The sequence below is a fragment of the Oncorhynchus kisutch genome, unplaced genomic scaffold, assembly GCF_002021735.2.
Source record: "Oncorhynchus kisutch isolate 150728-3 unplaced genomic scaffold, Okis_V2 scaffold3610, whole genome shotgun sequence".
Taxonomy (NCBI): domain Eukaryota; kingdom Metazoa; phylum Chordata; class Actinopteri; order Salmoniformes; family Salmonidae; genus Oncorhynchus; species Oncorhynchus kisutch.
The window spans coordinates 243,947-316,035 of record NW_022265555.1 but is presented as its reverse complement, the minus strand read 5'-3'; the positions used below and the strand labels follow the sequence as shown (position 1 = coordinate 316,035).

Below are 72,089 nucleotides of genomic sequence, written 5' to 3'. Positions count from 1 at the left end.
ACGATACACTCACGGACAGGTAAGGAGATGATCATAGAGTATTTTAGAGTATCAAACCAAATCAAGAGAGTGAAAGTGTGGATTTGAGAGTTAAATATGAGTTATGATCATGTTTTAACAACTTTCAAGAGCAACCATATTCACTCTGCATGAAACAGTGAGTTTATAAAAGGCATATCGAGGACAAAGGGTAATGACTTCACAACTTGGGTGAGTATATTACCTCAGTGACAGAACACAGCAACAGAAGTGAGAATATGCCGTTAGCATCCATCCTGGCTCTGCTGTCAACGGGTCCTGGAGGAGAGATAGAGACAGGTCAGCGGGTCTGTGAACGGAGGAAGGGGTTTTACTGAGAGGAAAATTTCACTCCCAGCCAAGCGAACTGCTATCTACGGCTCAGAGCCAAGACTGCTTGCAATAATCCCCCCATCGGTCTCCGAGAGAAACAGGGAGAAGAGGGAGAGAGATCACAGTCATAATAATACACTAAAACAAGTTTTTTTCAAGAAGACCTTTTTAGATGGATCTAGATGAACCATTCATATGATTGAATGCTATGTCACTCATATGATAAATTAATTACATTATTATCAATGACATTGTCACTTATATGAATGTTATGTCCAGGGGCTCAACTTTCACTGTGGACAAGGGGGACATGCCCCCCCCACACATTCTGAAATTGCATTTTTGTCCCCCCAGTTTTACCGTTGGAATGTGATTCAAAACGAGGCAACGGTCTGCTTTAGGCCCATGCGTAAAAAAAATATTAATGTCCCCCCTCACACACTTCTAAAACCAAAGTTGCGCCCCTGCTTATGTCACCACTGACATAGCCAACTACCTTATCACATCCATGTCAGTAAACAAGATGTCTGAGTCTATTTCCAAATACACTTGTTTTGGTTTGAAAGCATTAAAGAGACACGTGTTGATGTGATGAAGCCATCAATCACACAGAACTGAACCCAGAACCGGCCCCTTTGATCCTTTCCTCAATAATAAAACACACATGGAGGTGCAGCCCAATAGCATCTGTGAAGGGAACAGCACCAACTGACAAATATACTACCCTTAAAACTAAGATACCGTACATAGCAAGTAGTGGGTAATATAAATCTTCTATCACATACATTCAGGTCCAGAACTATTCGGACATTGACCAAGTTATTATTATTTTAACTGTCAACCAAAGTTGAAATCAATTCATGATTATAACCTGAAAGGGCAGAGTTTCAGCTTTCATTTGAGGGTATTTACCTCCAAATCAGGTGAACGGTGTAGAAATTACAGCACTTTTATATGTGACCCCATTTTAAGGGACCAAAATGCATTGGGAAATTGGCTGCTCAGCTGTTCCATGGCTAGCTGTGTGTTATTCCCTCATTCGTTCATTTATAAGTAATCAGATGAAAGATCTAGAGTTGATTTCAAGTGTGGCATTTGCATTTGGACTCTTTGTTGCTGTTAACCCTCAACATGAAGTCTGTCACTGCCAGTGAAGCAAGCCATCATGAGGCTGACATTTCAAAACAAACCCATCAGAGAGCAAAAACATGAGGTGTGGCCAAATCAACTATTTGGTACATTCTGAAAAAGAAAGAACACACTGGTGAGCTCAGGAACACCAAAAGGCCCGGAAGACCACGGAAAACAACTGTGATGGATGACAGAATAATTATTTCCCTGGTGAAAAGAAACCCCTTCACAACAATTGTCCAGATCAAGAACACTCCACAGGAGGTAGGTGTATCTGTGTCAATGTCAACAACCAAGAGAAAACTTCACCAGAGTAAATACAGACGGTTTAGCACAAGATGTAAACCACTCTCAAGCCTCAAAAACAGGAAGACCAGATTAGAGTTTGCCAAATAACATCCAAGAAAACCTGTACAGTTCTGGAACAACATCCTATGGACAGATGAGACAAATATCAACTTGTACCAGATGGCTGGAAAGAGAAGAGTATGGAGAAGGGAAGGAACTGCTCATGATCCGAAGCATACCACCTCATCTGTGAAGCATGGTGGAGGGGGTGTTATGGCCATATATGGCTGCCAATGGAATTGGTTCCCTTGTATTCAGATTCAGCCAAATGCTTCAAAACTCATTGGACGTCGCTTCACAGTGCAGATGGACAATGACCCGAAGCATACTGCGAAAGCAACCCAATGCTTTTTTAAGGCAAAGAAGTGGAATGTTCTGCAATGGCCAAGTCAATCACCTGACCTGAATCCAATTGAGCATGCACTTCCCTTGCAGAAGGCAAAACTGAAGGCAAAATGGAACTGCAGGAAGCAGGAACTGAAGACAGCTGCAGTAAAGGCCTGACGGAGCACCACCAGAGAAGAAACCCAGCATCTGGTGATGTCTATGGGTTACAGACTTCAGGCAGTTATTGACTGCAAAATATGTTTTTAAACTCACAATTTAATTTATGATTATTTTAGTTTGTCCAATGACTTTGAGCCCCTAAAATTGGGGGGTCACATATAAAAAGTGCTGTCATTTCTACACCGTTCACCCGATTTGGAGGTAAATACCCTCAAATTAAAGCTGCACTTTCAGCTCACATTCATTATTTAATTTCAATTGAATTTATTTTCAACTCCAATATGCTGTGTTTCCTTCCAAATCCATTGTGGCGTACGGAGCCAAAATGATAATAACTTGGTCAATGTCCAAATATTTATATAAATCCACAGGGATCTGGGCTACTCAAACTCCCACCGCTGGATATTAATGCATTAGCTATCTTTTTCTAAAACAAAAACAGAGCTAGCGACGGTCGTTCCCCAAACATGCAGCGTCAGGTTTAAACCATGAGCTTGGCAATAAGACAAAAGCACTTCTCTTCTCTGAAGCCAAGCAGAATAACAGCAGGCCCAACCATGATAACCTTGTGCCCTTCCTGAAGCACCAGGGAGGAACACCAGGGAGGGGCCTGAGAGACATGTCAGGGTTTCCTCTCCAAGCTTTCCTGGGTCATAACATGAAGGGTTGAGTCGGCCAACACCCCAAAGGTTCTACAGTACCAAATTAATGGAATTCATGAGGGGGTGAGGAGAGAGAGAGAGCTTGGCAGAACCAAGGAAACATGGAGGTATTTACCCCCCCCCCCCCCTACCATCCTCTCTCTCTCCTTCTCCTCTCCCTGTCTCTCTCTATCCCTCTCTCTCTTTCTCCCCCCTCTCCTTCTCACTTTCCTGCAGTAGCCCCATCCCAGCCCTCCTAAATCAGGAAGCACTTGTCAACCATCTGACAGTTTGTTTAACTTATGTCCTTCTCCAACACACCCCTGGAAATGTACCCAAACCTTTCCACTGTCCAAAACCCTAGTCACCACACAGTGCTTTCTCTCTTAAAGGGGCACTTCAGGGGCACCAAGCCCATTCCACTGTGTAGCTCAGACACCTGAAGATGAAAGTGTTGTTGCCCTCGTTTTGTTACAGCATGCCCTGCAACCAGAGCTCGACTTGGACTGAAATAGGTGCCTGTACTGTTGATATTTAGAGGCAGGAGCTCCACAACACTGTTGAGCTAATATTCTATATGAAGAACAGGAGCTCAAGCAGTAGAAACGTTGAGGTGCCGGTACTCAGCTCCGGTGAGCTCCTGCCCAAGTCAAGCACCGCCTGCATCTGTATAGTATTGAAATAAGATAAACCTTTTGTCAGTGTGTGTGTGTACTCTCACATCTCATCTCTTTGGAATGGAATCTTTTCACATCAATGAATTGCAGCAAAACCAATCACCAATGTGTGTACATTTTACATGGTGCTGCTTCTGAAGTCAGAACCAAAGCCTTCTATCAATCTGTTTAGACTGACCACGGTGCTTTTGTAACCACGTAACCATGGCAATGAGACGTTTGCCAGCAGACATCTGCAGTCCAGACTATTTCGTAACAGGCAGTGTGCGCCATTCAGCAGGCATCAAGAAGTGGCTTCCAGACATACTCCAAACTGTCTGAATCTCCCTGACAACAGTTAGTGAAGGTTCTATTACCCTGAGAAGGACCAATGTCATCATAGAACTCAGTGAAGCTGCGCAACCAGCCAATATGTGGCATTGTAATGCTCAAAAGAAAGAACATTCAAATAACAAGATGACAAGTTGGTAGAAAAGCCATGAAACTTGTATAGTATCACCTTGTGTGTGAAGGATATAGCCGTTGATATGTGTTATTTCCTTTCTTCATATTGTCTCCCTGCCTTTCGGGAACTTTTCTTTCTAGAAGTGCATATATTCCTGCCGTGCTGCATCACACCATGGCCAGCCCTATCTATCTAAACCATATTATCCCTTAGCATTTCATCATTTTCAAACTCCCTCTTACATAAAAATGCAGATAACAACAACAAAAAAAACAACAACAGCAACAGGGTAGGAGTGGACGTAAACCGTGATGTTTAAACCACAACAGGGTAGGAGTGGACGTAAACCGTGATGTTTAAACCACAACAGGGTAGGAGTGGACGTAAACCGTGATGTTTAAACCACTGTTCTTCAGAAGGAACTCTGCATGGTTGATCAAGCTTTATTAGCTCTTGACCCAATCTTAACAATCAACAATATACTATCACTTTATTATCATTAGGCCTATTTGTGTAGACAGTTTTATTCTGATCCACCTTGATAGCCCACCCAAACCCAATCAGAACCAATTCCAGAAAGAGACCAGAAATTATTCCAATCTGTCATTCTGCTGGACTGGAATTCAATAAAATGTGTCTTACCTTACTGAGAAATGTAGCCTTCAAATGAAAAGAAAATAGCTAATTCTGCTTTTGGCGACCCTTTTTCCAGAGCCCTAATAGTCCGGTTGTCCGTTCACTAATGGTTCAATCCAGTGTGCTCTACGGTAAAAGCGAGGAGAGGAGCTCGAGCTTCAAATTGAAATTGATCCACTACAGTGGCATCCTGTGACATCATCACAAACCGCCTCTTCCTTCCGAGGGTCTCATCCCCTTTTGGACTGCTGATGTCAGAATGCCCCCAGTCTGGCTCTGATTTAGACTATTTTACATCTCTATATTCGTTGGGAGTGTCACATTTCGACTACAATTGAATTAGGCTGACCGACATTTTCCAAATTTGATAGGCCTATACACATTTTTTAAATGATCAAATAAGCTAAAAACGTCTTAAATATATATAGTTGAATGTAACCTAAAACATATACTTTACTTACTTGATCTAATCTACCCATTTCTTTGACCAAAAATAAGCGCACACTTTTTTCTCCTTGTTAAAGTCCAATACTGCCTCTCTGTGGGGTAAACATGGAACGGCAAGGGACACAAACACGCACATACTGTACAGACACTCTTAACACACACATTATTTGTTGTTGTATTGTTTGAATGTTATTTTATTTTGTATTTATATATCGTTGTATTTAACATTTGTGTGACTGTTTTTTAAATGTATTTCATTGTTTTACCCCTGGAGGAGAGTAGCTGCTGCTTCTGCAAAGGTTAATGGGGATCCCAATCAACACGTTCTGACACATTAGTTGACTTCCATGTTTCTCTCTGAATGTTCAATAATGTTGCATCCTCCTGAACAAACCCCAGGTTTAAAATCTTAATTATAAACTGGGTTGTTTGAGCCCTGAATGCTGATTTTACCTTCATTTAACTAGGCAAGTCAGCTAAGAACAAATTCTAATTTTCAATGACAGCCTAGGAACAGTGGGTTAACTGCCTTGTTCAGGGGCAGAACAACAGATTTGTACCTTCTTCAGCTAGGGGATTTGAACTTGCAAACTTTTGGTTACTAGTTCAATGCGCTAACCACTAGGCTATGCTGCCAACCCTGATTGGCTGACAGCCGTGGTATATCAGACCGTATAACACGAGTATGACAAAACATGTATTTTTACTGCTCTAATTACATTGGTAACCAGTTTCTAATAGCAATTAAGGCACCTCAGGGGTTTGCGGTATGTTGGCCGTGGTATGTTGGCCAACCTCCGTGCCTTATTGCTTAATTATAATGTAGTTATAGAGGGTATCCATAAGACGGGATCTTTGTTAGATACAGAACTCTAAATCACTGAAAGCTGATGTGAATATGTGTTTGTACAGTATACTTGCTTTATTGGCTCTACTTCAAGTAGCCTAATCAATTCCACTCACTGAACCATCTGTAGCCTACACAGAATTTGAATTACCATGACACTGAATCAAAATCCACTGCAGAAAGGTAACCTATTTCATGGCCTGCCAGTCATTGTAGAGAGTCATTTCCTGAACCAAGACACAGCTTTGATCAATTTTGACCCATTTAATTCTCGGGATGAAAATGTACAAATTAACAAGTGGCATTACATGTCACTCCAAGGGGTCTTTGAGTCTAAAGGCAATAAAACAATCCTTAACTTGTGTGAAGCCTACTTAAGCAAAGGGATTGTAATGCAAAAGGAACTGAGAAAATGATTAGTGAAGCTCTGATGGTGTTTCTGATGTTTCTAAGGATAAGAGACAAACTCATTAGCTCTCTTATGGGATAACTCAGATTAAAGCTTGAAATGAACGTTTCATATTTATTTTAATGACATTGCTCACTGGGTTTGACACAATAGCTATTTCAAAACCCCTAAATGATCCTTGTAAAGGGCGCTCAGTCATTGCTAAGCATCTATAAAATCTCTTAGAACACAACCACTGGTCATTAAATCAGCCATAAAAAATGGCTTGTTTTCAGCTGTTGCTCCATGACATTGAAACACCCAGTTATTCTGCTGCATGAAGTACTTCTTTGATTCACTTCATTCATCCATGTAATTAGTGGTGCAAATCTCCGCTCACACGCGTGTTCTCTGTACCAACTTCATTGCTAACACATCAACAGGGCCACATGTTCGAGAAGAATAACACAGTGGCTGGAGAAGTGGTGAGATGTTTTCATACACTGTTATTATTGGATGTAAGGTTAAATGTGGAGGGGCTGAGAGACCCTTTACGAAGCCATACAGGGAAGGTAGGTCTCTCGTGACAGATTGTTATGTTAACATAAAAGGAGTAGCTGGCCAGTGCACAGGAGATTTGGTTCTTGGTTCTGAGATTAGGCCTTCCAGGACTTCAGGAGTAAAGAGCATTTGAGCGATTCTTCCCTGGAATGTTGAGAATACATTCTGGAAGCCATGAAACCTGTCAATCAACATGGTCAAGAAGAGTAGAGTGCATTTAAACTAGGCTGTCCAACCAGCATACAGCCTGAGGGCAAAACAATGAAAACCAGAATCCAGAAGTGTCAGGTGTCAGGGAGTAACACAAAACAAAGCTCTTCTTGTATTCTGATATGGTTTTAAACTTTTATCTACTCACAGATTGGAACCATTACTTCTGAAACTCTAACCCCACATCCCCAGTCAATCTCCTGGGAGCTAAACTCTAATCTCCTGGGAGCTAAACTCTAATCTCCTGGGAGCTAAACTCTAATCTCCTGGGAGCTAAACTCTAATCTCCTGGGAGCTAAACTCTAATCTCCTGGGAGCTAAACTCTAATCTCCTGGGAGCTAAACTCTAATCTCCTGGGAGCTAAACTCTAATCTCCTGGGAGCTAAACTCTAATCTCCTGGGAGCTAAACTCTAATCTCCTGGGAGCTAAACTCTAATCTCCTGGGAGCTAAACCCTAATCTCCTGGGAGCTAAACTCTAATCTCCTGGGAGCTAAACTCTAATCTCCTGGGAGCTAAACTCTAATCTCCTGGGAGCTAAACTCGAATCTCCTGGGAGCTAAACTCTAATCTCCTGGGAGCTAAACTCTAATCTCCTGGGAGCTAAACTCTAATCTCCTGGGAGCTAAACTCTAACCCTGGGAGCTAAACTCTAATCTCCTGGGAGCTAAACTCTAATCTCCTGGGAGCTAAACTCTAATCTCCTGGGAGCTAAACTCTAATCTCCTGGGAGCTAAACTCTAATCTCCTGGGAGCTAAACTCCAATCTCCTGGGAGCTAAACTCTAATCTCCTGGGAGCTAAACTCTAATCTCCTGGGAGCTAAACTCTAATCTCCTGGGAGCTAAACTCTAATCTCCTGGGAGCTAAACTCTAATCTCCTGGGAGCTAAACTCTAATCTCCTGGGAGCTAAACTCTAATCTCCTGGGAGCTAAACTCTAATCTCCTGGGAGCTAAACTCTAATCTCCTGGGAGCTAAACTCTAATCTCCTGGGAGCTAAACTCTAATCTCCTGGGAGCTAAACTCTAATCTCCTGGGAGCTAAACTCTAATCTCCTGGGAGCTAAACTCTAATCTCCTGGGAGCTAAACTCTAACCCTGGGAGCTAAACTCTAATCTCCTGGGAGCTAAACTCTAATCTCCTGGGAGCTAAACTCTAATCTCCTGGGAGCTAAACTCTAATCTCCTGGGAGCTAAACTCTAATCTCCTGGGAGCTAAACTCTAATCTCCTGGGAGCTAAACTCTAATCTCCTGGGAGCTAAAGGTGCCTTCTATATTTGTTTTATTAAACTAGGCAAGTCAGTTAAGAACAAATTCTTATTTACCATGACAACCTACCCCAGGCAACTCTGGGTCAATTGTGTGCCACCCTATGGGACACCCAATCATGGCCAGATGTGATACAGCCTGGATACAAACCAGGGACTGTAGTGACACCTCTTCCACTGCGATGAAGTACCTTAGACCGCTGCGCCACTCGGGAGCTATACCAAGTCTGGCAACCATGAAGCATCATTTTGACAAGCAGTGCACGACATCTGGGCCCTGGTTAAACATAAGCTGGCTGAGACATCTGCCTGCCTGGGACATAAGCCACAGAGTGTGGCACATGCCACCCCCATCCACTGACTCAAGCTGAAGGAAAATGAGCATGTTATTTATTCATGGTAGAGTAGATACACTGACAGTTGGCACAGTCAGACAGACAAGTGAATCACTTACTCACTAGAAGTGTCTCCTATATGTGACAAATCATTGCTGTGTCGCCTCAGGACAGTGTTCTCAGAACCACTGGTGCTTCAACTGTACCTGTCACCTAGACTGTTATTAGAATCCTGTCTATGGCGGGATTGAGGGAGGAAGAGAAGGGGAAAGACTATTAGACTGTTATTAGAATCCTGTCTACGGAGGGATTGAGGGAGGAAGAGAAGGGAAAAAGACTATTCAACTGTTATCCTGTCTATGGACAACCACCTAAAAGAAAGCGATTCCCAAACCTTGCGTAATAAAGCCATCACCTAATGACCTGGAGAAGAGTCCCCTAGGCAAGCTGGTCCTGGGGCTCTGTTCACAAACATAAACACACCCCACAGAGCCCCAGGACAGCAACACAATTAGACCCAACCAAATCATGAGAAAACAAGAAGATAATTACTTGACACATTGGAAAGAATTCATTAAAAAACAGAGCAAACTAGAAAGCTATTTGGCCCTAAACAGAGCGTACACAGAGCGTACACAGTGGCAGAATACCTGACCACTACTATTGTAGTCTTGCTCATAGTTCTTTACCAGAACTACAAACATGGCTGTTGGATTTGTGAATTGAGACCTTCTAATCACTGCCTTTTAGACACAGTGATTTTTTTGCTACTCTATATTTTTGTATATTGTACATTGTAAAAAATGAATAAAAATGAACTTTGGTGCCAAACATCTGTCAACTGTGCCCTTCTACATTCACTAGGAAGCTTGGTTGATTACTCCATTGTAAAGACACTACCATTCAGTTAGCCTCACTAAATCACTAGGAAGCTTGGTTGATTACTCCATTGTAAAGACACTACCATTCAGTTAGCCTCACTAAATCACTAGGAAGCTTGGTTGATTACTCCATTGTAAAGACACTACCATTCAGTTAGCCTCACTAAATCACTAGGAAGCTTGGTTGCTTACTCCATTGTAAAGACACTACCATTCAGTTAGCCTCACTAAATCACTAGGAAGCTTGGTTGATCACTCCATTGTAAAGACACTACCATTCAGTTAGCTTCTTGCTTTTTCCCTACAGTCACCATGTATTCATACTGTATTTGATGCTGAGGCCGACTTCAGTCTTCTTACATAAAAGCAAAAAAAGAAATGTCCCTTTTTCAAGAGCCTGTCTTTCAAAGATAATTCGTAAAAATCCAAATAACTTCACAGATCTTCATTGTAAAGGGTCCAGTTGGATCGGAGGGTGAGGGCTAGGGCCATTCCCCCCCAAAATGTCTGGGAACTTGCAGGTACCTTGGTGGAAGAGTGGGGTAACATCTCACAGCAAGAACTGGCAAATCTGGCACAGTCCATGAGGAGGAGATGCACTGCAGTACTTAATGCAGCTGGTGGCCACACCAGATACTGACTGTTACTTTTTATTTCAAATCCCCCCCTTTTTGTTCAGGGACACATTATTCAATTTCTGTTAGTCACATGTCTGTGGAACTTGTTCAGTTTATGTCTCAGTTGTTGAATCTTGTTATGTTCATACAAATATTTACACACATTAAGTTTGCTGAAAGTAAACTCAGTTGACAGTGAGTGTTTATTATCTACTTCACTTGCTTTGGCAATGTTAACATGTGTTTCCCATGCCAATACAGCCATTAAATTAAAATTGAGAGAGAGAGAGAGAGAGACATATTTGCCTAATTGGTATGATTATAAAACAGCTAAGGTCAAAAATCAATCAGCCAATATAAAACGTGGAATGCGAATAAATTGCCTTCAATATTATAACTAACACACATCCCTGTGCTTTCACTGACTAACTGAGTCTCATTCCTAGAACATCTCAGCCACTCCATTAGTTACACAGGGTGTGTGTTGATGGGCATAAATCAATGATTGGTTCGACACGAAAGACCATCACAACTAAATCTGAGGAGAGCCTGCAGAACTAATGAAGGGTGAGAAACGTATCTATATTTAGCCAGCGTCTCTAACATGCATAATGAAAACATGCAAGAGGCACTTTAAGAAATTGCAGAAAGTGTGCATGTGTGTGTGTGTGTGTGTGTGTGTGCGTGTGTGTGTGTGTGTGTGTGTGTGTGTGTGTGTGTGTGTGTGTGTGTGTGTGTGTGTGTGTGTGTGTGTGTGTGTGTGTGTGCATGAGACACTCCAATCAACAGAGCTCTGTATGGAGAGTCAGTAACGGCAAGCATCAGTCATATCAGGATACATCAGGAATGACATGACACAGGACACATACCCCCATCCATCAAACCACAGTACAATCACGAGCCTGTGGCGTCTGTTAGTGGGAGTGTTCTTTTGCATAAAAAGAAGGCATGTGTAATATGTAATACATTTAACATAGTGTGCTTTATTCATAGAAAACCCATTTGACTGATGTTCCAAGTTACAGAACTAATGTAACCTAAACCTACACGGAATGGAAATATTGTAAGATAAAACCTACAAGGTTCAGAACCCAGACCATCGACATTACTCAAAAGTCAAGCCCCTGTTTCCCACTGAGTATTAGCTTAGAGGAACACCAATCTTTATGCTCCAGACCAGGTCACCAGGCTAGCATTGCTCACACGTCATTAACATGGTCACGTTAGCCTGGAATCCAAACTGATGTGCTCCTCATATTGAAGACTGTTAGCTCCCCCATCGTATGTTCTGTCCCCTTACATGTCTCTCAGACACAAGCAGCTGTTGTTTCAACGCTCTGTGATCACTCAGCTTTCAGGGGAAATGACCATTTCAGCTCATTACCACAATAACGTGAATATGTCCCGCAGCTCCTCTGTCACTGAGGAAGTGGAGAACAAACTGGTTAATGGAACTCCTAAGGAGGGCCTATGATCATTCTAACAATAGTGGTCTAATTATTAAATTCCCTTTGTTATTTATTAACATTTCCCAGTCTGCTTTGCGTGTTGCTTGTCCACATTCCATCCTTGCAGCTTTGAGGGACACACAGCTTTATTTTGTAATAGTTTGGATTGTTTTTTAAAGGTGAGAGGGACACAGGTTTCTTGGGCTCAGTGCTAGTGAATGACACTCAACCTGTCTTCATCATAAGGGAGGTTTCTGAGTCAAAGGTGAACAAGGTGATTAGCTCACTAAAGAACTCTAAAGCCAAAGATGTGTTTGGGATGGACTCTACCTTTCTTAAAAACTACAAAGAGTCACTCATTGGCCCCATTACTAAGGTCACCAACACATCTATTGGTCTCGGTGTGTTTCCAAGGGTATGGAAGTCGGCCATAATAACGGCCATCTTTAAATCAGGCGACCCTGCTGACGTGAGTAACTACAGGCCCATTAGTATACTACCTGTGGTGTCAAAGGTTGTTGAAAAGTGTGTAGCAGAACAACTGATTGCCCACCTCAACAACAGCCCCTTCACATTACACTCCATGCACTCCAGGCTTCAGAGCGAAACACTCCACAGAGCGAAACACTCCACAGAAACGGCCAAGTCCAAGATGGACAAAGGGGGTGCTGTTGGGGCTGTGTTTCTGGACCTAAGGAAGGCTTTTGATACTGTTAACCATGAGATTCTCATCACAAAATTGTCCAAGTTCAACTTTTCCCCTGATGCCTTGAGATGGATGAAATCATACATGGAAGGCAGAACTCAGTGTGTCAGAGTGAGCAATGAGCTGTCGCCCACTCGTAGCTATGATGTGGGTGTGCCCCAAGGGTCAATACTGGGGCCCCTCCTGTTCAGCCTGTACATTAATGATCTGCCTTCTGTCTGTACTGGGTCTGAAGTTCAAATGTATGCAGATGATACAGTGATATATGTGCATGCAAAGAGCAAACAACAAGCTGCACAAGAACTCACTACTGTAATGGTCCAGGTTACAAAGTGGCTCAGTGACTCGTGTTTGCATCTCAATGTGAAAAAAACTGTTTGCATGTTCTTCACAAAGAGGGCAACAGATGCTACTGAGCCAGATGTCTATGTGTCAGGGGAGAAGCTCCAGGTGGTATCCGATTTTAAGTACCTTGGCATCATACTTGATTCCAACCTCTCTTTTAAAAAGCATGTGAAAAAGGTAATTCAAATAACCAAATTCAACCTGGCTAATTTACGATTTATACGAAATTATTTGACTACAGAGGTAGCAAAACTGTACTTCAAAACTATGATACTCCCCCACTTAACATACTGCTTGACTAGTTGGGCCCAAGCTTGCTGTACAACATTAAAACCTATTCAGTCTGTCTACAAACAGGCTCTCAACGTGCTTGATAGGAAGCCCAATAGCCATCATCATTGTCACATCCTTAGAAAGCATGAGCTCTTGAGTTGGGAAAATCTTGTGCAATACACCGACGCATGTCTTGTATTCAAGATCCTTAATGGCCTGGCTCCCCCTCCACTCAATATTTTTGTTAAACAGAAAACCCAGACATATGGCAGCAGATCCACAAGGTCTGCCATGAGAGGTGACTGTATAGTTCCCCTAAGGAAAAGCACCTTTAGTAAATCTGCATTCTCTGTGAGAGCTTCCCATGTCTGGAATACACTGCCATCAGACACACATAACTGCACCACATATCACACTTTCACAAAATGCTTGAAGACATGGCTAAAGGTCAATCAGATTTGTGAACATGGTCCCTAGCTGTGTAATGCCGCTTTCCATGTTGTCTGTTGTCTGTAGCTTGTGAGGTGTGGAAACACTTTGTTGCTTTTATGAATTTTGTCTTGCTGCTTTTTGTTTTATGTTGCTCTGTCTGTATGCTACGTCTTGCTTGTCCTATGTTGCTCTGTCTGTATGCTATGTCTTGCTTGTCCTATGTTGCTATGTCTTGCTTGTTCTATGTTGCTATTGCCTATATTGTAATTGTTTTTAATAACCTGCCCAGGGACTGCGGTTGAAAATTAGCCGGCTGGCTAAAACCGACACTTTTACTGAAACGTTGATTAATGTGCACTGTCCCTGTAAAAATAAAAAATAAACTCAAACTCACACAGGTTTGACAGTAACAAAATGCCCTATGGTCTCTCGTTCCACCCCAGTATTATTACTCATAGATATGGTGTTGAAGGTTTGCAGGCTGAAATTAAAATACATTGATTACTTATGAATGAATTTGTGAAGGTGATTTGAAGGGAACCATGATTGATGTTGAAAGGTTATGAAAGAGTAGGTAACCGGTTCTGAACAAAATGATGTCAACTGTTTTAATATGGAAATGGTCAAACATCAAGGTGGTAGATGCCTCTGGCTATTTCCCTCCATGCCAAATTACTGTAATCGTTCAAAACCAGAAAAGTACATTCCTCAGAATTAAAGTCAATGAACTATTTGAGAACAATTCCCAATGTTAAACCATTTCCAGAACGTTCCCAGAACATTACCAAAATGTTTATTAAACGTAACCATGTTTGAACTTTTAGGAAACGTTCTGTTAATGTAATGAAATACCAAGAAAATAATGTTGTTTTGTCAAGTTCCTTAAATGTGCTGAGAATGTTCCAAAGCCAAGCAACTATTCTATAACATTCCCAGAAAGTTGTGGGAAGGTTGTATGCAAAATAACCATAGGACAACCACGCTCTCACCATGCTCTAAGAAACATATGGTTCTCAGAACGTTATGTGCTAGCTGGGCTGCCATGCATTCCTCTGTGCCAATGGGGTTAAATAGACAGAGAATATTATTTGATCTCATCAGACAGCACTCACTGAAACCCCACATCAAAACAGAGAAGATGGGGAAGTGACTCTTAGAAAGCACCTCTCATTCTCTGTCATCTGAGTGGCAGCGGAGGGGCTTTCTGAGAGCTTATTGGCTACTGGCTATATACAGTGCATTCAGAAAGTATTCAGACCCCCGCAATTTTTTCCACATTTTGTTACGTTACAGCCTTCTAAAATTGATAAAATAAGCTCAAGCTACACACAATACCCCATAACGACACAGCAAAAACAATACCCCATAACGACACAGCAAAAACAATACCCCATAACGACACAGCAAAAACAATACCCCATAACGACACAGCAAAAACAATACCCCATAACGACACAGCAAAAACAGGTTTTTAGAACTGTTTGCAAATTTATAATAAAAAATAAATAAATACCTTATTTACATAAGTATTCAGACCCTTTGTTATGAGACCTAAAATTGACCTCAGATGCATCCTATTTCCATTGATCATCCTTGAGATGTTTCTACAACTTGATTGGACATTATTAGGAAAGAGACACACCTGTCTATGTAAGATCCCACAGTTGACAGTGCATATCAGAGCAAAAACCAAGCCATGAGGTCAAAGGAATTGTCCGTAGCGCTCCGAGACAGGATTATGTTGAGGCACAGATCTGGGGAAGGGTACCAAAAAAGTCCTGCAGCATTGAAGGTCCCCAAAAAAAGTGGCCTCCATCATTCTTAAATGGTAGAAGTTTGGAACCACCAAGACTCTTCCTAGAGCTGGACGCCTGGCCAAACTGAGCAGTCAGGGAGAAGGTCCTTGGTCAGGGAGGTGACCAAGAACCCGATGGTCACTCTGACAGAGTTCCTCTGTGGAGATGGGAGAACCTTCCAGAAGGACAACCATCTCTGCAGAATTTCACCAATCAGGCCTTTATCGTAGAGTGGTCAGACCGATGCCACTCCACAGTAAAAGGGATATGACAGCCCGCTTGGAGTTTGCCAAAAGGCACCTAAAGGACTCAGAACCTTGAGAAACAAGATTGAACTTATTGGCTGAATACCAAGTTTCTCGTCTGGAGGAAACCAGGCAACGCTCATCACCTGGCCACCACCATCCTTACAGTGAAGCATGGTGGTGGCCACATGATGCTGTGGGGATGTTTTTCCAGAGGCAGAGACCAGTCACTTTACCTACATGTACAAATTACTTTAATTACCTGGACTAACCTATGCCCCCACACATTGACTCTGTACCGGTACCCCCTGTATATAGCCTCGTTCATGTTATTTTATTGTTGCTCTTTAATTATGCTATTTTTTATTAGATTTTTTTAAACTTCAGTTTATTTGAGTAAATACTTGAACACTTGTTTTTCTTTAAACATTGTTGGTTAAGGGCTTGTAAGTAAGCATTTATTACGTTTGCAATTGGGACAAATAATCTGCTCAGACCCCAACCAAGGAACATCAAAAGTCGTGCTATAAATTCACAGACTACACAAAGATTCCTTGATGTCCTTCCAGATTCCCTCTGTCTACCCAAGGACGCCAGAGGACAAAAATCAGTTAACCACCTAACTGAGGAACTCAATTTAACCTTGCGCAATACCCTAGATGCAGTTGCACCCCTAAAAACTAAAAACATTTCTCATAAGAAACTAGCTCCCTGGTACACAGAAAATACCCGAGCTCTGAAGCAAGCTTCCAGAAAATTGGAACGGAAATGGCGCCACACCAAACTGGAAGTCTTCCGACTAGCTTGGAAAGACAGTACCGTGCAGTACCGTAGAGCCCTTACTGCTGCTCGATCATCCTATTTTTCTAACTTAATTGAGGAAAATAAGAACAATCCAAAATTCCTTTTTGATACTGTCGCAAAGCTAACTAAAAAGCAGCATTCCCCAAGAGAGGATGACTTTCACTTTAGCAGTGATAAATTCATGAACTTCTTTGAGGAAAAGATTATGATTATTAGAAAGCAAATTACGGACTCCTCTTTAAATCTGCGTATTCCTTCAAAGCTCAGTTGTCCTGAGTCTGCACAACTCTCCCAGGACCTAGGATTAAGAGAGACGCTCAAGTGTTTTAGTAATATATCTCTTGACACAATGATGAAAATAATCATGGCCTCTAAACCTTCAAGCTGAATACTGGACCCTATTCCAACTAAACTACTGAAAGAGCTGCTTCCTGTGCTTGGCCCTCCTATGTTGAACATAATAAACGGCTCTCTATCCACCGGATGTGTACCAAACTCACTAAAAGTGGCAGTAATAAAGCCTCTCTTGAAAAAGCCAAACCTTGATCCAGAAAATATAAAAAACTATCGGCCTATATCGAATCTTCCATTCCTCTCAAAAATTTTAGAAAAGGCTGTTGCGCAGCAACTTACTGCCTTCCTGAAGACAAACAATGTATACGAAATGCTTCAGTCTGGTTTTAGACCCCATCATAGCACTGAGACGGCACTTGTGAAGGTGGTAAATGACATTTTAATGGCATCGGACCGAGGCTCTGCATCTGTCCTCGTGCTCCTAGACCTTAGTGCTGCTTTTGATACCATCGATCACCACATTCTTTAGGAGAGATTGGAAACCCAAATTGGTCTACACGGACAAGTTCTGGCCTGGTTTAGATCTTATCTGTCGGAAAGATATCAGTTTGTCTCTGTGAATGGTTTGTCCTCTGACAAATCAACTGTAAATTTCGGTGTTCCTCAAGGTTCCGTTTTAGGACCACTATTGTTTTCACTATATATTTTACCTCTTGGGGATGTTATTCGAAAACATAATGTTAACTTTCACTGCTATGCGGATGACACACAGCTGTACATTTCAATGAAACATGGTGAAGCCCCAAAATTGCCCTTGCTAGAAGCATGTGTTTCAGACATAAGGAAGTGGATGGCTGCAAACTTTCTACTTTTAAACTCGGACAAAACAGAGATGCTTGTTCTAGGTCCCAAGAAACAAAGAGATCTTCTGTTGAATCTGACAATTAATCTTAATGGTTGTACAGTCGTCTCAAATAAAACTCTGAAGGACCTCGGCATTACTCTGGACCCTGATCTCTCTTTTGAAGAACATATCAAGACCATTTCAAGGACAGCTTTTTTCCATCTACGTAACATTGCAAAAATCAGAAACCTTCTGTCCAAAAATGATGCAGAAAAATTAATCCATGCTTTTGTCACTTCTAGATTAGACTACTGCAATGCTCTACTTTCCGGCTACCTGGATAAAGCACTAAATAAACTTCAGTTGGTGCTAAATACGGCTGCTAGAATCCTGACTAGAACCAAAAAATTTGATCATATTACTCCAGTGCTAGCCTCTCTACACTAGCTTCCTGTCAAAGCAAGGGCTGATTTCAAGGTTTTACTGCTAACCTACAAAGCATTACACGGGCTTGCTCCTACCTATCTCTCTGATTTGGTCCTGCCGTACATACCTACACGTACGCTACGGTCACAAGACGCAGGCCTCCTAATTGTCCCTAGAATTTCTAAGCAAATCAAATCAAATCAAATCAAATTTATTTATATAGCCCTTCGTACATCAGCTGATATCTCAAAGTGCTGTACAGAAACCCAGCCTAAAACCCCAAACAGCAAGCAATGCAGGTGTAGAAGCACGGAGGCAGGGCTTTCTCCTATAGAGCTCCATTTTTATGGAACGGTCTGCCTACCCATGTCAGAGACGCAAACTCGGTCTCAACCTTTAAGTCTTTACTGAAGACTCATCTCTTCAGTGGGTCATATGATTGAGTGTAGTCTGGCCCAGGAGTGGGAAGGTGAACGGAAAGGCTCTGGAGCAACGAACCGCCCTTGCTGTCTCTGCCTGGCCGGTTCCCCTCTTTCCACTGGGATTCTCTGCCTCTAACCCTATTACAGGTGCTGATTCACTGGCTTACTGGGGCTCTCTCATGCCGTCCCTGGAAGGGGTGCGTCACCTGAGTGGGTTGATTCACTGATGTGGTCATCCTGTCTGGGTTGGCGCCCCCCCTTGGGTTGTGCCATGGCGGAGATCTTTGTGGGCTATACTCGTCCCTGTCTCAGGATGGTAAGTTGGTGGTTGAAGATATCCCTCTAGTGGTGTGGGGGCTGTGCTTTGGCACAGTGGGTGGGGTTATATCCTTCCTGTTTGGCCCTGTCCGGGGGTGTCCTCGGATGGGTCCACAGTGTCTCCTGACCCCTCCTGTCTCAGCCTCCAGTATTTATGCTGCAGTAGTTTATGTGTCGGGGGGCTAGGGTCAGTTTGTTATATCTGGAGTACTTCTCCTGTCCTATTCGGTGTCCTGTGCGAATCTAAGTGTGCGTTCTCTAATTCTCTCCTTCTCTCTTTCTTTCTCTCTCTCGGAGGACCTGAGCCCTAGGACCATGCCCCAGGATTACCTGACATGATGACTCCTTGCTGTCCCCAGTCCACCTGGCCGTGCTGCTGCTCCAGTTTCAACTGTTCTGCCTTATTATTATACGACCATGCTGGTCATTTATGAACATTTGAACATCTTGGCCATGTTCTGTTATAATCTCCACCCGGCACAGCCAGATGAGGACTGGCCACCCCACATAAGCTCTCTCAAATTCTCTCTTTTTTTCTCTCTCTCGGAGGACCTGAGCCCTAGGACCATGCCCCAGGACTACCTGACATGATGACTCCTTGCTGTCCCCAGTCCATCTGACCGTGCTGCTGCTCCAGTTTCAACTGTTCTGCCTTATTATTATACGACCATGCTGGTCATTTATGAACATTTGAACATCTTAGCCATGTTCTGTTATAATCTCCACCCGGCACAGCTAGAAGAGGACTGGCCACCCCACATAGCCTGGTTCCTCTCTAGGTTTCTTCCTAGGTTTTTGGCCTTTTTCCTAGCCACCGTGCTTCTACACCTGCATTGCTTGCTGTTTGGGGTTTTAGGCTGGGTTTCTGTACAGCACTTTGAGATATCAGCTGATGTACGAAGGGCTATATAAATACATTTGATTTGATTTGATTTCACCATAAGGTCTACTACACCTGTTGTATTTGGCGCATGTAACAAATACATTTGATTTGATTTTGATTTGATTTGAGACTAGTCAGGATCAAGGGAAAGATGAATGGAGCAAAGTACAGAGTGATCCTTAATGAAAACCTGCTCCAGAGCGCTCAGGACCTCAGACTGGGGCGAAGGTTCACCTTCCAACAGGACAACGACCCTAAGCACACAGCCAAGACAACACATGAGTGATTTCGGGACAAGTCTCTGAATGTCCTTGAGTGGCCCAGCCAGAGCCTGGACTTCAACCCAAGCGAACATCTCTGGAGAGACCTGAAATCAGCTGTACAGCGACAGTCCCCATCCAACCTGACAGAGCCTGAGAGGATCTGCAGAGAAGAAGGGGAGAAACTCCCCAAATACAGGTGTGCCAAGCTTGTGATGTCTTTCCCAAGAAGCCTCGAGGCTGTAATCACTGCCAAAGGTGCTTCAACAAAGTACTGAGTAAAGGGTCTCAAAACTTATGTAAATGTGATATTTTAGTTTTTTTTAAATTATACATTTGCAAACAGTTCTAAATTTGCTTTATTCCTTTGGGATATGGTTTGTAGATTGATGAGGGGAAAAAAACAATTTAATCTATTTCAGAATAAGTCTGTAACGTAGCAAAAAGTGGAAAAAGTCAAGGAGTCTGAATACTTTCCCAATACATTGACTTGTCAAGGCAGCTGCAGGTAGACTAGTGGTTAGAGTGTTGCACTAGTAACCAGAAGGTTGCAAGATCAAATCCCTCAGCTGACAAGGAAAACATCTGTCTTTCTGCCCCTGAACAAGGCAGTTAACCACTGTTCCTAGGCTGTCATTGAAAATAAGAATTTGTTCTTAAATGACTTGCCTAGTTAAATAAAGGTAAAATACTGTGGAGGTGCTGGAAACAAGACTTTGTTCCTGAAATGAGGGTCCCAGCAAAGCTTTGTTCCTGTCTTTGTTTTAGAGATAGTGGAGGAAACGGCAGGAAACATTGGTTGCTTGTTTCTTTATAGTTCTTTATTTTTCTCTCCCTATGATTTCTTTGTTTGTTTCTTACCTTTTCTCTCTTTCACATTTTTCTTCAGAACTTTCTTACTTTCTCTCTGTCTTCAGAAGTGTATTATTTCGTCATTGGATGGTGTTTAGACGCTCCAAACGACTCCAACAGACTCTAATCTACACCAAGCTCTGCCTGTAGCAGTCTGGTTGTTACATGAGGCAGAGAGTAATGCAGCTTGTCCCAGCCTTTAGAAAACAGTCTCTGAGCCACAGCATTGAATACATCACTTTATTGTTCTGCTGTGATGGGTCTTCCTGGGGGAGTGTGTGTGTGTGTGTGTGCGTGTGTGTGTGTGGGTGTGTACATAGGTGATATCTGACGTTACACTTCTTCATTTCAGTAATGTGCTGACTACGTATACACAGTGGGCCCTTCTGCCACATTGACTGACTTTCCTGTGAGGGTATTATCACCATGTGCCTATGTACCATATGACCAATGTATTATTGGTCCACTCTCTCCCTGAACCCAAGTCAAAGAGATACAGGCTGCAGAATACACGGATTGGGTTACATGGATTGGGAGGAATGTTTACTTCAGGAATTTAGTTTGCTGCTGTTGGATTGCATTGAATTAACCAACTAAAGGAAATCAACTTTTTAGAAATGTGCCCAAGTAAGCATTTTGTCATTGATATTAGCTCATGTTTGAACTGTCATACCCCTTTAATGCGTATAGTTGCCCTCGCAATACTAAGAGGATACATAGGTCTACTAAGGGGATATACTAAGGGGATACATAGGCCTACTAAGGGGATATACTAAGGGGATACATAGGCCTACTAAGAGGATACATAGGCCTACTAAGAGAATACATAGGCCTACTAAGGGGATATACTAAGGGGATACATAGGCCTACTAAGAGAATACATAGGCCTACTAAGGGGATATACTAAGGGGATACATAGGCCTACTAAGAGAATACATAGGCCTACTAAGAGAATACATAGGCCTACTAAGGGGATACATAGGCCTACTAAGAGAATACATAGGCCTACTAAGGGGATATACTAAGGGGATACATAGGCCTACTAAGAGGATACATAGGCCTACTAAGAGAATACATAGGCCTACTAAGGGGATACATAGGCCTACTAAGAGAATACATAGGTCTACTAAGGGGATATACTAAGGGGATACATAGGCCTACTAAGAGGATACATAGGCCTACTAAGAGAATACATAGGCCTACTAAGGGGATATACTAAGGGGATACATAGGCCTAATAAGAGAATACATAGGCCTACTAAGGGGATATACGAAGGGGATACATAGGCCTACTAATGGGATATACTGAGGGGAAACATAGGCCTACTAAGTGGATATACTAAGGGGATACATAGGCCTACTAAGAGGATACATAGGCCTACTAAGGGGATATACTAAGGGGATACATAGGCCTACTAAGGGGATTTACTAGGGGGATACATAGGCCTACTAAGGGGATATACTATGGGGATACATAGGCCTACTAAGGGTGTATACTAAGGGGATACATAGGCCTACTAAGGGGATATACTAAGAGGATACATAGGCCTACTAAGGGGATATACTAATGGGATACATAGGCCTACTAAGGGGATATACTAGGGGGATACATAGGCCTACTAAGGGGATATACTAATGGGATACATTGGCCTACTAAGGGGATATACTAAGGGGATACATAGGCCTACTAAGGGGATACATGGGCCTACTAAGGGGATATACTAAGGGGATACATAGGCCTACTAAGGGGATACATAGGCCTACTAAGGGGATACATAGGCCTACTAAGGGAATATACTAAGGGGTTACATAGTCCTACTAAGAGGATACATAGGCCTACTAAGGGGATATACTAAGGGGATACATAGGCCTAACAAGAGAATACATAGGCCTACTAAGGGGATATACTAAGGGGATACATAGGCCTACTAATGGGATATACTAAGGGGAGACATAGGCCTACTAAGTGGATATACTAAGGGGATACATAGGCTTACTAAGAGGATACATAGGCCTACTAAGGGGATATACTAAGGGGATACATAGGCCTACTAAGGGGATATACTAAGAGGATACATAGGCCTACTAAGGGGATTTACTAGGGGGATACATAGGCCTACTAAGGGGATATACTAAGGGGATACATAGGCCTACTAAGGGTGTATACTAAGGGGATACATAGGCCTACTAAGGGGATATACTAAGAGGATACATAGGCCTACTAAGGGGATATACTAGGGGGATACATAGGCCTACTAAGGGGATATACTAATGGGATACATTGGCCTACTAAGGGGATATACTAAGGGGATACATAGGCCTACTAAGGGTGTATACTAAGGGGATACATAGGCCTACTAAGGGGATATACTAGGGGGATACATAGGCCTACTAAGGGGATACACTAATGGGATACATTGGCCTACTAAGGGGATATACTAAGGGGATACATAGGCCTACTAAGGGGATACATAGGCCTACTAAGGGGATACATAGGCCTACTAATGGAATATGCTAAGGGGTTACATAGTCCTACTAAGAGGATACATAGGTCTACTAAGGGGATATACTAAGGGGATACATAGGCCTACTAAGGGGATATACTAAGGAGATACATAGGCCTACTAAGAGGATACATAGGCCTACTAAGGGGATATACTAAGGGGATACATATGCCTACTAAGGGGATATACTAAGGGGATACATAGGCCTAGGCAGGTAGCCTAGTGGTTAGTGCGTTGGGCCAGTAACCGAAAGGTTGCAAGATCAAATCCCTGAGCTGACAAGGTACAAATCTGTTGTTCTTCCCCTGGACAAGGTGGTTAACCCACTGTTCTTAGGCTTGTCATTGAAAATAACAAGTTGTTCTTAGCTGACTTGCCTAGGTAAATTAAGGTAAAAATACATAGTTAAAAATGTAGCTCTGTGCACAAATAATTATACACACTTGTTCTGTGATGGTGTTTTTTTACATAGCCTGATTATATGCAGCTATGCTGCCTGAATGCAGTCCACATACATGAAAGCATTATTATACACTTGCCATAATAACAGCTATGGTTTATTGCATGGGGGAAGTGAATTAACTCTATTTCAACACAGTCGGGATGAGAAGTTTTATTTTTGGCCTCAATCTCTCCCGCACTCTGTCATCTCCTACTCTCCAGCGCGAGTGGTGGAGCTCAGAATGATGGAGGAAAGACTGGGCCATAACCCACCTCTGCACTGTGAGGGATTGGAAGCTCTACTCTGGATTCTCTCACCAGTGTTGGTCTTTAGAGTATACAACCCCATACTATTTCTGGAAGTTTCCTGCAGAAGTTATGGCAGATAACAAAAAGACTGCAAGAAAACCTTTGCACTTCAAGGATGTAAAACTTTCTCATTTCAACCACTGATACTACTGTTACTGTTTTGCTCTTGTAGAAGAGATGAGGAGATGTTGGGAAAGGAGAGCAGAGAAGAGGAGAGGGCCCGTTGCTGTGAGATGCTCCACTTCTTCATAGTAATCTTCACCTCCTGTCAGAGTGAACAGCTAGTGAAGAGGTCTGTCTGTCTGTCAGAGAGTGATAGAGAGGTGCTAAGACAGAACAGGCTGTAAAATTGGCTCCTGTTCACACTTTGCCAAAGCAAAACTCCTTCAGATAAATGAAAGATGGGAGCGAGACAGTTCATCGCATAGCTCCCTGGGAAATGAACTCTGAACGGAACATTTGTGGCTCTCAAGAGGAGAAAGAAGATCTCCTTTCTGAATGATCTCCTGTAAGTACTAAACTGCGGTGTATAAATTGACGGAGTGAATACACGTGCCTAAATTATTTCACGGTTTTAAAATCCCCACACTCTGTGCTTTTGGCTATCTGTCTAGTGAAATACATAGAGAAGCTCTGGCTCTGGTTCCTTTTCACTGACAGGTAAAAGAGCTCCTTTGGAGATAGGGCAAAAGACTTCTGACGTTTTAATGACATTCCAGACAGTATAGAAAGTGGGGTGAGAGAGTGAGGTGCATGAAATTAGGTGGAGGAGATAGAGAAAAATGATCACTTTCATGCATGACTGACTCACAGCCGTAATGAATTGAACGGAATAAACCATTCGATTAAAAAACCTGAAATTAAAAACCTGAAATTTGCCAAGAAAAACAGACAAGTGGAATCCTTTTCTTTTTAATCTGAGGCAGAAGCGTTTTAACGATACAGCCTGTAGGATTTTACTGCAGTGCACTCATCAGAGCAAGTAACAGTAGGCCTTGGTTTAAAAGCGAACATGTAATGAAATGTCAGTAGTTACTGTATATTTAACTGTGTGTGTGTGTGTGTGTGTGTGTGTGTGTGTGTGTGTGTGTGTGTGTGTGTGTGTGTGTGTGTGTGTGTGTGTGTGTGTGTGTGTGTGTGTGTGTGTGTGTGTGTGTGTGTGTCTACAACATACAGTGGCAAGAAAAAGTATATGAACCCTTTGGAATAAATTGGTCATCAAATTTAGACAAGCATAGTGTGCTTAAACTAATAACACATAAATGATTGTATTTTTCTTGTCTATATTGAATACATAATTTAAACATTCACTTTGTAGTTTGGAAAAAGTATGTCAAACCCTAGGCTAATGACGTCTCCAAAGGCTAATTGGAGTCAGGAGTTAACTAACCTGGAGTCCAATCAATGAGACGAGATTGGAGATGTTGGTTAGACCTGCCCTGCCCCATAAAAAACACTCACAAAATTTGAGTTTGCTATTCACAAGAAGCATTGCTTGATGTGAACGATGCCTCGAACAAAAGAGATCTCAGAAGACCTAAGATTAAGAATAGTTGACTTGCATAAAGCTGGAAAGGGTTACATAAGTATCTCTAAAAGCCTTGATGTTCATCAGTCCACGTTATGACAGATTGTCTATAAATGGATAAAGTTCATCACTGTTGCTACTCTCCCTAGGAGTGTCCGTCCTGCAAAGATGACTGCAAGAGCACAGCGCAGAATGCTCAATGAGGTTAAGAAGAATCTTACGAGTGTCAGCTAAAGACTTACTGAAATCTCTGGAACACGCTAACATCTCTGTTGACGAGTCTACGATACGTAAAACACTAAACTATGGTGTTCATGGGAGGACACCATGCAAGAAGACACTGCTGTCAACATGTTTTTTTGCTGCATGTCGGAAGTTGCAAAAGTACACCTGGATGTTCCACAGCGCTACTGGCAAAGTGTTCTGTGGACAGATGAAACTAAAGTTGTGTTGTTTGGAAGGAACACACAACACTATGTGTGGAGAAAAAACGACAGCACACCAACATCAAAACCTCATCCCAGCTGTAAAGTATGGTGGAGGGAGCATCATGGTTTGGGGCTGCTTTGCTGCCTCAGGGCCTGGACAGCTTGCTATCATCAACGGAAAAATGAATTTCCAAGTTTATCAAGACATTTTGCACGAGAATGTTAGGCTATCTGTCCGCCAATTGAAGCTCAACAGAAGTTGGATGATGCAACAGGACAACGACCCAAAACACAGAAGGAAATCAACAACAGAATGGCTTCAACAGAAGAAAATAGGCCTTCTGGAGTGGCCCAGTCAGAGTCCTGACCTCAACCCGATTTGAGATGCTGCGGCATGTCTTCGAGAGCAGTTCACACCAGACATCCCAAGAATATTGCTGAACTGAAACCGTTTTGTGAAGAGGAATAGTCCAAAATTCCTCCTGAAGGTTGTGCAGGTCTGATCCGCAACTACAGAAAACATTTGGTGAGGTTATTCCTGCCAAAGGAGGGTCTACCTGACTGTGTTCCAATCCTATGTTATCTAGTTTACCATCTTCCTGACTGTGTACCAATCCCATGTTATCTAGTTTACCATCTTCCTGACTGTATACCAATCCCATGTTATCTAGTTTACCATCTTCCTGACTGTGTACCAATCCCATGTTATCTAGTTTACCATCTTCCTGACTGTGTACCAATCCCATGTTATCTAGTTTACCATCTTCCTGACTGTGTACCAATCCCATGTTATCTAGTTTACCATCTTCCTGACTGTGTACCAATCCCATGTTATCTAGTTTACCATCTTCCTGACTGTGTACCAATCCCATGTTATCTAGTTTACCATCTTCCTGACTGTATACCAATCCCATGTTATCTAGTTTACCATCTTCCTGACTGTGTACCAATCCCATGTTATCTAGTTTACCATCTTCCTGACTGTGTACCAATCCCATGTTATCTAGTTTACCATCTTCCTGACTGTGTACCAATCCCATGTTATCTAGTTTACCATCTTCCTGACTGTGTACCAATCCCATGTTATCTAGTTTACCATCTTCCTGACTGCGTACCAATCCCATGTTTTCTAGTTTACCATCTTCTTGACTGCGTACCAATCCCATGCTTTCTAGTTGACCATCTTCCTGACTGTGTACCAATCCCATGTTATCTAGTTGACCATCTTCCTGACTGTGTACCAATCCCATGTTATCTAGTTGACCATCTTCCTGACTGTGTACCAATCCCATGTTATCTAGTTGACCATCTTCCTGACTGTGTACCAATCCCATGTTATCTAGTTTACCATCTTCCTGACTGTGTACCAATCCCATGTTTTCTAGTTGACCATCTTCCTGACTGTGTACCAATCCCATGTTTTCTAGTTGACCATCTTCCTGACTGTGTACCAATCCCATGCTATCTAGTTTACCACCTTCCTTAGCACAGTAGCCACAGGCTTCCCTGAGAAAAAGTGCAGCAGCATAATGAATAGTGTTTCGCTATCGCTCCTCCTCGCTACTGCATCCTAATGGGATCATTAGCATTGTAATGCCATGCGATTTGTAGACATCCTGTCGAGTAGCATTCTTAGTCAAGAATGGACCAATTACTGTAGGTAGACAGTGGAGGTAGATGCAACACAATGTACTGTGGAAATGCTGTTAGATGTATTTAAATACTGTACACATCTCTCTTTCACGTGGCCTTTCGCCTCAACTCTCTGCTTACCATTACATGTCTGAAAAGTTAATGAATGCTTTGTCTCCACTAGGGAATCTGTGCTGCAAGTTTGATGCTTTGAGATATTTTCCCTAAGTCTTTCTACAGGTGGATTTAAAGGGATATATAACTCCCCAAGCCCCTTAAAGCCCCATAACCCCCAACGAATAGAATAGATAACCAGGAAATGATATGGTGCTTATCTTTTCCCATTCATTTGGGATAATGGTATGTAGCTGGATCTACACAACAGATGGCCAGGGACGTGAACTTCATTTCAAAATAAGACCACCTTTTGAGGTCTGAAAACATTTGACAAATCTTGTTTTTGGAGTGTAATGTTGCTTTAAGGTCATCAGACTTCCACTGACCACAGGTTGACTAATGGATATGTAATCACGTCCACAGGTTGACTAATGGATATGTAATCATGACCACAGGTTGACTAATGGATATGTAATCATGACCACAGGTTGACTAATGGATATGTAATCATGACCACAGGTTGACTAATGGATATGTAATCATGACCACAGGTTGACTAATGGATATGTAATCATGACCACAGGTTGACTAATGGATATGTAATCACGACCACAGGTTGACTAATGGATATGTAATCACGACCACAGGTTGACTAATGGATATGTAATCACGACCACAGGCTGACTAATGGATATGTAATCATGACCACAGGCTGACTAATGGATATGTAATCATGACCACAGGTTGACTAATGGATATGTAATCATGACCACAGGTTGACTAATGGATATGTAATCACGACCACAGGTTGACTAATGGATATGTAATCATGACCACAGGTTGACTAATGGATATGTAATCATGACCACAGGTTGACTAATGGATATGTAATCACGACCACAGGTTGACTAATGGATATGTAATCACGACCACAGGTTGACTAATGGATATGTAATCACGACCACAGGTTGACTAATGGATATGTAATCACGACCACAGGTTGACTAATGGATATGTAATCATGACCACAGGTTGACTAATGGATATGTAATCATGACCACAGGTTGACTAATGGATATGTAATCATGACCACAGGTTGACTAATGGATATGTAATCATGACCACAGGTTGACTAATGGATATGTAATCATGACCACAGGTTGACTAATGGATATGTAATCATGACCACAGGTTGACTAATGGATATGTAATCACGACCACAGGTTGACTAATGGATATGTAATCACGACCACAGGTTGACTAATGGATATGTAATCACGACCACAGGCTGACTAATGGATATGTAATCATGACCACAGGCTGACTAATGGATATGTAATCATGACCACAGGTTGACTAATGGATATGTAATCATGACCACAGGTTGACTAATGGATATGTAATCACGACCACAGGTTGACTAATGGATATGTAATCATGACCACAGGTTGACTAATGGATATGTAATCATGACCACAGGTTGACTAATGGATATGTAAACTTGAGTGATGCTAGCAGAATATTATCAGTCTAATATCAGCCATTAAATATAGATGAGAGGTCTATGATATGCAAATGTCAGTAATACAGCTCAGATTGGGTTTTGATTAATGTATCAAAAGAGATTTCTTAGTGACTGATATATAGATGAAGCTTGGTCAATGTGTACAGATCATCACAATAAATACTACATTCATGGAGCTGACCAACAATTGGGAATATGTCTGTTCTATGCATTTAGAGCCTTTTACAATTATAACTCTAATGACTACTCCTTTTATATAAGGTCATCCACTGAATACAGACATTGAATACAGAAACTGTAGCTCTCTTGCTGCCTCATGTACATTCATGAAAGGCACAGTGGTGCAAGTCTAAGAAATACAAGCAACGTGTTGTGCACAGTGTGCAGTCTGAACAATGTTGACATGATTATGAAACACTGTAGGAAGAGCTTTAACCCATGAATGGTAATTATAGACTGACCTTTAGTAAACATAGAGCTTTAACCCATGAATGGTAATTATAGACTGACCTTTAGTAAACATAGAGCTTTAACCCATGAATGGTAATTATAGACTGACCTTTAGTAAACATAGAGCTTTAACCCATGAATGGTAATTATAGACTGACCTTTAGAAAACATAGAGCTTTAACCCATGAATGGTAATTATAGACTGACCTTTAGAAAACATAGATCTTTAACCCATGAATGGTAATTATAGACTGACCTTTAGAAAACATAGAGCTTTAACCCATGAATGGTAATTATACACTGACCTTTAGAAAACATAGAGCTTTAACCCATGAATGGTAATTATAGACTGACCTTTAGAAAACATAGAGCTTTAACCCATGAATGGTAATTATAGACTGACCTTTAGTAAACATAGAGCTTTAACCCATGAATGGTAATTATAGACTGACCTTTAGTAAACATAGAGCTTTAACCCATGAATGGTAATTATAGACTGACCTTTAGAAAACATAGATCTTTAACCCATGAATGGTAATTATAGACTGACCTTTAGAAAACATAGAGCTTTGAACATTTGCAAGTTGCAACATTGAACTTCTTGATTTACAATATCACTGCTTTCTCTGAAATCAAATCAAATCAGTGTGCTTGTGACTTGCTAAACTGTCAGAATGAATGAGCATGTTTGTTGTGACGTCTGGGTAAACAAACTCGAGAATATTGGAGGGTAATTAGTAGACTGTGTGTGTGTACGTGTGTGTACATGTATGTGTGTGTGTGTGTGTGTACATGTGTGTATATCTTGTCCGTATTTCCCGACTTTGCATCTGGATGGGACCATGCAACACTGATTTAGCACAATACGCATAATGAGTTTGGTTTGGCCAATTAGAAACCCTAATCAGCGTGGTATGAGAACACAGAACGGCCAATCTCAGTGTAGACAGGTGATTAAAGTGTTCCGTGATCCCCATATTGATTGTGAGGAGCACTTTGATGTCCCCAGAGGCCTATTTCATTGACGTGTTACAGGAATGTATAGGAACCTATAGAGAAAGACACTGCTCAATAAGTATGTTCAACCGTTCCAATTGTTTCATTTAATTGAGGATCAAGAACACAGAATCCTGTTTCACAGTGAACTACTGTGACTCATCACATACGCTGCTGTTACTGTTCATTATCTACCCTGTTGCCTGGTAACCTTTATCCCTACCTACTGTATGTGTACATATCCACCTCAATTACCTCGTACCCCTGCACATTGACTCGGTATTGGTATCCCGTGTATAGCCTAGTTATTACCTCGTACCCCTGCACATTGACTCGGTATTGGTACCCCGTGTATAGCCTAGTTATTACCTCGTACCCCTGCACATTGACTCGGTATTGGTACCCCGTGTATAGCCTAGTTATTACCTCGTACCCCTGCACATTGACTCGGTATTGGTATCCCGTGTATAGCCTAGTTATTACCTCGTACCCCTGCACATTGACTCGGTATTGGTACCCCGTGTATAGCCTAGTTATTACCTCGTACCCCTGCACATTGACTCGGTATTGGTACCCCGTGTATAGCCTAGTTATTACCTCGTACCCCTGCACATTGACTCTGTATTGGTACCCCGTGTATAGCCTAGTTATTACCTCGTACCCCTGCACATTGACTCGGTATTGGTACCCCGTGTATAGCCTAGTTATTACCTCGTACCCCTGCACATTGACTCGGTATTGGTACCCCGTGTATAGCCTAGTTATTACCTCGTACCCCTGCACATTGACTCGGTATTGGTACCCCGTGTATAGCCTAGTTATTACCTCGTACCCCTGCACATTGACTCGGTATTGGTACCCCGTGTATAGCCTAGTTATTACCTCGTACCCCTGCACATTGACTCGGTATTGGTACCCCGTGTATAGCCTAGTTATTACCTCGTACCCCTGCACATTGACTCGGTATTGGTACCCCGTGTATAGCCTAGTTTACTCATTGTGTATTTATTTTTATTTTTCTATTATTTCTCTTGTTTTCTCTCTGTATTGTTGGGAAGGGCCCGTAAATAAGCATCTCACTGTCTACCTACACCTGTTGTTTACAAAGCATGTGACAAATCAAATTGTTCCATAGTAGCGGATATGAGTTATATACAGTACCAGTTAAAAGTTTGGACACACCTACTCATTCAAGGGTTAGTCTTTATGTTTTATTATTGTCTACATTGTAGAATAATAGTGAAGACATCTAAACTATGAAATAACACATATGGAATCATGTAGTAACCAAAAAAGTGTTAATCAAATGGATATATATTTTAGATTCTTCAAAGTAGCCACCCTTTGCTTTGATGACAGCTTTGCACACTCTTGGCATTCTCTCAACCAGCTTCATGAGGCAGTCACCTGGAATGCTCCACAATCGGGTGATTGTGGAGACCAGGTCATCTGATGCAGCACTCCATCACTCTCCTTCTTGGTCAAATAGCCCTTACACAGCCTGGAGGTGTGTTTTGGGTCATTGTCCTGTTGAAAACCAAATGATAGTCCCACTAAGCGCAAACCAGATGGAATGGTGTATCGCTGCAGAATGCTGTGGTAGCCATGCTGGTTAAGTGTGCCTTGAATTCTAAATAAATCACTGACAGTGTCACCAGCAAACCACCACACCACCTCCTCCATGCTTCATGGTGGGAAACACACATGTGGAGATCATCCGTTCACCTACTCTGCGTCTCACAGAAACACGACGGTTGGAACCAAAAATCTCCTTTGGACTCATCAGACCAAAGGACAGATTTCCACTGGTCTAATGTCCATTGCTTGTGTTTCTTGGCCCAAGCAAGTCTCTTCTTCTTATTGTGTCCTTTAGTAGTGGTTTCTTTGCAGCAAATCAACCATGAAGGCCTGATTCACACAGTCTCCTTTGAACAGTTGGTGTTGAGATGTGTCTGTTACTTGAACTCTGTGAAGCATTTATTTGGGCTGCAATCTGAGGTGCAGTTAATTGCGGATTTCTGAGGTGCAGTTAACTCTAATGAACTTATCCCCTGCAGCAGAGGTAACTCTGCGTCTGCCTTTCCTGTGCTGGCCTCATGAGAGCCAGTTTCATCATAGCGCTTGATGGTTTTTGTGACTGTACTTGAAGAAACTTTAAAAGTTCTTGACATTTTCCAGATTGACTGACCTTCATGTCTTAAAGTAATGATGGACTGTCGTTTCTCTTTGTTTATTTGAGCTGTTCTTTCCATAATATGGAATTGGTCTTTTCCCAAATAGGGCTATCTTCTGTTTTGCTCAAACACATTAAGATGGCAAGAAATTCCACAAACGTACTTTTAACAAGGCACACATGTTAATTGAAATGCATTCCAGGTGACTACCTCATTAATCTGGTTGAGAGAATAAGAGTGTGCAAAGCTGTCATCAAGGCAAAGGGTGCCAACTTTGAAGAATCTCAAATATAAAATATATGTGTATTTGTTTAACACTTTTTGGTTACTAAATGATTCCACATGGGTTATTTCCTTTTTTTGATGTCTTCACTATTATCCTACACTATTTCTGTAAAACATAGTAAAAAATAAAGAAGAACCATGGAATAAGTAGGTGTGTTCAAACGTTTGACTGGTAATGTGTATCAGAACAGTTGGACACTGATTGGTTTTTCACGCAGTCATAAGAATTCTAGTACATACTGAATCATATATCTGTGTGCATTAGTTAAATTGTCCTCTCATTGCTGCATTTTCCATGCTCTACAGGTCATGCCATAAAAAGTCTCAGCTCTAATATGATTTAAGTGTACTTTGAAAGCATTGACAATAAATCAGCTTTTATGATGAAGTAGTGAATATTGACTATGCATACATTTAGATTTCTTCCTTAATACAATCCCAACAGGTATTCCAGCCAACTCCTGACTTCTTCTCAACATTTTAAACAGTGGGGGATGCTGAGGGGAGGATGGCACATAATAACAGAGCGAATGGAATGGAATCAAATGGTAACCATGGTAACCATGTGTTTGATGTATTTGATACCATTCCACCTATTCCACTCCAGCCATTATCACGCGCACGTCCTCCCCAATTAAGGTGCCACCTGTGATTTTAACTGTGATTTTAACCTTTCAAAGTCCTTTTATTTATGTTCCTTTAAAATATAATTCATTTATCTTACTTACCTCGACACTTCTCAACTTTCTGTTGCAGGTTTTGCTCAACACCAATGATGCAGTTCATTTCAATCCACTTTATTGTAGTGTATGCATAATGATATCCTCTTTGAAATATTGCTCAAGGTGTTAGAGAATACACCGTTGTATGTAATAATACAGGCACCACTCTCACTTCAGTGTGTGCCATGTTGCGTTATGCTATGTGGGTCAATGTAAGGTCCATCTGTTCCTTGTTTGGTGATGCGTTCTTCGTGCAGCCCATTTCCTATTCTTTGTCTGATGGAGATTCTAATGATGATGCATTGACACACAATCAGCCATCGATCTGAATGGGGAGCCCTTTCAGACAGGCAAAATCGCCATGAAAATTGCTGTCATCAGTTGTTTCCGTACAACTACATGAGCTGGTTTTGGGTTTGATCTGCTATGGGCAGTTTCCACACATAATCAGACATAGGACGATAGGAAAGGAGAATGCATGTCTTTTTCAGTGAATTACATTAAAATATGTTCAGTTGTTATAGCCACATTGAAGCAGAGCAGATTCATGTTCTCAAAGAGGCACAGTATTGAAAACCTCTCTCTCTACTGAGTGTAATGATTGCCAGGCGGCGGTAAAATATAAATCCCAAGATGTTCAAAATAAACCAGCCTATGACCGTGACAGTGGACTTCCTCAGCAAGCAGCCTGATACATGATCTTTCCCAAGGGGGGTTATAGCACAATGCTCTCTCAAGCTGAGGTACTCTGTTATGATGAAGTGAATCACTAGAGGGAAACAGACAACATGAAAACATAAAGGAGCTTTTCAATTCCACCACGTCACCTCACCTGTCATCACCCCTCCTCTCTCCTCTGTCCCAGTTTTCAGTTAGAATGTGACTACTTTGAAACGTGTGTATATTTAGATAGTTACACTCCTATTCCCAAAATAGTTCAGACATTCATTGATAGGCTAGTCTAACTAGAGCGAAGGAAAAACTGTAGCACTATGCTTATGCATATTTGTAATAGCCTATCATGCCAATATGCACCCTCCATCAAAAAAAAATCTTTTGGGGGGGGGGGGGGGGGGGGGGGGGGGGGGTGCATGCCAGCAAAACCACTACACAACACAACACTAAACAATTAATTTAACAATAACGGTAACCAACGGTGCCCAAAAACTATTAGGACCTACATGAAGCTGTCCCAACACCTTACCACCGCTACACCTGTCTTTCAGCGGAGCCTTGTCTGGCAGTGAAACAGTTCACTCAGCCTCATTTATTGCCTTTAAAAAAAACATAGCGGATATGGCTGACTTGCTTAAACAAATGTGGTTTCTACTGACAATTGAGATGTACAAACTATGGCATAAGGGAATGATGAGCGGATAAGAGGCAATCCCTAATTTAGATTAAGACATTAATGAGCTAGCTAGGACGAACGTAGTCAATATAACTATCTGTTTAGCACTTTTGAAATGCACAAGGGCCGTTCTTACAGTATTCTCCCTGTACACCAAGTCAGAGCCATATGATAAATAAAAGGGGCATATAAGCAGACAGTGAAAGCATGTACAATATGCAATGAGGACATTTCTCTAAAACAGGCTACCACCAAGTCAGAACAGTAGGCTATGTTATGAGGGGGAAAAGGACTAAATTATTAGGGTGAGGCACATGGGCTACTAACAGCTTACTACACAACATACACTTAGTATTACTTTCTTAGCTACAGTATACATATCTCCCTGGCATATTACATCATTTATGCAGCAGCATACAATACATTTTTGTTGTACTATGCTCACTTGAACTGCAAATTTGGTCATCAAACTGGATTTACGTCATCTCTGAATTTATGGTGCTTTCAAGACAACTGGGAACTCTGAAAAAAACAAAGTTGAATCATGACTTCAGTGATCTTGAAGTCGGAGCTCTAGAAAGAGCCCGAGTTCCCGACTTGAAATTCCGAGTTGGATGAACGTTCAAAGCGTATTTCCCCAGTCGGAGCTCGTAATTTTCCATGTTTCCAGTTGTCTTGAACTCACTGAAGTCTGAGATTGCCCAGTTCCCAATTTCCATTTATTTTGAACGAGGCAGAAGTTATGGCCAATGTATTCAACCTTTTCTGGACCATGGTGTTGCATGTGAATGTCAATCATTTTATGTTTGGAAAAGAGACCCTTAAACACACCCTTTCCACTGAATAGCAGGCTAGTGATTGCTTTGCAACACTAGCAGTTATCCACTGATTCCTTCCAAACCACTCATTGTTGAATTTGCGATTGCCAACTTGTTGTGTAATGTTTATGTCCAATGACCGATGAGCACTGATATGTTTTATCTATCATTTCTCTTCATATGACAATGATTGAAAAGGATTTGCCAGTAGATTGTCGACTTGATTCCTGATGATGACTGATTGTCTAGCTTGCTATTTGATCATTACAATCAAAGCTACAGTAGATATAACATGATTTGACGTCATTTTATGTGTGACCTTGAGCCTTCTTGGACGGGCATTTCTAATATAAATCTATGGCATCACCAAAGGAGCTTGAATTTCTAGAGCTCACCCTGTAGATTTTTTGGTGACGTGGTGTCCCCATGAATGATCGGACACTGAGCCAATCACGGCGCAGCTAGAGAACATTACCAACCCTATGCTCTGTATGTTCTGCTGGCTGCCCCTCCCACCACCACAGAAAGCACTGAGCTAGACTGAAACACCTGCATTTTGAAGCTGCCTTACTCAAGAAAGTAAAAAGGAGGCCATGTTTGTATGCGGCTTTATTAACTCAATTATATATATATTTTTTACATTGTTTGTAAACTGATATGTGACTAGTATTACTGCCAAAATAACATGCAAAACAGGCGACAACAAAAATATATATAAATATTGTTTTAGCTAAAGAGGTGGGGCATAAAACAGATGGGGCTGCACCTGCGCTGAATGACGGGTCGCCACTGCCCTGAATGACGGGTCGCCACTGCCCATGATAAACAATCATGTCAACTGTTTCTCTGTTGGGGCTGTGCAATGCTGTAATCTACTGTTCTGTCTCAAGTTATTTAGAAAGGCTAGAAGTCTTCCCGTGTTTTTTGAAATCACAAAAGTTATTTTTTGCCAGAGAAAGAGATATTTGACAGCAATAGACTTCTTCTAATCTTCTAACATCAAAGCATATGATCAGTTTCAGTTTTAATACCAAACAATTTTTCCATGATATAATGTTATGTACGTGATCAATTTAAATGGGGAGCTGTTCAATTGCAGCGGAATAGCGGATTTTTAAATACTTGGGTTGACGTCACTAAACTTTTCAAGAAGCGGTGCGCGCCGTCCGCGTTTGTGAATAGAGACGGAACAGAACCGTGCAATGAACGAGAGACAGCTGGGCGACAAGGAGACCGTACAAAACAAGGAATCTTTCACTTCATTCGGTGGGTTAATGTTTTCTCTCTCTTCTCTGTAGCCTATTAGGAAAAGGGGGAATGCATAGGCTACTTTTTGTGCAGACTTTTACGTTTTCCTATGAGTTAACATCGTTAGTTATAGGCTATGGCAATTTTGTTTCATTGAATTGCTGGTTCGATTAAACTGAACACAATGTCTGCTGTTTTTGACAGCGCTGCGTTAATATACTCACTGTATTTGTTATGCCGGGATTTATTGCTGAATGGATTCTGCTGGAATAGGCTACATTGTGTTTTTGCTTTTCTTATTTGTCTAACTATGGCATGTGTCATTAAAGCGATTTTTCATGACTGATTTGAGACACGTTCTTAGAAGAGCTACACACGTGCTTATTTAAAAATATATATTTTTAAATACTCAATATTTACAAATGAGTAAACATCCAGAGTTAAAAGAAACAACGTTGTAGTGAAAGGGGGGTTAATTTGTAGAAGGGTCACATGTAATGTTTTAATAGCTATAGGCTATGTTGAATACAGGTTGTTTTTTAAAGACCTTAAAATACATTAAGGGAGCATCTTCCTTTTATCAAGGTTTGTAATGTGCAACACACTGGTGTGTGAGCAGATCTGGCCATTCTAGGTCACTGTGGGTTATTGTGTTGCGCAACATTTGAATAGAGCAAAACGTTGAGTTTTAAGTGTCTCTCTTCCCCATTGTTTGACTGAAGCAGAGCTGGCCCGTGATGATAAAAGTTCTGCTTGAGGCAAGAGCTTGAATTAGAAGATGTTTCCTGAACTGTATTCACCCAATGAGAATGTCCTCTTTAACCCCAAGAACAAGGCTTTATAGCAGAAGTTAAAACAGCCTGCAGGACAAATGCAAAAAGAGTAAATGATAATGAAGAGTTTTACTGCTCTAGACATGGAGCTTTGCAGCACCATGCTGTGATAGCTGATATCTGTAACAGTCCTGCACTCTATACACACTTACAGACAGAGTGCTGCTTCTCCAATTTCAAACCTAACCACGTTAAATGCTCCCCTCTCTAAAGCTGCCGAATTTCACTTTGTTGATGCAAGCCACGCATGACTCTGATGCAGCCAGGACTGCTTTGCTGGAGTCTACATGGACCACACTTGTTAATCAATCAAATGTATTTACAAAGCCCTTTTTACATCAGCAGTGCTTATACAGAAACCCAGCCTAAAACCCTAAACAGCAAGTAATGCAGATGTAGAGGCATGGTGGCTAAGTCTAGTTTTTACCTTTTTTAATCAGCAACTGGTTCAGAATCAACTTAGTTTAGTGGGCTGGGTCTATGGCCAATTGATCAGACAATTAGGCTACAAGGAGTTATTGATAACAGCAGAAAACTCAGACAAGCACTGGACTCTACATTTATTTACAGATATTGTATGCTGCCACTGTTAGTACAGTCCCTCACTGTCACATGGAATCAGTGCTCTGCTTTGTCTTGTGCTGAGGATGGCACCTGCTGCTGGATCCCTGTTTCTCCTCTCTTTATAGTCATTAGCAGTACTCTAAGGCTCAAGTAAACCTGAAGCGGTGGCCAGGGCAATCCCATGCTGCTTGGTTAGCGCATCACTCTCAAATTAAATCCCTCGTTTGCTTCGTGGTCTGTCCTGACCACGGAGACGTCAATCCACCTGCCCTCTACAAACAGACATTTCCAGGCATCTCCCAGGGGTTGTAGTGACCTTTTACCTGAGGCTCCTTCCTACTTCCTGTGGGGATTCTGATGCTGCTGGCTCTACCTGCTGCTCTCTAGGAGAAGAAGCATCAGCATCACACAAGTCTGTCTGACAGCAGCACCCTACTCAGCTGTCAGAACACATTGATTCTCAAAGTAGGAGGAAGCTTAAGCACCCGGTGAAGAAGTTGCAACTCAAGTGAATCCATAGTAATACCTACTGGCTCGTTATGGTTCTCTACTTTTATGTAATATTCCATATTAAGGTGGACTTCATAGACCAGTAAATGGATGCTGTTTTTGACTGTGCAATACACCACATAGCTCTATTATACTTGTCTGGACTTGCAGGCTGTTGAGGGTTTTACTATACTGTAGTTTTGGCATTCTCATTAGAAGGATAGCGGTTTAATTTGCTGAGCTTGATTAATTGTTATTTCATGAACTGATATTAATTACGGGCTGCTGAACAGTTTGGCGATCAATGCTCTATAATGAAGATGCTTAGGCTAATTAATTGGTCATGTGGGCTGGTGAGAGACTCGTCCTGAAACGATTGATAGTAAAAGAGTGATGCTCGATAGTGTTTGGCCGGCTGCCAATATGAGCACCTGTATTAAACCACTTTCAAATTATTTTGTCACTCAGCCCAGAGAAAATGGAATCAGATTAGTTTTTATTGAGACTGTTTGGTCATGAAGGCCTATGTCTGTGTGCTTTAATCTGTTTTTTTCCTGATTGGAAAGATGTGGCTTGTGTTAGTCAGCAGTACCTATACCTCTGAGTGATTTGTTTCAACATTTTGTTAAAAGTTTTAAAAAGATTGACATCACACAGCGCTGTTAATTCAGACTCAATACTTGAGTTATAATATTTAATTCTTTGCTCATATAGAACGATTTGTGACTGGCCATAGAAATATGATCTATAGATTCTATTTCTATGCGATTGGCTCTTTCTAGAGTCTGGAGAGAATTATGCTTCTGCATATAAATTATAGACATTTATTCATCTCCATTTTCCACTTGATTGGAAAGCTTTATTGATTAAAAAAATGAGCAGCACAAAATGGGACATTTCTCATTTATGAATTGACTTGTTTTAATGGCGGCAGCATCTCATTAAAAACGCCTGAACTGCCTTCACTCATTCATTATGGAGACTGCTGCAAGTTCTTTTGAAAATGGTCAGTTAAACAGTTATTTAAAGTTAAAGGAATCAAATGAAATCAAAGTTCAAAACAAATCTAATAAACTGTTTTTAAAGTACACACTCCAGGCTCAAAGCTCATTGCCTTTAAAACGAATTCTGGAAATAAAGACAAACTCTGCAGCGATTTGATTGAGTCCCCAGAACACTGTGGCTCCACACTGACCTTCCTTTAGGGAAATACAAGGAGTGTTTAGACTGGACTTGTTCACCATCCATGCATGAATGGAATTGGATGTCGTTTCCCAATTAGCTTATGCGACTATGTTGGGTTTCCCAGTGAGTGCTTTGAATTAGATTTGAATTCCACTTGAATTCCACAGTGGGCCAACTTCACTGTCATGCACATATTTCACTGTCTGGGAGACAGTATATCAACTGATGTGCTCCAGAAGTCAGAAGTGTAACATTTATGCAATACACAATGAGGAACTGTGTGTGTAGCGTGTGCATAGTGTTTTCATACGCATACTTTGGATACATAAACATTGTTTCGATCATAAAAGATAAGATATATATCAGTGTTTAATATGCAGTAATTAAGCAATAAGGCATGAGGGGATGTGATATATGGATAATATACCATGTCCAAGGGCTGCTCTTTTCACGAAGCAACGCGGAGTGCCTGGAGACAGCCCTTAGCCGAGGTAAATTGGCCATATACCATAAACCCCCGAGGTGCCTTATTGCTATTATAAACTGATTACCAACGTAATTAGAGCAGTAAAAATAAATGTTTTGTCATCCACCTGGTATACGGTCTCATATACCACGGCTGTCAGCCAATCAGCATTCAGGGCTCAAACCACCCAGTTTATAATGGTGAATAATGTTGCTTTCTCTCAGTCTCGACCATAGTTGTCAATGAGGTATGAGCACAATACTATTGTTCTACTACTCTGTCCTTAACCAATCAAATCAAGAGAATGTGTCAAGTCAAATCTTTATTTGAAGTGCATTTTAAATTGGAACACACTTAACATTAAAACAACCAAATGAAGGAGAAATTAGCTCTTTAATATTGGTTGTTTCCAGTCACCAGTATAATGATCTAATTCATCCTCATGGTATAGTGAGTCCCTGTACACTGCTCAGTCATAATTCTCTCCTGAGGCAGAAGCACATTAATCACCTCATTGCTTTGGTTTGGCAGGTGTCCTTCCTATGACACACACAGATTAATGATTTAAATAACCCAATTGATCTGCGTAGAGTAGGCTAAAAAGACCGTGTCCCAAAGTAAGCAGAGAAAACAAATGAAATGGAAATGTTGACAGAGTGAGAAGTCATGGTAAAACATGAAACTGGCTGTTTCAATCTTGTTTTATATTGTTGTGAAGAACAGTTTTAATTGTTTTGTTAGTGAGCGTATTGAGTCTGTGGTCCCACTTTGCTGTAATCCAATTGGCTTTTCTTCTAAACAGGTCAGCCATATTGTTTGAGTGGAAAAGCCTGAAACCCCAAATCCTGCCCTCCTTTGACTCATATCATTCTAACCAGACTAATATTACTCTAGTTTCTACCGTATCATGATGATCCTAACCAGACTAATATTACTCTAGTTTGTACCGTATCATGATGATCCTAACCAGACTAATATTACTCTAGTTTCTACCGTATCATGATGATCCTAATCAGACTAATATTACTCTAGTTTCTACCGTATCATGATGATCCTAACCAGACTAATATTACTCTAGTTTCTACCGTATCATGATGATCCTAACCAGACTAATATTACTCTAGTTTCTACTGTATCATGATGATCCTAACCAGACTAATATTACTCTAGTTTCTACTGTATCATGATGATCCTAACCAGACTAATATTACTCTAGTTTCTACCGTATCAAGGTGAATACCTTCTCTTTCTTTGATACACACTCTACCCCTGCATCAAATGCTGAAGAAAAGTAAAAAGGTACTTCAAATGGAGATATGGCCAGCAAGATGGATGGCAGAGCACAATGGATCACTTCTCTAGGACACTCAGGGAAGAGGAACAAAAGAAGTTCACCCTTGAGCTGAGTCATGTGAATATGATGTACTAGTGTTGTAGAAAGGAACTCTAAGGGGCCAGACATAGTACTTGGGAGTCTGAAGTACAATGATGTTTCATCCAGTGTTGCAGTAGTTCTCCAGGTGCAGGAGATATTTAAGTTTAGCCCCCAGTGGTTTAATGTAGGATCTCGGCAGAGGGGGCTCTGATCCAAGACCCGTTCATTAGAGTGCAACTTCTCTTTGAAGCACATATGATGACCTAGGAATGTGGAACTTTAATGATTGGGAAAAAGCTGACCGTAGACCAGAGTGCTCTGATTGGATTCCCCTCTGCCTGAGGAGCGAGGAGGGCTTTTAGTTTGGGATCTGGGTAGAGAACTGATCTAGGGTCAGTTCAATGTGTTCTCGAACATCTCATTCTAAATGAGCATGGGCATTAATATGGAGATGGTTCCCCCCTTTGCTGCTATAACAGCCTCCACTCTTCTGGGAAGGTTTTCCACTAGCTGTTGGAACAGAGGTCAGGGCTCTGTACAGGCCAGTGAAGTTCTTCCTCACCGATCTCAACAAACCATTTCTGTATGGACCTCACTTTGTGCACAGGGGGCATTGTCATGCTGAAACAGGAAAGTGCCTTCACCAAACTGTTGCCATGAAGTTGGAAGTACAGAATCGTCTAGAATATCATTGTATGCTGTAGCGTTAAGATTTCCCTTCACTGGAACTAAGGGGACTAGCCCGAACCATGAAAACAGCCCCAGACCATTGTTGTTCCTCCTCCACCAAACTTTACAGTTGGCACTATGCATTGGGGCAGGTAGCGTTCTTCAGGCATCCGCCAAACCCAGATTTGTCCGTTGGACTGCCAGATGATGAAGTGTGATTCATCACTCCAGAAAACACGTTTCCACTGCTCCAGAGTCCAGTGGCGGCTAGCTTTACGCCACTCCAGCCGACACTTGGCATTGTGCATGGTGATCTTAGGCTTGTGTGCGGCTGCTCGGCCATGGAAACCCATTTCATGAAGCTCCCGACAAACAGCTTGTGTGCTGACGTTGCTTACAGAGGCAGTTTAGAACTCGGTAGTGAGTGTTGCAACTGAGGACAGACTATTTTTACACGCTAAGCGCTTCAGCACTCGGCGGGTCCCGTTCTGTGAGCTTGTGTGGCCTACCACTTTGCGTCTGAGCCGTTGTTACTCCAAGACGTTTCTACTTTACAATAATCGCACTTACAGTTGATCGAGGCAGCTCTAGCAGGGCAGAAATTTGACTTGTTGGAAAGGTGGCATCCTATGACGGTGCCACGCTGAAAGTCACTGAGCTCTTCAGTAAGGCCATTCTGCTGCCAATGTTTGTCTATGGAGATTGCACGGCTGTGTGCTTGATATGTATACACCTATAAGCAACGGGTGTAGCTGAAATAGCCAAATCCACTAATTTGAAGTGGTGTCCACATACTTTCGGGTATGTAGTGTATCTCCCAGCACCCACCTCACCCAGACCTCTGTTTGCAACACTGGGTGGGGACCACTGCTTCACAGAAAAACACTGAGGGTGCACTTCAATAGCCATAGCTTGGCAGTGTGTGGACACAGACCAGGGTAATGTTGAGGTATGGGCAGGTCTAAAATAGATCAAATGACTTCACAGTGCTGTATTTGTATTAATGAATGATTAGATCTGTTATTCTGTTAATAAAATAGGACATTACGTGATACACCAGATCAGTATCTCAGCAATTACAATGCTTGTTTTAGACTGGGCGGTGTGCATGTTGCTCAATTTCCTTTCGCGTTGGAGAAACAGGAAGGGATTTCCGGGGGCTGACAGAAATGGGACTTGGGTCTGATTTGAACCAAAATCCTATATGCCTGTCTACCACAGGATATAAAATCCATCTTATCATGGCCTGTCTGTGTGCTTTGATCCAGTTAATGGATATCAGTGGCTTGGTAATGTTTCACAATAGTCTCATATACTGCTTTCACATAGGATTTACGGTATTTTGTCTGTAAAAAAAAATTGGGCAAGGTTTATATGAATCTCTTACAAACAGGCCCATTTTTACCACATACTTGCCTGCATATACCTTTTATACCTCTGGTGGTGGTTATAGTGGTGTTTGTGGTGTGCAGACGTGGGTGGGCATCTATTTTAATAAATCCATTGAATACTGTATACACCATGAATTTGTTTAGGCAGGTCCTAAGAAACATAAGACTAAAATGTATTTTCATAACAATAGAATGGCATATTTTGAGTTTGTTACATCCAAATAGAATGAAATCAATAGTTATTATTTTGTTCAATAAATAGACAAGACACACCGACTGGATCACAGTGAACACACACATATTTTGTAGTAAGAATATAATGAAATATAACAGAATAAAATACTACTAATATTTTCCCCACAGCAACGTGTGTAACCGTTGTTATGTAAAAAAGGGATATTTGGAAACAGAGCCCGAGGCAAGCCCATTCTTTTTTCATCCCATTAGTAATAGCAATCTATATTTTCAAAAGTATGTGAATCTCATGTTCATATTTAACAACCTCTGCAGGCTTTTGGAGTTGTCTTTACGCTATCGAGCAAAATAATAGGCCTACGCTTGATTTAGGCTACATTATTGCATGCTAAATGTTTCTGATCAGTGATAGATGAGCATACAGAGCTATACCACCAACTTATTTGCCCAGCCAGAGAATTAACCTCATGTACAGACAGACATTGTGTGAAACAAAATCACATCAATTAGCAGAAAAACGTGTAGGCTAATGAACACATAGTTAGTCATCACTTCTTGTAGGCTATTTGCTGCTGTTTTTCACTAAATGAACATGACATCCACTGTCCCACTACTAACTTTACCATTGAATCTATATTGAGATGGGTTGATGGAAATATGGTGTTTTCAGTGCATGTAGATTACATGAGGTACAGTATGTCCAACAGAGAACACAGAACACTGCTCAAACAGAGCCCTTCTCCTTTGATCTCGTTGGCTGTTGTCCGTCTCAATGTATTCCAGCCCGGAATCCGCTGGGTTCTAAGGCATTGTTGGATTTGGAATGTGTGACTGTTCAGGCCAGTGGAAGCCTTGTGTATGGAATCTGCTGTGTGATTGTCGTGGTAACGGGCTTAGTTGAGCTTGGTGTTTGCAGGAGCTAGATAGCAGGGGCTGGAATAAGGCTATGGTTGGAGCCTTGGCATCCATTAGGAGCTCAATGTTAGTCCTCCTTCCCCCTCAATGGGTTTCTGTCGTGTTCCTGCTGCAGTTATACACTACAGTATCACTGAAACATGAGTCCTTGTGGCATACATACAGGCCAATAAGGGGTTCTCTCTCGCTCCTACTTTTGAATTGTTTGTATTTTCCTGTCCTCTCTCTGACCAGAGTGGTGAGTTTATGGTGATGGATATTCGGCTGGAGCGGGAAGGAACTGCATTACCGAGATATGATAGCATAATAAAGCTGTCATCTCTGTAGTAAATGTGTTATGGAAATGCGTTGTGGCAGGAGAAGACAAAGGAAGCGACCAACGCTGTGTTATGTAGGCAGAGAGATGAATGACCTGGTGAAGCTACAGTTTATCTTACAGTTAGCTTTTATAAGGAAAATATAAATCTATTGTGTGGGTAAATACAGAGCTATATATAGCCCTAGTTTCCCTCACAGTGCTACCTTACTGTAGAATCCTCTTTATTGCTCATCTAGACAAGACCGGTATGATACGTCTGGCATATTGATTGGTCTCCTCAATGCTTATATCTGGATTGAATATTAATGAGGAAATATTAGTTTGCATAATAGACATGTAATAGAATCCCCCTGAATAGTCTACATACAATACAACAATACAAGTACTTTATATTCCAGTATAACTGGCCAAACACCATTCGTCAAGATAATTGACCTACATTTGGTAACAAAGGCGAGAAACATTATTTTCATTGTTTGGTGTCGCCCCCACCCCGACTGCTTAGAGAGGGTTTTATATTATTGTTATTAACAGTGCTTAACAGTGGAAATATAGGTCAATCTCTACAAAACCAGACACTCTTTCCAATGCTCTAGACATGGTCATAAATCCTGTTTTGAATAGCTTACATTGGTCAATGTTTAAGGTGGCTTATGAATCATCATTGTAAGAGAAAGGGATAATTGAGGAAAGTTAGGGTTATTGGTAGGTTTAGGGTTGAGCTGGGGTGTGGACATGAAGCTAGGTTTAGGGTTGAGCTGGTGTGTGGACGTGAAGCTAGGTTTAGGGTTGAGCTGGGGCGTGGACGTGAAGCTAGGTTTAGGGTTGAGCTGGGGTGTGGACATGAAGCTAGGTTTAGGGTTGAGCTGGGGCGTGGAAGTGAAGCTAGGTTTAGGGTTGAGCTGGGGTGTGGACATGAAACTAGGTTTAGGGTTGAGCTGGGGTGTGGACATGAAGCTAGGTTTAGGGTTGAGCTGGGGTGTGGACATGAAGCTAGGTTTAGGGTTGAGCTGGGGTGTGGACATGAAGCTAGGTTTAGGGTTGAGCTGGGGTGTGGACATGAAGCTAGGTTTAGGGTTGAGCTGGGGTGTGGACATGAAGCTAGGTTTAGGGTTGAGCTGGGCCAGGGGGTAAACCCATATTACTCACGCACTCTGTAAAATAAACAACTATTCTCTTTTCCTGTCAGTCTGTAAATACTCTGCCTGCAGGTTCAATGTTAGGTATTTTGAAGCAGTATTTGTTCCCTTAAAGTCTCTGCTTCAACTTATCTTGACTGTCATCAGGTGACATGGGTAATCGATCAGTTATGTCTAGAATGGCTCAGGCAAAACACTATTTGTCATACAGAAGTGTACCTAAAGTTTTTCTCTGACTTGCACCATCCAATTACATTTATTAAAAGGGAATTTTCTGTCCAGAACCATTCACCTGTCAAGAAATAGACAGTTTTGTCATTTTAAATTAGAGACTTGTGTGTTAGAAGGTGCAAAGAGCGGGTCTGGCTGAGTGTGTTTCCAGGGGTCCCCTGAGGGGGTTGACTGGCTATAGGGAGAGGGCCTGGCTGGGTGTGTTTCCAGGGTCCCCTAAGGGGGTTGACTGGGTACAAGGAGCGGGCCTGGCTGGGTGTGTTTCCAGGGGTCCCCTAAGGGGGTTGACTGGGTACAAGGAGCGGGCCTGGCTGGGTAGGTTACATGGTACTGGCCACAGGGAGGGCTTTGGGGGATGGCACAGACTTATCTACTCCAGACAGAGGACTGCAGATCAGTCTTAACGGGGATAGGGGTTGTCTCAATTGGAAACATTAGTTCTCCAATGTCCTCTGTGCTGAGCTGTTGTTTTCAGAGATGCAGCACAGGTAAACCAATACAGGTATTCACAGGGCCTGGAGTGTTCTGGTCCATGTTGGAGTGTGAGGGAGAGTGGATGATCCAACAAGTTCTGATATGACAGCTTCTACTAGAGGTTGACCGATTATGATTTTTCAACGCCGATACTGATACCGATTTATTGGAGGACCAAAAAAGCTGATACCGATTAATCACAGGATATAATATATATTTATTTTATATATATCTTTTTTATGTATTTGTAATAATTACAACAATACTGAATGAACACTTATTTGAACTTAATATAATACATCAATAAAATCTATTTAGCCTCAAGTAAATAATGAAACATGTTCAATTTGGTTTAAATAATGCAAAAACAAAGTGTTGGAGAAGAAAATAAAAGTGCAATATGTGCCATGTAAGAAAGCTAATGTTTCAGTTCCTTGCTCAGAACATGAGAACATATGAAAGCTGGTGGTTCCTTTTAACATGAGTTTTCAATATTCCGAGGTAATACGTTTTAGGTTGTAGTTATTATAGGAATTATAGGACTATTTCTCTCTATACCATTTGTATTTAATTAACCATTGACTATTGGATGTTCTTATAGTCACTTTAGTATTGCCAGTGTAACAGTATAGCTTCCGTCCCTCTCCTCGCTCCTCCCTGGGCTCGAACCAGCAACACAATGACAACAGCCACCACATCGAAGCAGCGTTACCCATGCAGAGCAAGGGAAACAACCACCCCAAGGCTCAGAGCGAGTAGCGCGTGCTAACTAGCCAGCCATTTCACTTCGGTTACACCAGCCTCATCTCGGGAGTTGATAGGCTTGAAGTCATAAACAGCGCAATGCTTGACGCACAACGAAGAGCTGCTGGCAAAACTCACGAGAGTGCTGTTTGAATGAATGTTTATGCGCCTGCTTCTGCCTACCACCGCTCAGTCGGATACTTAGATACTTGTATGCTCAGTCAGATTATATGCAACGCAGGACACGCTAGATAATATCTAGTAATATCATCAACCATGTGTAGTTAACTAGTGATTATGATTGATTGTTTTTTATAAGATAAGTTTAATGCTAGCTAGCAACTTACCTTGGCTTACTGCATTTGCGTAACAGGCAGTCTCCTTGTGGAGTGCAACGAGAGAGAGAGGCAGGTCGTTATTGCGTTGGACTAGTTAACTGTAAAGTTGCAAGATTGGATCCCCTGAGCTGACAAGGTGAAAATCTGTCGTTCTGCACCTGAACGAGGCAGTTAACCCACCGTTTCTAGGCCGTCATAACTGACTTACCTAGTTAAATAAAGATTAAATAAAGGTGTAAAAAATATATTTAAAAAATGTATAAATTGGCAAATCGGCGCCCAAAAATAACGATTTCCGATTGTTATGAAAACTTGAAATCGACCCCAATTAATCGGCCATTCCGATTAATCGGTAGACCTCTAGCTTCTACCACCAGGCCATCAGACTGTTGAACAGATAATCCTAGCTGTCTGCCTGCACAGACCTGCACCGTAGAGACTATTTGCACTCTTACTACACATCCAACCCATACACACACTTACACAGACACACAGACACACTTACACAGACTGCTGTTCTATTATATCATATTTATTCGACTGAGTGATTCATACTTTTCAACAACATCAACAGAGACATATTGCTTAACTAGGACAACAGGTTTCTGGATCAGATTCCCTCCCATGTTGAATGTGCTCCAGGACAACAGGTTTCTGGATCAGATTCCCTCCCATGTAGAATGTGCTCCAGGACAACAGGTTTCTGGATCAGATTCCCTCCCATGTAGAATGTGCTCCAGGACAACAGGTTTCTGGATCAGATTCCCTCCCATGTAGAATGTGCTCCAGGACAACAGGTTTCTGGATCAGATTCCCTCCCATGTAGAATGTGCTCCAGGACAACAGATTTCTGGATCAGATTCCCTCCCATGTAGAATGTGCTCCAGGACAACAGATTTCTGGATCAGATTCCCTCCCATGTAGAATGTGCTCCAGGACAACAGGTTTCTGGATCAGATTCCCTCCCATGTAGAATGTGCTCCAGGACAACAGGTTTCTGGATCAGATTCCCTCCCATGTAGAATGTGCTCCAGGACAACAGGTTTCTGGATCAGATTCCCTCTCATGTAGAATGTGCTCCAGGACAACAGGTTTCTGGATCAGATTCCCTCCCATGTAGAATGTGCTCCAGGACAACAGGTTTCTGGATCAGATTCCCTCCCATGTAGAATGTGCTCCAGGACAACAGGTTTCTGGATCAGATTCCCTCCCATGTAGAATGTGCTCCAGGACAACAGGTTTCTGGATCAGATTCCCTCCCATGTAGAATGTGCTCCAGGACAACAGGTTTCTGGATCAGATTCCCTCCCATGTAGAATGTGCTCCAGGACAACAGGTTTCTGGATCAGATTCCCTCCCATGTAGAATGTGCTCCAGGACAACAGGTTTCTGGATCAGATTCCCTCCCATGTAGAAGGTGCTCCAGGACAACAGGTTTCTGGATCAGATTCCCTCCCATGTAGAATGTGCTCCAGGACAACAGGTTTCTGGATCAGATTCCCTCCCATGTAGAATGTGCTCCAGGACAACAGGTTTCTGGATCAGATTCCCTCCCATGTAGAATGTGCTCCAGGACAACAGGTTTCTGGATCAGATTCCCTCCCATGTAGAAGGTGCTCCAGGACAACAGGTTTCTGGATCAGATTCCCTCCCATGTAGAAGGTGCTCCAGGACAAGAGGTTTCTGGATCAGATTCCCTCCCATGTAGAAGGTGCTCCAAGACAACAGGTTTCTGGATCAGATTCCCTCCCATGTAGAATGTGCTCCAGGACAACAGGTTTCTGGATCAGATTCCCTCCCATGTAGAAGGTGCTCCAGGACAACAGGTTTCTGGATCAGATTCCCTCCCATGTAGAAGGTGCTCCAGGACAACAGGTTTCTGGATCAGATTCCCTCCCATGTAGAATGTGCTCCAGGACAACAGGTTTCTGGATCAGATTCCCTCCCATGTAGAATGTGCTCCAGGACAAGAGGTTTCTGGATCAGATTCCCTCCCATGTAGAAGGTGCTCCAAGACAACAGGTTTCTGGATCAGATTCCCTCCCATGTAGAATGTGCTCCAGGACAACAGGTTTCTGGATCAGATTCCCTCCCATGTAGAATGTGCTGCAGAATACACATAAAGAAGAAATGAAGATGGAGCCAGTCATTTCTCTCTCCACAGTGTAACCCTGTTAACTTGCATTGCTGCCTGATTGATCGAATGGACACACAAATCATTTCTCACTGCCTTAAAAACCATACGCTCCATTAAGAGTGTTAGAATGTATACAGCTATGAGAAATGTCTAATGTCTCTTCCATCACACACAAGCTAAATGATGGGTATGTCAGGAGAAGGGGATAGTGAGCCTTAGCCTGTTTTCATCTTTTAAGCTTGTCATGCAAATAACTGTCAAGTCTCCTGTCAGAAGATGATGATATGAACACCAGCCCTGTTTTCACATTACTGAGACGTGTCCTAAGGGACATTCTGAACGTATCATTTATACTGTATGGATAAGCACAGTTAAATGTTTCTGAGAGTTTTGTCTTTGAAATGGGCAAAGCGCCGTATTATAGATCCTGTAGGGGGGGCCATGTGTTCCCTATAGCCGCTTTCCCTCTACCTCGTCCTCATTCTCTCTTTCTCTCTCTCTTTCTCTCTCTGTCTTTCTCATCTTAAAAAAAATCTTTCCCCCTCCCATCTTCAAGTTCTGTCCTATTTGGTTCTGTATGTTCATTGGTTGAATATCTTTAAGGGGAAAGAGTTAAGCCATTTACTGTTGTAGTGTGGGCTGTCAGGTTGCTGTGGTGATGCACATTATATTCTAATGGAAGGAAAATTTTCCAGGAGCCAAATCTCAGCTGGGATTTGATGTGTGTTATTTTCCCTGGGAGAGAAATGGAGAAAATACCATTACTCCATCAGTATTGGTTATAGAAACAATGTCAGGGGGCTTTATACTCTCTACCCCATAGTGTACTACTGTATATACCAATATTGCATAACCTATTATGCTTCATGTTTGAATCTGTGGAGCAATATAGATGCAAATTATTAGAGCCTAGCTTGTCCAATATAAAAATTTTCTTCCAATTTGTAGTCATAATCTTCCAATATTTTATGCTATAAAGAGATGTCATATTATAATAATGTATGGTTACCATGAGAAGATCCTTCGTAATCATGATGGGGATGATAATCAATACTTCCTCTGTTTTTCTCTCAACAGGAGAGAGGGAACTGATGAGTCAGAGGGGAGGATAGATGAGTGACAGACACTACTAGTGGGTTCCAGACACACAAATCCAAACCAAGAAGGTACATTCATCTTCCTCTCGTCACAACATGTTGTTCCCTGAACATTTCATAAAGGTACAGGACCACTCCTGTTCTTCTACATGGAAACGTATTGCATATGTAAAGGACAGGTAACACAATATTGTTCCAAATGGAGTTCTTTTGAGTGTGTCAGTTAGTGAGCATTCTTTAGTCCTGTCATGTTCCCTGATTGGTCACACGCAGTATGTGCTACAGGTGTGGGATCGTATTTTGATCACCCTTTTCAAGGAGAACTTTGCTCCTATGCATGACATTTAAAACTATCAGTGTATTTGAGGTTTAAACATTTTTGTTTTGGTATTTCCATTTTTAAATTTTAGACTTTAAATTTATCAAACCCTACAAAAATGTCCATGAATTATAATCCACATAATAATTCACATTTCCTCTTGTTGAAGTTTTTTTTTCCTGCTTTAGCAAACAGTCTAAAATTTAAGATCCGACATACAGGTCTTTATTTATTTGCAGTCCGGTATAGTATGTGCAACATTAATACCAAGGCCAAGGAGCTGAGTATGTCTTATAGTAATGGTATAGCTGGGATATGTTCTCCCTTGGTTAGAAAAATAAGTCTTAACAGTGCCATCTTCGGCTTTGACAAATGTTTCTCAGAGAGTACTGAACTTGTAAAGTTCTCTATTTTTTCTTTCTCTCCTTCTCTTTCTTTCTCTATTTTTCTTATCCACTGGAAGTAAAAAGCAGGACCATAGTTTTAAACTTAGTTTAGTCTGTCCTTGCCCTCGAGGGCTTGTATTTTCTCAGCCTCTGAGAGAACCACTTCTCCTAGGCAATCAATGCTTGACAGTAAAATATGGTCACATTATGAATGTCTCGGTCTGGTATTCCGTGGGTAAAAGTCCTTATCATGCAAAAACAGCCATGAAGATTAGAGTGAAATTATTAAAAAGGGTTTAAGCCTTAAACGGTTCACCGGGAATCACTCAGTGAGATTTATAGACCTGCCTCATTATACTAGAGTGCTTTGTCTTGTCGTCTCTCTCACACACACACACTTCTCTACAAAGCAACGAAACGACTAGCTCAAGAACTTTGAGAGCGGCAGACATCAGTCATGGCCTCAAATCAACTTCACATTGCTCAACTTCACATAGCATAAAGGCACACGCCACCCCAAAACAACAGAACTACACTTCCCCCTCCAACCCATGACAACCATTGCCACATAACCTATCAGAAAGGAGAAGAGAAAAGAAAACGGGCCATAGTGTTTGAAACACCCTCCTCGCCGCCTCGCACCCGGCACTTGAAACTGCCAATCGGATTTGGAATTTCCGCATTACTAAAGTAAGGTTGTGTCCCATAGGGCTCTGGTCAATAGTAGTGCACTATATGAATGCTATTCTAATCTGGCTAATAAATGAGCACAGTAAAATAGGTTAGTTAAAAGGGGCAGTCAGCAGTTTCCAGCCCTATCCCTCAGCCTTTTTACTGAAACAGTGGTGTTGTAACAATTGTTCCAACTGCAGATTGCCCCTTTAAGGGGGTTCTGAGTATCCCTCTGGGAGTAGCTATGAATCTAATAGCCTTCATTAGTCGGAATGGGTCCCTGATGGACACACTGTTGTTGTCATCCTAGGTCACACATTCGTTTCCAAGAAGTGTCTGGATCATCATTTGAGTAGACAGTAGAGGCTAAAGCCTAACTTCTGTCTAAGCTGAATTTTCACTTAGTCAGGCATTGATGTCAATGGGAGACTAAATATACATTTGACCCCAGTGGAATTTAGGATACTTGCATATGTGAGAACATTTTCTTGATGACTAACAATTGGGTGAAAAGTATTTGAGAAAACCAACCGATGTCTTTGAATTCTCTTCAATTATGTCAATTGATTCCGTCAATGGGTTTTCTAACGATGCATGTCATAGCACGTTTTACACTTCCTGGGTTTGTAGGATTGTCTTTTGACATTTCTTGCAGTCATCGGTGCCGTGTACGGCCAATTCTTTTGAACTGTAATGGTTGCTATGTGACAGCCATAAGCAGTGACGGCCTCAATCACCCTGGCCCTGTTTTATTCTGAGTGAGGACAGACTAAACTCAGCTCCCACCAAAACACGTTCCCTCAAATGTACATGACCTGTTCAGCGTGGAGATTTGATCCATGGATCCCTATAATGGAAGACCATTTAATAAGGTTCATGAAGGACGGAAGACGATTTAATAAGAGGTTAATAAGGTTCCTGAAGGAAGGAAGACCATTTAATAAGAGGTTAATAAGGTTCCTGAAGGAAGGAAGACCATTTAATAAGAGGTTAATAAGGTTCCTGAAGGAAGGAAGACCATTTAATAAGAGGTTAATAAGGTTCCTGAAGGAAGGAAGACCATTTAATAAGGTTCCTGAAGGAAGGAAGACCATTTAATAAGAGGTTAATAAGGTTCCTGAAGGAAGGAAGACCATTTAATAAGAGGTTAATAAGGTTCCTGAAGGAAGGAAGACCATTTAATAAGAAGTTAATAAGGTTCTTGAAGGAAGGAAGACCATTTAATAAGAGGTTAATAAGGTTCCTGAAGGAAGGAAGACCATTTAATAAGAGGTTAATAAGGTTCCTGAAGGAAGGAAGACCATTTAATAAGAAGTTAATAAGGTTCCTGAAGGAAGGAAGACCATTTAATAAGAGGTTAATAAGGTTCCTGAAGGAAGGAAGACCATTTAATAAGAGGTTAATAGGGTTCCTGAAGGAAGGAAGACCATTTAATAAGAGGTTAATAAGGTTCCTGAAGGAAGGAAGACCATTTAATAAGGTTCCTGAAGGAAGGAAGACCATTTAATAAGGTTCCTGAAGGAAGGAAGACCATTTAATAAGGTTCCTGAAGGAAGACCATTTAATAAGAGGTTAATAGGGTTCCTGAAGGAAGGAAGACTATTTAATAAGAGGTTAATAAGGTTCCTGAAGGAAGGAAGACCATTTAATAAGAGGTTAATAAGGTTCCTGAAGGAAGGAAGACCATTTAATAAGAGGTTAATAAGGTTCCTGAAGGAAGGAAGACCATTTAATAAGGTTCCTGAAGGAAGGAAGACCATTTAATAAGAGGTTAATAGGGTTCCTGAAGGAAGGAAGACCATTTAATAAGAGGTTAATAAGGTTCCTGAAGGAAGGAAGACCATTTAATAAGAGGTTAATAAGGTTCCTGAAGGAAGGAAGACCATTTAATAAGAGGTTAATAAGGTTCCTGAAGGAAGGAAGACCATTTTAATAAGGTTCCTGAAGGAAGGAAGACCATTTAATAAGAGGTTAATAAGGTTCCTGAAGGAAGGAAGACCATTTAATAAGAGGTTAATAAGGTTCCTGAAGGAAGGAAGACCATTTAATAAGGTTCCTGAAGGAAGGAAGACTATTTAATAAGGTTCCTGAAGGAAGGAAGACCATTTAATAAGGTTCCTGAAGGAAGGAAGACCATTTAATAAGAGGTTAATAGGGTTCCTGAAGGAAGGAAGACCATTTAATAAGAGGTTAATAGGGTTCCTGAAGGAAGGAAGACCATTTAATAAGAGGTTAATAAGGTTCCTGAAGGAAGGAAGACCATTTAATAAGAGGTTAATAAGGTTCCTGAAGGAAGGAAGACCATTTAATAAGGTTCCTGAAGGAAGGAAGACCATTTAATAAGGTTCCTGAAGGAAGGAAGACCATTTAATAAGGTTCCTGAAGGAAGGAAGACCATTTAATAAGAGGTTAATAGGGTTCCTGAAGGAAGGAAGACCATTTAATAAGAGGTTAATAAGGTTCCTGAAGGAAGGAAGACCATTTAATAAGAGGTTAATAAGGTTCCTGAAGGAAGGAAGACCATTTAATAAGGTTCCTGAAGGAAGGAAGACCATTTAATAAGGTTCCTGAAGGAAGGAAGACCATTTAATAAGAGGTTAATAAGGTTCCTGAAGGAAGACCATTTAATAAGAGGTTAATAAGGTTCCTGAAGGAAGGAAGACCATTTAATAAGAGGTTAATAAGGTTCCTGAAGGAAGGAAGACCATTTAATAAGGTTCCTGAAGGAAGGAAGACCATTTAATAAGAGGTTAATAAGGTTCCTGAGGAAGGAAGACCATTTAATAAGGTTCCTGAAGGAAGGAAGACCATTTAATAAGAGGTTAATAAGGTTCCTGAGGAAGGAAGACCATTTAATAAGGTTCCTGAGGAAGGAAGACCATTTAATAAGGTTCCTGAAGGAAGGAAGACCATTTAATAAGAGGTTAATAAGGTTCCTGAGGAAGGAAGACCATTTAATAAGGTTCCTGAGGAAGGAAGACCATTTAATAAGGTTCCTGAAGGAAGGAAGACCATTTAATAAGAGGTTAATAAGGTTCCTGAAAGAAGGAAGTCACTTCTTTTTTTCTCCTTTTTTTTTCTTGTAACTTTAAAATGGCTTCCTGTCTAGTATTTTCAATTTAGATGTATCTGGTGTTACCATGCATCCATGGAAATCTAATTACACTTCCGTTATAGTCCATGTGCCACATTTAAAGTATTAAAGTATTTAAAGCATGTCAATTGAAAGTCGTTCACTCTCTAAGGCTTTGAGAGGATGGATAATACTACTTTAAGACACTTGTCAATGGAAGTGCATGATGGAAGTCCCTTGACCCTATGACATTCTTTTTGAAAATCAATATTTTGGCTCCTTTGTGTCTGTCATTAGACCATGCATTGATTCTAGCCTGTGGAGCTTAAGTAACATTTTAAGTCCGACTGTGTTGCCTGTAATTAATTATTCATCTCAGACCCTGTTAGATTATGTCCCAACAAGACCAAAACAAAGCTGCTTATACAAAGCTAATATAACACATATATTAGACGTACTTAAACCTGTCTATCTGTGCCATTTTTTTAAAGTGTAATTTAAATAAAAGAATGAGGTCATTTCACAGAGGTTGGCGACAGTTTCAGGGAGGAAAGACTTTTCTCTGTGTCTAAGAAGATGGAGGAGGAACCATATCAACTATGAAAGTCTCCACTGCATACAGATGTAGGCTGTTAATTTGATCACCCTGTTGCAGGACAACTTTCCTGCATTGTAGGGTATTTTCAACTTGTAGTGTATTTGAGGTTAAAAAAGGCTACTGGAGTTTGTAATTTCCACTTGGACATTTCAGACATGATTTGTCCCTTACACAAAATGTATCAACCCCTAGAAAATTGTGCATTAATTCTAATTGACATTTCATGTTGCTGCAGCATTATTTTCCAGCTGTAGCAAATTGGCTCAAATAAGGAGCCTACATTTGTACCTACATCCACAGCTGTCAGAAGTCTCCATCCTACGATCTTAGTAAAAAGGTGAGGAACGTGGCAGTATGTTGAACTCAAGCTACTTGCAGCATGTCAGCCTTTTCGCTCCATCAGGCTAAGAAGCTGTAGTTGGTGAGGAATATAGGAAGACATTCCAGTTACACAAGAGTTTATGGCTGATATAGGGATTTTCCACAAGTTCTACTGAACATGATAGTGGCCTTGGTTATACCTTTGGTAACGTCCATGGTAACGTCCATGGTGTGAGAGACCGTTCAGCTGAGTCACCACCAAGCCTCACTAGTTTACATCTCATGCACTTGTCATATAGGGAAGTGAAATCATGAAAAATGATAAACCTCTGACCTAATCGTTTGAACTGAAATGAACTGGTCTGGCGATATGGAATATGCTACATTCACAAGCAGACTGTTCACTTGTGTTACTCAAGGCAACATGTTTATTTTTGCAATTGTGTTAACAAAGGGATATTGTTGCTTTTCTGTGGGATGACTGGGTTTAAGGCATGACTGTTTAAGTCGAGCGCTGGCTAAAGCTTAGCATGGCTTGAATAATTGGATCAGGGATAATCGTATAGAGGTATACATTCTAAAGGCTGAACATTGTTTTTGGTAGAAGCAGAAATGTATTGAAAGAAATGTATTGTGTGTGTGGGGGGGGAGGGGGGGGGGGGGTTTACCACTAGGTGCATCCATGTGAATGAAGGTCACAATAGTCCTGTCCTCTGTCTCCAACCCATATTTCCTTTACCTACCAACACCATACCAAACCTCAATCTAGCTCCTGTTTTCTTTACATCCCAACACCAGACCAAATGTCAATCTAGCTCCGGTCTCCAGTCATTTAGCTTCACATTGATCTCTCACTGCACCAGTTAGCCAAGACAAGCCAATCCAGATGGATGTCTCTCTCTGAGTGTGTCTCAAATAGCTCCCTGTTCCCGTGGTGGTTTTGACCTGCTTTTGACCACGTGCCTTAATAACCTTTTTGGGATAGGGGGCAGCATTTTCACTTTTGGATGAATAGCGTGCACAGAGTGAACAGCCTCCTACTCCCTGTGTGTGTGTGTGGGGGGGGGTCTGGTCAACAGTAGTGCACTGAATAGGGTGCCATTTGGGACGCTGATCTCTCCTTCCCCAGCCATCCCCTAACCCACAGCCCCTCAATGTCCTTGACCTTGACTTGGTGGTGTTTTCTCCCTCCAGGCTCCTGATCCACTGCAGAGCCCAGGTCTCAGTACCACCATAGAAGCTATCGCAGTATGAACCGAGCTTTCAACAGGAGAAAAGGTAACAGCTCACTGTATTCATTGAGTGCATTTGAAATAACACCATGTTTCTTATACACAAACAGCACAGTCTTTTGAAAGCGTTGACCTCAAGTACTTACCCACTTGGCAAGACCTGGTTGAATCGACATTGTTTCCATGTCATTTTTATTCAAATTTAATGTGATGACATTGAATCAAAGTGGAAAACTGGATAAAAATAAATCAATGTAAGGGATTTTTTTTTTTTTACCTAAATATAATCAGATTTTTTGGGGTTTGATTTCATGTTCGCTGACAACTGAACCAAATGTAAACTGACATTGAAATGAGGTCTGTGTCCAGTGGGAAGAGACATTTCATGTTGTAGTTCTTTATGGAATATATGTGTTACTTACAGAACATCATGTAAAGGCAATTTGTACCTACTCAGGTCAATTTAATTCCTGATGAACAAATGTCTCAATTCTCTCAATCTCTTCATTAGTGTCTCTTTCTCTCGCTCTAGTCGTGTCTACACTTTACACTTACATGTGACTTCTGCTATCATAATACGAAGACGGATCTAGATGCACAAACGTGGCTTTGTCGTCAGATTGTGTTCAGATCTGTCTGACCACTTCAGGAGGTGGTCAGGGATGCATTGTGTGCAGATTTCTCCTCAGTCTGGATGCAATCAGGCTACCGAAACGCATGGCGTGGGCGACGTCATCAGCACTCCTCCCACAAGTCTCCAGAAAACGTGTGTTTTGGGACTGAGAGGCACCGTTTCGTTAGAACGTTGGCAGAAATATGTTCCTATCATGTAGGGAACCTGTTTGCTGGCCTCAAATGGTATCCATCTAGCTAATATTTAGAAAAAACATTTGGCTAGAGTCATGCTAACTCGTTTGCAGTCCCTTTAGCGTTCCTTGTTAGCTTGCTGGCTAGCTACAGTAGTTAGCTACAGTAGTTAGCTACTGCCATCAGCTGTTGTGGCGTTATCATATTTAGCCTATTCCACCGTTTGTAGAATGCATAGTTGATTTAGAATATTGTGCGGGAATGGACACAATGTGGACCCATTTTAAATGTAGACAGACGCATGACGTGTTTGGAATTCCATAATCACAACTCCATTATCAGAATACAAAAGCTGCGTGAACTGTCACATCTAGACACAGTCTCTCGTTCTCGCTTGCGCTCTCTAAGCTGCAAAAACTCTAGACATGGCTGGTTACATCTGTCAGTGGGCTGATACAGGTGTCTCTGACCTGATGTTTTACTAGACTAGTGACTTTCCTCCTTTCTTAATATGCGTGCATATACGCCGCCTCTGGCCTCCGATGCTCCACCGCCTTTACCTCACCACCAACGTCTGACCAGAGTTTCTCACTTAGCAGTCACAGCAGTAGCTGGGTTTGGTGGTCTGAATATTTCATTAGGATGCTGTGAGGCACATTCTATTCTGTTGTCAGCCCCACTCTACAAATGTCCACTCACTTTCCTGCCACTACTTCTAAACGTGTGTGTGTGTGTGTGTGTGTGTGTGTGTGTACTGGATCTTAAAGCAGCCTCTACCCGTCCATCCATCTAGTACTCACACTTGTTGTGATGACAGTATTTCCAGGATTAGTTAGGGGACACATTGTTACTCTCCCACAGTCCCATTTCATGTACACACTTTTATTAATTTTTATTTGGTTAATTTTGTCATTTGTGATGTCTCCTATCTCAGAGACATATTTACATGGAGACCATCTGATGCAGAGAGGGTCTCCAAATGGGCCCCTATGGGCCCTGGTCAGAGAGAGTGCACTGTATAGGGCCATACGGTCGCATTTGAGACACTGCGTCTTTATAGTCTTTCCTGTTGGTCGTAAACTGTAGAGACACATTGGCACTGAATGTGATTAATCAAGGTGAATGAAAAATATATAGTATTTTCATGAGAACTATTCATTAGGTGTGGCTGTTCAATCCATACCTTGCAGTTAGTGTATATTATCACCGTCAAAGTGAGAAAGAGTTGGAATAAAATTACTGTGTGCTTTCCTACCAGAAAAAAAACGCAATGCATTTTCTTTATATCTGAACCACAAACCTCACTCTCTTTCGTCCCTGTTATATTAATGTACATGAATATTACAGATCAACTTACAGTACAATCAGTGCCAATGTGTCTACAGTAGGCAGAACGAGGACATTTCCAACTGACTGAATGTGTTTCTCTTACACTAATACTACCTGATGTGTTCATTTACATTGAGTACAAAACATTAAGAACACCTTCCTAATATTGAGTTGTCACTATATGGAGATTACACTAAAACTACCTGACCTCTATATGGAGATTACACTAATACTACCTGACCTCTATATGGAGATTACACTAATACTACCTGACCTCTATATGGAGATTACACTAATACTACCTGACCTCTATATGGAGATTACACTAATACTACCTGACCTCTATATGGAGGTTACACTAATACAACCTGACCTCTATATGGAGGTTACATTAAAACTACCTGACCTCTATATGGAGGTTACACTAAAACTACCTGACCTCTATATGGAGGTTACACTAAAACTACCTGACCTCTATATGGAGGTTACACTAATACTACCTGACCTCTATATGGAGGTTACACTAATACTACCTGACCTCTATATGGAGGTTACACTAATACTACCTGACCTCTATATGGAGGTTACACTAATACTACCTGACCTCTATATGGAGGTTACACTAATACTACCCGACCTCTATATGGAGGTTACACTAATACTACCTGACCTCTATATGGAGGTTACACTAATACTACCTGACCTCTATATGGAGGTTACCCTAATACTACCTGACCTTCTATATGGAGGTTACCCTAAAACTACCTGACCTCCTATATGGCGGTTACACCAATACTACCTGATCTCCTATATGGCGGTTACACCAATACTACCTGACCTCTGTATGGAGGTTACACTAATACTACCTGACCTCTGTATGGAGTTACACTAATACTACCTGATGGATCCCTCTATATGGAGGTTACACTAATACTACCTGACCTCTGTATGGAGAATACACTAATACTACCTGATGTATCCCTCTACATGGAGGTTACACTAATACTACCTGATGTATCCCTCTATATGGAGGTTACACTAATACTACCTGACCTCTGTATGGAGGTTACACTAATACTACCTGATGTATCCCTCTATATGGAGGGTACACTAATACTACCTGATGTATCCCTCTACATGGAGGTTACACTAATACTAACTGATGTATCCCTCTATATGGAGTTAACACTAATACTACCTGATGTATCCCTCTATATGGAGGTTACACTAATACTACCTGATGTATCCCTCTACATGGAGGTTACACTAATACTACCTGATGTATCCCTCTACATGGAGGTTACACTAATACTACCTGATGTATCCCTCTGTATGGAGGTTACACTAATACTACCTGACCTCTGTATGGAGGTTACACTAATACTACCTGCCCTCTATATGGAGGTTACACTAATACTACCTGATGTATCCCTCTACATGGAGGTTACACTAATACTACCTGATGTATCCCTCTATATGGAGGTTACACTAATACTACCTGATGTATCCCTCTATGTGGAGGTAACACTAATACTACCTGACCTCTATGGAGGTTACACTAATACTACCTGACCTCTATGGAGGTTACACTAATACTACCTGATGTATCCCTCTATATGGAGGTTACACTAATACTACCTGACCTCTATATGGAGGTTACACTAATACTACCTGACCTCTATATGGAGGTTACACTAATACTACCCGACCTCTATATGGAGGTTACACTAATACTACCTGACCTCTATATGGAGGTTACACTAATACTACCTGCCCTCTATATGGAGGTTACACTAATACTACCTGCCCTCTATATGGAGGTTACACTAATACTACCTGATGTATCCCTCTACATGGAGGTTACACTAATACTACCTGATGTATCCCTCTATATGGAGGTTACACTAATACTACCTGATGTATCCCTCTACATGGAGGTTACACTAATACTACCTGATGTATCCCTCTATATGGAGGTTACACTAATACTACCTGATGTATCCCTCTATGTGGAGGTTACACTAATACTACCTGACCTCTATATGGAGGTTACACTAATACTACCGGACCTCTATGGAGGTTACACTAATACTACCTGACCTCTATGGAGGTTACACTAATACTACCTGACCTATATATGGAGGTTACACTAATACTACCTGATGTATCCCTCTATATGGAGATTACACTAATACTACCTGACCTCTGTATGGAGGTTACACTACTACTACCTGATGTATCCCTCTATATGGAGGTTACACTAATACTACCTGACCTCTGTATGGAGTTACACTAATACTACCTGATGTATCCCTCTACATGAAGGTTACACTAATACTACCTGACCTCTGTATGGAGGTTACACTAATACTACCTGATGTATCCCTCTACATGAAGGTTACACTAATACTACCTGACCTCTATATGGAGGTTACACTAATACTACCTGACCTCTATATGGAGGTTACACTAATACTACCGGACCTCTATGGAGGTTACACTAATACTACCTGCCCTCTGTGGAGGTTACACTAATACTACCTGACCTATATATGGAGGTTACACTAATACTACCTGATGTATCCCTCTACATGAAGGTTACACTAATACTACCTGATGTATCCCTCTACATGGAGGTTACACTAATACTACCTGACCTCTATATGGAGGTTACACTAATACTACCTGATGTATCCCTCTACATGAAGGTTACACTAATACTACCTGATGTATCCCTCTGTATGGAGGTAACACTAATACTACCTGACCTCTATGGAGGTTACACTAATACTACCTGACCTATATATGGAGATTACACTAATACTACCTGATGTATCCCTCTACATGAAGGTTACACTAATACTACCTGATGTATCCCTCTACATGAAGGTTACACTAATACTACCTGACCTCTATATGGAGGTTACACTAATACTACCTGATGGATCCCTCTGTATGGAGGTAAAATCTGTATTCTCTCTCTCTCTCTTTCTCTCTCTCTCTCTCTCTCTGTGACCTTTCTGTAATATCCATGGTTCTGTAAGGAATGTGGAAGGAAGGCTTGAGCACATGGGGAGCAGTAGCCTTTGATGTTGGAACTCAACTCAGCGGGGCCACTGGTCTAATGCCAATGCTAAAAATTGCTGTGGTTATGCTCACCTGTTATGTGAAGGTTAACATAGACACAGGCCTCATCGTTGATGGCATGTAGATAACTCCTGATACAAGACACTAGTTCCTCTTCTTGTTGTTGCATTAATGAAGATGAACACAATCACAGCAAATGCGTCATTGGTTTGTCTGTTACCTTTTTAAAAATATAATTTGTTTGTTGTGCCATCACTTTCCATCTCATTATTTAGCTTATAGATACTGCAGACACTTTCTGGGGAAGATGAACCCGGTTCAGTTCTAATCCTGTATCTGTTTAAGGCTTGGATGGCAAAGAATTGTATATATGTTTTAAATCTTAAACATGTAACTTTTTTTCTGTATCAAATTTCAATACATGTATGTACGGTTTTAACCTTCATTTGTTTGTTTCAGATAAATCTGGAGGGATGACAGCCCCAGAGGCTTTGGCCAAGAATCACATAGTGTACAATGTCAAGGTAGGATCTTCTAATTAAATTTCCGCCAGGCGTTGAGCTCAGAGGTGAATAGCACCATCTACTGGACAGAAAATGATGTGCCGTTTTATCGTGTTGCAGTTCCTTGGCGTAACAGAGGTTGACCAACCAAAAGGCACAGATGTCATAAGGATAGCAGTGAGAAAGCTGAAGGTATGCTCGTAAGAATTTCCCCCAGTACTCAAACAATTTTGATTTTATAGGACCTTAGATTTGTCAATGTCATAACGTACCATCCAAGCCACTACCTGTTCACCTCGCTATCATCTAGAAGGCGAGGTCAGTACAGGCGCATCAAAGCGAGCACCGAGACATTAAAAAACAGCTTCTACTGTATCTCAAGCCCATCAGACTGTTAAATAGCCATCACTAGCACAGAGGCTGCTGCCTACATTCAGACTTGAAATCATTGGCAACTTTAATAAATGGAACACTAGTCACTTTAATAATGTCACTTTTTAATTTAATAATGTTTACATATCTTGCATTACTCATCCTATATGTATGTTCGGCATTCTATACTATTCTTCTGTATCTTAGCCGATGCCGCTCTGACATTGCTCGACCATATATTTACATATTCTTAATTCCATTCCTTTACTTAGATTTGTGTGTATTGGGTACAGGTTGTGAAATTGTTAGATATTACTGCACTGTCGGAACTAGAAGCACTATAGCGCTACACCCGCAATAACATCTGCTAAACACGTGTATGTGACCAATAAAATTTGATTTTGATTTGACGTTTCAATCCTGCAGTTCCAAAGGCATATCAAGAAATCAGAGGGACACAAAACACCGAAGGTGGAGTTGCAGGTGTCCATCTACGGAGTGAAATTATTAGACCCCAAGACCAGAGTAAGTCCACTGTGAGGGGCCTCATAATAGGCCAGATTCATTGGGTCTTTTGTGAAGAATAAACTCACCAAGCAGTCAGCCTTTACTAAAGCGGTCTCTGTCTTAATATTATGTTTATGAGTAGAATTAGATTAAGCTCATTTATCTTCATTCATTATAGGATGTACAGCACAACTGTCAGCTTCATAGGATATCCTTCTGCGCGGACGACAAAACCGACAAGAGGATATTCACCTTCATCTGCACAGAGCCAGAGACCAAAAAACACATCTGTTATGTGTTCGACAGTGAAAAATGTGTAAGGAAAAAAAGTATAATTTAGTGTTTGTTTTTCATGAGTTTTTATATGGATTCTTTAGAGGTTATAATAACCTTCTATGAATCTTAGATGTCAATTTATCAGAAGTTAGTCCATAGTATGAGGTCACGGTGGAATGGTAGCATTATTGAATTCATCCTAGCTAGTTGTTTCAGGTTTAAAGAGGTGTTAGGGGTTTTCTTTTTAAGCTAGTAGTTCTGAAAATAGTGGTCAAGAGCAAAATAGGCCCCTGAAAATCGTGTACTACATCATATATGTGCAACACATCAAAGGGTACTTTCACTAGATGTTTGAGGATACCCATGATGCACTGGATTGCAGGCAGAGGAGATCACCGTCAGCATTGGTCGAGCATTTGACCTGGCGTACAGGAAGTTTCTGGAGTCTGGCGGGAAAGACGTGGAGATGAGGAAACAGATCGGCAGTCTGCAGAAAAGAGTAAGTCTGCGTTCCTTCTAAACTCTCTGGTGCACTATTTAATCATGGGGAATGTAGTGCCACATCCAAACATAACTAGAGCATGAAAAAGGCCTGACAAAATGGGACCTCTTAGATTATGATCTTGTGTTTGTTGACTTTAGATTCTGGAACTGGAAACTGAAAATTCCAAGTTGAAAGAACGACTTCAAGATCTAGAGGATCACATGGCAGATTGTCAAGGCTCACCGGTAAATTAGCTACTAATCTAACAGTTTCTGTCTCACACTAATCTCTAGAAATGTCTGCCGTAACAATAGCTTACCTTCCTGACATCAGTGATAACAAATCACTACCTGTTTCTTCTTTCTCTGGCTGATTTCTCCTCAGCTTCTACACTTGAACTCTTCTAACGAGGCCCACATGCTGCCGAGTCCCTCATCTATGTTCTGGGGTGACAGTGTCAGCCTGAACGCCCTTTCCTTTCTAGAGATGTCCTCTGTGGCTCTAACCCCAGCCAGCTCTCCAGACTCCAGTATCTCCGCTGGTCTACTAACACCGCCACCCAGTAAACCTACCCAGCCCAGGCTACCACAGCATTATGGAGGTTGCTTACCTCCGCCCAGTAAACCTACCCAGCCCAGGCTACCGCAGCATTATGGAGGTTGCTTACCTCGACCGCGAGTAAATAGCTACTTCTCTCTCGCTTTTCCTTACTACACTGCTAGAAGAAATTGCGCTATAGAGAAGCAAAAGGGTTCTATGGTTCACCTCATATACAGAGGTTATATACAATCACAGAAATGCCCTTAGACTGTGTGTGTGTGTGTTTAGTTTTGACTTTAGCCTTAGTACGACATCCAGCTGCCATTCAACCGCTTTGTACTTGGTTGTTTTCCCCCCTCAGGCATGGAGCACCATATCCAGGCGTCCCCCGACGGACGTTTTCGACATGGTTCCATTCTCCTCAGGGTCTCCTATGGCAAGGAAACCTGCCATCAATGGGTCCTCTCCTCCTCCTCCCTCCTTTTCCCCTCCTCCACCACCTCCACATGTTTTCCTGAGAGAGAGAGGTGACTACTCTGCCGCGCTATGCTCCTTTTTACATTATGTCGTAATGAAATTCATTGATAAACTGTTGTATTAGTATTTATGCAATTGCATACAAGTCGTTCAATGAACAATTTCACACATACAGTATGCTGATTCAACTCCTGTCTTCCCTCTCTCTGCTGTGTATTTTCCCTCGTTCCCTCATCCTTCCATCTCTCCCCTCCAACAGGAACAGATATTTTGGGGGCGGAGCCTTTTGACCCGTTCCTCTGCAACACGTCCTTTCCTCCTGACGTCCAATCTAAACTGGATGAAATGCAGGTGTGTACATTCATCTGTAGGAACAGCAGTGTTTCTAGAGCGAGTATTTGCAATGCTCATATTTACGTTAATAAGGGGCATATTACCTATAATGTCAAAGTACACAGGCATTATGTGCTCAGTCATTGGTGTAAGTAATAGCATTGCCTCCAAACAAATATAGCAAAGCTCTACCATTATGCTGATTAGCTGTTTATCAAAGGTCAAATACTGTATGCTTTGGCTGCGTTCCAATCGACATGGATTCTGCCTTTTAGAATGGGACCCAGCCTTTCCAGAGTTTATACTGGACCCGTTTTATAAGAGTTGAATGTTCATCTTGTCATTATTGTAATGCCGTATACTGTTTACATGGTCTGAGTAAATATTTGACATATATTAAGTATAAACGCAGAAAAAAAATAAACGTCCCTTTTTCAAGACCCTGTCTTTCAAAGATCATTTGTTAAAAACCAAATAACTTCACAGATCTTCATTGTAAAGGGTTTAAACACTGGTTCCCATGCTTGTTCAATGAACCATAAACAATTAATGAACATGCATCTGTAGAACGGCCGTTAAGACACTAACAGCTTACAGATGGTAGGCAATTAAGGTCACAGTTATGAAAACCTAGGACACTAAAGGGTCTCTGCTCATCTGTGTGAACATGCCTTAGGAATGCTGCAAGGAGGCATGAGGACTGCAGATGTGGCCAGGGCAATAAATTGCAATGTCATTACTGTGAGATGCCTAAGACAGGGAGACAGGACGGTCAGCTGATGGTCCTCTCATTGGCAGACCACATGTAACAACACCTGCACAGGATCGGTACATCCGAACATCACACCTACGGGACAGGTACAGGATGGCAACAACAACTGCCCGAGTTACACCAGGAACACAATCCATCCATCAGTGCTCAGACTGTCTGCAATAGGCTGAGAGAGACTGGACTGAGGGCTTGTAGGCCTGTTGTAAGGCAGGTCCTCACCAGACATCACTGGCAACAACGTCGCCTATGGGCACAAACCCACCATCGCTGGACCAGACAGGACATGCAAAAAGTGCTCTTCACTGACGAGTTGCCGTTTTGTCTCACCAGGGGTGATGGTCGGATTTGCGTTTATCGTCAAAGGAATGAACATTACACCGAGGCGGGATCGATTTGGAGGTGGAGGGTCTGTCATGGTCTGGGGCGGTGTGTCACAGCATCATCGGACTGAGCTTGTTGTCATTGCAGGCAATCTTAACGCTGTGCGTTACAGAGAAGACATCCTCCTCCCAAATATGGGAGGAGGTACCCTTGTGGTACCCTTCCTGCAGGCTCATCCTGACATGACCCTCCAGCATGACAATGCCATCGCACACAGAACGAGCAGTATGGCTGATTTCCTGCAAGACAGGAATGTCAGTGTTCTGCCCGGATCTCAATCCCATTGAGCACTTCTGGGACTTGTTGGATTGGAGGGTGAGGGCCATTCCCCCCCAGAAATGTCAGAGAACTTGCAGGTGCCTTGGTGGAAGAGTGGGGTAACATCGCACAGCAAGATCTGGCAAATCTGGTGCAGTCCATTAGGAGGAGATGCACTGCAGTACTTAATGCAGCTGGTGGCCACCAGATACTGACTGACTTGAGTTTGACCCCCCCCTTTGTTCAGGGACACATTATTCCATGTCTGTTAGTCACACGTCTGTGGAACTTGTTCAGTTTGTCTCAGTTGTTGAATCTTGTTATGTTCATACAAATATTTACACACGTTACGTTTGCTGAAAATAAACCCAGTTGACCGTGAGGACGTTTATTTCTTTGATGAATCTAACAAGATTATGACCTACAGTTCATCTAACTATATATAATCTAACTGTTGATTGTAACCTACAGTTCATCTAACTATATATAATCTAACTGTAGATTGTAACCTACAGTATATAATCATATTCTCTCTCTCCACTGTGCAGCGTCAGCGACGGTTAGTTTACTGTCACCTATGTTTATGCTTCACAATGCCCATCACATATTTTTTTTCCCATGAAACATGCATTCACATTTTCACTGATGTCTGCCTCTATTTATCTCTCATGAAAATCCATTATGTACATAGAGGCCAACTGTCAAAGTACATTATGATTGTAGCATACCATGTTTGCTCCCAGTCCTGCTAATTTCCTATCAATTAGCCATCATTTTGCTTTTGTCATAACATAGATTAAGTGTAGACCTGAATTAAAAAAGCAAGGTTTCTTGAGAATCTCAATTGAGAATGTGTCTAGCATACTGGCCCGTAATTACAGCATTACTCATTGTTGTATAGGACACACTGCTCTAGACTTCTGTACTCTCTGGTTGGATCACTGACCTGTGTGTGTGTGTGTCTCTCTCTCTGAAGGAGGGGTTCAATATGGGACTAACCCTGGAGGGCACCATCTTCTCTCTGGACCCAGGGGACAGTCGCTGCTGACCACAACGCAACCCTAACATGGACAGTTGACGCTGACCAAAACGCAACCCTAACATGGACAGTTGACGCTGACCACAACGCAACCCTAACATGGACAGTTGACGCTGACCACAACGCAACCCTAACATGGACAGTTGACGCTGACCACAACGCAACCCTAACATGGACAGTTGACGCTGACCACAACGCAACCCTAACATGGACAGTTGACGCTGACCACAACGCAACCCAAACATGGACAGTTGATGCCGACAACAACGCATCCCTAACATGGACAGTTGATGCCGACCACAACGCAACCCAAACATGGACAGTTGACGCCGACCACAACGCAACCCAAACATGGACAGTTGACGCCGACCACAACGCAACCCTAACATGGACAGTTGACGCTGACCACAACGCATCCCTAACATGGACAGTTGACGCTGACCACAACGCATCCCTAACATGGACAGGACAGTTGATGCCGACCACAACGCAACCCAAACATGGACAGTTGACGCCGACCACAACGCAACCCAAACATGGACAGTTGACGCCGACCACAACGCAACCCAAACATGGACAGTTGACGCCGACCACAACGCAACCCTAACATGGACAGTTGAAGCTGACCACAAAGCATCCCTAACATGGACAGTTGATGCTGACCACAACGCATCCCTAACATGGACAGTTGATGCCGACCACAACGCAACCCTAACATGGACAGTTGAAGCTGACCACAACGCATCCCTAACATGGACAGTTGATGCTGACCACAACGCATCCCTAACATGGACAGTTGATGCTGACCACAACACAACCCTAACATGGACAGTTGATGCCGACCACAACGCATCCCTAACATGGACAGTTGATGCTGACCACAACGCAACCCTAACATGGACAGTTGATGCTGACCACAACGCAACCCTAACATGGACAGTTGATGCCGACCCCAACACAACCCTAACATGGACAGTTGATGCCGACCACAACACAACCCTAACATGGACAGTCGATGCCGACCACAACACAACCCTAACATGGACAGTTGATGCCGACCACAACACAACCCTAACATGGACAGTTGATGCCGACCACAACGCAACCCTAACATGGACAGTTGATGCTGACCACAACGCATCCCTAACATGGACAGTTGATTACCTTTTTGATGATGCTTTCCTTTTTGTAGAAATAATTTAATTGGTAAAGAAGTATTTGTATAAAATCAACATTTCTGGGACTACAGTGAGGGAAAAAAGTATTTGATCCCCTGCTGATTTTGTACGTTTGCCCACTGACAAATGATCCGTCTATAATTTTAATGGTAGGTTTATTTGAACAGTGAGAAAAATCCAGAAAAACATGTCAAAAATGTTATAAATTGATTTGCATTTTAATGAGGGAAATAAGTATTTGACCCCCTCTCAATCAGAAAGATTTCTGGCTCCCAGGTGTCTTTTATACAGGCAACGAGCTGAGATTAGGAGCACACTCTTAAAGGGAGTGCTCCTAATCTCAGTTTGTTACCTGTATAAAAGACACCTGTCCACAGAAGCAATCAATCAATCAGATTCCAAACTCTCCACCGTGGCCAAGACCAAAGAGCTCTCCAAGGATGTCAAGTACAAGATTGTAAAGTACACAAGGCTGGAATGGGCTACAAGACCATCACCAAGCAGCTTGGTGAGAAAGTGACAACAGTTGGTGCGATTATTCGCAAATGGAAGAAACACAAAAGAACTGTCAATCTCCCTCGGCCTGGGGCTCCATGCAAGATCTCACCTCGTGGAATTGCAATGATCATGAGAACGGTGAGGAATCGGCCCAGAACTACATGGGAGGATCTTGTCAATGATCTCAAGGCAGCTGGGACCATAGTCACCAAGAAAACAATTGGTAACACACTACGCTGTGAGGGACTGAAATCCTGCAGCGCCCGTAAGGTCCCCCTACTCAAGAAGCACATATACATGCCCGTCTGAAGTTTGCCAATGAACATCTGAATGATTCAGAGGACAACTGGGTGAAAGTGTTGTGGTCAGATGAGACCAAAATGGAGCTCTTTGGCATCAACTCAACTCACCGTGGTTGGAGGAGGAGGAGGAATGCTGCCTATGACCCCAAGAACACCATCCTCACCGTCAAACATGGAGGTGGAAACATGCTTTGGGGGTGTTTTTCTGCTCAGGGGACAGGACAACTTCACCGCATCAAAGGGATGATGGACGGGGCCATGTACCGTCAAATCTTGGGTGAGAACCTCCTTCCCTCAGCCAGGGCATTGAAAATGGGTCGTGGATGGGTATTCCAGCATGACAATGACCCAAAACACACAGCCAAGACAACAAAGGAGTGGCTCAAGAAGAAGCACATTAAGGTCCTGGAGTGGCCTAGCCAGTCTCCAGACCTTAATCCCATAGAAAATCTGTGGAGGGAGTTGAAGGTTCGAGTTGCCAAACGTCAGCCTCGAAACCTTAATGACTTGGAGAAGATCTGTAAAGAGGAGTGGGACAAAATCCCTCCTGAGATGTGTGCAAACCTGGTGGCCAACTACAAGAAACGTCTGACCTCTGTGATTGCCAACAAGGGTTTT

The 72,089-nt window shown here is 41.8% G+C and overlaps 2 protein-coding genes across 3 annotated transcripts in view; one reads left to right on the top strand and one right to left on the bottom strand.

Moving 5' to 3' along the window:
- Window positions 1–4,925, bottom strand: part of LOC109877228 (calcitonin gene-related peptide type 1 receptor-like) — a 19,285-nt gene extending 14,360 nt beyond the window's left edge. Inside the window, exons 1-2 of the mRNA XM_031820727.1 lie at window positions 4,743–4,925; window positions 224–297 (exon numbers count right to left, since the gene is read on the bottom strand). Of these exons, the coding sequence (XP_031676587.1) occupies window positions 224–274 (51 nt within the window). The 5' untranslated portion in view covers window positions 275–297; window positions 4,743–4,925. The remainder of the gene's footprint in view (window positions 1–223; window positions 298–4,742) is intronic.
- A 31,962-nt stretch (window positions 4,926–36,887) lies between these two features.
- On the top strand, window positions 36,888–69,954 carry LOC109877623 (PTB domain-containing engulfment adapter protein 1). 2 transcript variants are annotated; one of them, XM_031820734.1, is made up of 13 exons: window positions 36,888–37,184; window positions 51,708–51,796; window positions 58,291–58,374; window positions 64,011–64,075; window positions 64,175–64,246; window positions 64,853–64,951; window positions 65,112–65,249; window positions 65,592–65,708; window positions 65,852–65,938; window positions 66,078–66,371; window positions 66,595–66,760; window positions 66,970–67,061; window positions 69,431–69,954. In XM_031820734.1, exons 3-13 carry the CDS (start codon window positions 58,347–58,349, stop codon window positions 69,500–69,502), a joined length of 1,230 nt encoding a protein of 409 aa, XP_031676594.1. In that variant the 5' UTR covers window positions 36,888–37,184; window positions 51,708–51,796; window positions 58,291–58,346; the 3' UTR covers window positions 69,503–69,954. The 2 variants fall into 2 exon arrangements, with proteins under 2 accessions (XP_031676594.1, XP_031676595.1); XM_031820735.1 differs by lacking the exon at window positions 66,078–66,371 and having other exon boundaries at window positions 36,899–37,184.
- The last annotated feature ends 2,135 nt before the right edge of the window (window positions 69,955–72,089 follow it).

Coding starts and splice junctions, on each gene's coding strand:
- LOC109877623 (XM_031820734.1), top strand. CDS start 58,347: ATGAACCGAGCTTTCAACAGGAGAAAAG. Junction 58,375..64,010: donor AGCTTTCAACAGGAGAAAAG/GTAACAGCTCAC, acceptor TGTTTGTTTCAG/ATAAATCTGGAGGGATGACA. Junction 66,761..66,969: donor TGTTTTCCTGAGAGAGAGAG/GTGACTACTCTG, acceptor CCCCTCCAACAG/GAACAGATATTTTGGGGGCG.